The following is a 71,451-nucleotide window of genomic DNA, read 5'->3' on the forward strand; positions in this document are numbered from 1 at the left end:
TTAGTTTAATTATTTTTTCTTTATTTATTTATGGTAAAATAAGGAACACTTGTGAACCCACTCACCCAAGAACAACATCATTACCGACAACTCACATCTCTGGGAGTGGATGTGGAGGGGTGGGTGGCTTCCTACTATCTCATCTTTCCATCTCAGAGGTAATCGCTGGCCTGAATTTTGATTTTTTTTTTTTTTTTGGTTTGTTTGTTTGTTTGTTTTTGAGACATAGTTTCACTCTTGTTGCCCAGGCTGGAGTGCGGTGGCACGATCTCAACTCACTACAACCTCCACATCCCAGGTTCAAGTGATTCTCCTGCCTCAGCTTCCCGAGTAGCTGGGATTGCAGGCACGCGCCACCACGCCGGGCTAATTTTGTATTTTTAGTAGAGACGGGGTTTCTCCATGTTGGTCAGGCTGGTCTTGAACTCCCGACCTCAGGTGATCTGCCCACTTCGGCTTCCCAAAGTGCTGGGATTACAGGCATGAGCCACGGCGCCCGGCCTTTTGTTTTTGTTGTTGTTGTTGTTGATACAGAGTCTCACTCTGTTGCCCAGGCTGGAGCACAGTAATGCAATCTCAGCTCACTGCAACCTCTGCCTCCCAGGTTCAAGTGATTCTCCTGTGCCTCAGTCTCCGGAGTAGCTGGGATTACAGGCAAGCGCCACCACACCCCAATAATTTTTGTATTTTCAGTAGAGACAGGGTTTCACTATATTGGCCAGGCTGGTCTCAAACTCCTGACCTCTAGAGATTCGCCTGCCTCAGCCTCCCAAAGTGCTGGGATTACAGGTGTGAGCCACTGTGCCCAGCCCCTGAATTTTGTGTTGTTTAGTCACCCTTTTAAAGAAGTATTAAGGTCTAAGTGCCATGGCTCTTGCTTGTAATCCCAGCACTTCCAGAAGCCAAGAGGGGAGGATCCCCTGAGACCAGGAGTTCAAGACCATTCTGGGCAACATAGTGAGCCCCCTGTCTTAAAAAAAAAAAAAAGAATTAATTAACTGAGTGTGGTCCTAGCTACTCAGGAGGCTGAGTCAGGAAGATTGAATCCAGGGCAACAGAGCGAGACTCTGTCTCTAAAAAAATACAAAAATTAAATTAAAAAGATGTATGCCTAGCTAAATAATGTATTGTTCAGTTTTATGTGTCTCTGAAATTCATTAAAAAGTTATGTCATCTTTGGATACTTGCTTTGTTGACCCAGATAAGCTAAAAAGATTTCACCACCATGTTACTACATGTAGCTATATTTCATTTATTTATTTCACTGCTGTATGATACTCCATTATCTGGAGAGACGACGATCTTTTCTTGTTGATGGGTGTTTCGGTTGTTTCCAGCATTTTTTTTTTTTTTTTTTTGAGACAAGGTATCACCCTGGCACCAGACTAGAGTGCAGTGGCATTATCATAGTTCACTGCACCTTCAGTCTTCTGGGCTCAAGCAATCATTCCACTTCAGCCTCCCAAGTAGCTGGGACTACAGGCATGCACCATCACGCCTGGCTAATTTTTGTCTTTTTTGTAGAGATGGGATTTCACCATGTTGCCCAGACTAATGTCGAACTCCTGAGATCAAGTAATCCTCCTCCTGCCTTGGCATCCCAAAATGCTGGGATTACAATTACACTTTGGGATGAGACAGGCACAAGCTACCGTGTCCTGCCTTTTTTTGTTTGTTTTTTTTTTTGTTTTTGTTTTTGTTTGTTCGTTTGTTTGTTTGTTTATTTTTTTGTTTTTTTGTGTGTGTGTTTTTTTGAGACAGGGTCACACTCTGGGCACCCAGGCTGGAGTGCAGTGGTGACCTCCTGGGCTCACGCAATCCTCCTGCATCAGCCTTCTGAGTAGCTGGGACTATAAGTATGTGTCACCATGACCAGCTTTCCAGATTTTCCTCTTAAAAAGACAGCTTCCATGAATTCTTGTTCAAGTACAGTTAAATTTTACCTCCGGTATAGAGCCAAGAATAGAATTACTGATTCATAGGGTAAAGGAATGCTTAAAGTTGCTAGAGTTAAATTTTACCATGGATATATAAGCAAGAATGAAATTACATAGAGTATAGGAGTGTTCAAATTTGCTAGAAAATGCCAAATTTTTTCCCAAAGTGATAGTTCCAATATACATCCCATCATTGGGATACATCCCCCACCAATGATGGGATGTATATTGGAATAATCTCTTTGGGAAACAATTGGTCTAGTCTCCAACTCTCACACACAGTATTGTCAAACTTCTAAATTTTGCAAATTGAATGAGTTTTGAATTAAATGAACAGTGTGAAAACAATGGATTTTTCACATCAATTTTCAGAAAATCTATTCATATGATGACTTAATTTATTACATTTCTACACATTGATTTTTTTTTCTTTTAGGAGACAGGGTCTCATTTAGGCCTGGCACAGTGACTCACGCCTGTAATCCCAGCACTTTGGGAGGCCAAGTAGGCAGATCACTTGAGGTCAGGAGTTCGAGACCAGCCTGGCTAACATGGTGAAACCACATGTCTACTAAAAATACAAAAATTAGCTGGGCGTGGTGGCTCATGCATGTAATCCCAGCTACTCAGGAGGCTGAGGCAGGAGAATTGTTTGAACCTGGGAGGCAGAGGTTGCAGTGAGCCAAGATCACGCCACTGCACTCCAGCCTGGGCAACAGAGGGAAACTCTGTCTGAAAACAAAACAAAACAAAACAAGGTCTTGCTCTGTCTCCCAGGCTAGAGTGGAGTGGCAAGATCATAGCTCACGGCAATCTGAACTTCCTGGGCTCAAGTGATCCTCTCACCTTGACCTCCCAAGTAGCTGTGACTACAGGTGCACACCACCACGCCCTGCTGATTTTTAAATTTTTGGTAGAAATGGGGGTCTCCCTATGTTGCCAAGGCTGGTCTTGAACTCCTGAGCTCAAGCGATCCTCTCACCTCATCTTCCCAAAGTGCTAGGATGACAGGCTTAAGTCATCATACTTGCTGAACATTCTTTAAAAGACTGCTGAGAAGGCAAAACAAAAAGCCATCAACTATAATATTGTAAAAATCTTCTAAAAACAAAATCATCCCATCTGATTAAACCATCAAAAAATATAGTTTAAAAAAACACAAACTTTTGGTAAATGTTCAGCTAGTCATTTATCAAACTGGAATGGCCGAAAAATAATTTAGAGAAAAGGTCAGTAAACTTTTTCTGTAAAGGGCTAAATAGGAAATATTTCACATTCCATGAACTATTCTTCTTCTTTGCTTTTTTTTTTTTTTTAACCCCTTTAACATTTTAAGAAGTGCCAAGAGTGGCAGCTCAAGCTTGTAATCCCAGCACTTTGGGAGGCTGAAGTTGGGGGATTGCTTGAGCCTAGGAGTTCAAGATCAACCTAGGCAACATAGCAAGACCCCTGTTGCTAAAAAAAAAATACAAAAAAAAAAAATTAGCCAGGCATGTTGGCACACGCCTGTAGTCCCAGCTACCAGGGAGACTAAGGCAAGAGAATTACTTGAGCCCAGTAGTTCGAATTTACAGTGAGCTATGGTCAAACCACTGCACTCTACCCTGGATGGCAGAGAGAAGCTCTCACAAAAAAACAAACAAAAAATAAACAACAACAACAAAAAAAACCCATGAAATTCAAAAATTGGTGCTATTGGCAGAATAGTACAGGTTACTTTTGGGGGAAATGATTTTCAGTGAATTATTATTTTTTTATTATTATTATTTGGGACAGAGTCTCGCTCTGTGGCCCAGGCTGGAGTGCAGTGGTGTGATCTCGGCTCACTGCAAACTCTGCCTCCAGGGTTCAAGCAATTCTCATTCTTCAGCCTCCTAAGTAGCTGGAATTACAGGTGTGCACCACCATGCCTGGCTAATTTTTGTATTTTTAGTGGAAACAGGTTTTGCCATGCTGCCCAGGCTGGACTCAAACTCCTGGCCTCAAGTGATCCACCTGCCTCAGCCTCCCAAAGTGCTGGAATTAGAGGCATGACTCACCATACCCAGCTGAATTATTATACTTTTAATCCAAAAAACACAGTTGACTATTTGGAGGAAAAAAAAAAGTTAATCCACGAGAAAAAAGCAGACTTATCAAATGACAGGTGCTGAGACATTTGGATATCCATATGTGGAAAGTAAAATGAAACAGAACCCACAGTTCATGCCATAAACAAAACTCAACTCAGCTAGACAAAAGAATTAAATATGAATGGCAAACTTAAAATCTTTTAGAATAGACTAAATGCATTGCCTATAAAGGAAAATCTTTTAAATTTGACATTATACTTAAACATTTCTATTCATCAAAGTATATCTAAACTAACAACTAAAAAATTAAAAAGGAATGAAGGACTTAGAAAAATCACCATTCTGCAACTGCCATAGTAATCATTGTTCAGGTAAGACTGTTCAATGAATGAATATTAGACTAATGAGTGAAAAGTTCATGAGGAACAAGGTCTTCAAATAGTCTCAAAGTATCTCCCCACAAATTACTTATTAATTCCAAAGGGGTAATATCTGTATAGTGGATAAAACCAGCAAAACAACCTTATTTAAAAATCAAAAATAGGTTGGGTGTGGTGACTCATGCCTCATGCAAACATAATGATCTAATTGCAATGCGTTGTCCAGGATTGGATCAAAGGCCAGAAAAAAAAAAGAGATAAATTATATTAGTGGGTGGCAAAATTCAAATCTGAACTGTGAATTGGATCATAGTTCTGTATCAATGTTACATCTCTGAATTTTGATAAATGTAACGTGTAAGAGAAAATGTCTTTGTTCTCAAAATCTCAAGCTTTGAGAGGCCTAGGCAGGAGGATTGCATGAGTCTATGAGTTTGAGGTCGCAGCGAGCTACGATTGTGCCAGCCTGGGCAACAAAAGGAGACTGTGTCTCAGAAAATAAAAAAATAAAAAGAAAAATAACATCATCAATAATGAGTAGCCATCATGGACTCCCTGCTGCAATGATTCCCTAAGTAGGACACATCAATTCTGTGGTTTTTCTGCCAGATTTTCAAACCCTAAATCCAACTATGAGGAAACATTAAACCAAATCAAGAGACATCAATATAAATGAATTATCCCGTACTCTTAAAAAATATCAAAAGACTACCAGGTGCAGTGGCTCACACCTGTAATCCCAACACTGTGGGAGGCTGAAAAGGGAGGACTGCTTGAGGCCAAGGGTCCAAGACCAGTCTGGGCAACACAGCGAGACTCTTTGTCTCTACAAAGAAATTAAAAATTAGCCAGGTGTGGTAGCACATGCCTTCGTCCCAGCTATGCAGGAGGCTAACGAAGGAGAATCACTTGAGCCAGGGAGTTTGAGGCTGCAGTGGTCAAGCCACTGCACTCCAGCCTGGGTGACAGAGCAAGCCTCTGTCTCGAAAAAAAAAAAATGCAAAAGACAAAGGCTAAGAAAATGTTTCAGAATAAAGGAGATTTGAGAGAGATGGCAACTAACTGCAATGTGCGATTGAGGAATGGCTCAAAGACCAGAAAAAAAAAAAAAAGAGAGATAAATTACATTAGTGGGTGGCAAAATTCGAATCTGAACTGTGGATTGGATAATAGTTCTGTATCAATGTTACACCTCTGAATTTTGATTAATGTAATGTGTAAGATAAATGCCTTTGTTCTCAAGAAATATACATGGATGTTTTTAGGGATAAAGAGGCATGGTGTCTGCAAAATCCTTTCAGAGAGATCCAGATATACCTATATGAAGAAGGGCAGGGGACAAATGGTTAATTAAAAAAAAAAAAATGGGGCCAGGCACGGTGGCTCACGCCTATAATCCCAACACTTTGGGAGGCCGAGGGGCGGGAGGTGGGGGCGCAAATCACTTGAGGTTAGGAGTTCGAGACCAGCCTGGCCAACATGGCAAAATCCCGCTTCTACTAAAAATACAAAAAAAAAAAAAAAAAAGCTGGACATGGTGGCTCATACCTGTAGTCCCAGCTACTTGAAAGGCTAAGACATGAAAATCGCTTGAACCTGGGAGGCGGAGGTTGCAGTGAGCCGAGATGGTGCCATTGCACTCCAGCCTAGGTGACAGAGTGAGACTCTGTCTCAAAAACAAAAAAAAAAGGAATAGGACAAGATGGGGCACGGTGGTTCATGCCTGTAATCCTAGCACTTTTGGAGGCTGATGGGGGAGGATCACTTGAGCCCAGGAGTTTGAAACCAGCCTGGGCTACATAGTGAGATCCCATCTCTACAAAAAAAAAAAAAAAGTACCTGGGTGTGGTAGCTGGAGCCTGTAGTCCCAGCTACTTGAGAGGCTGAAGTGGGAGGATTGCTTGAGCCCAGGAGGTCAAGACTGCAGAGAGCTATGATTGCGCCATTGCACTCCAGCCTGGGTGACAGAGCAAGATTCTGCCTCTAAAAAAAAAAAGAAAAACAAAAAGGAAAAAAAAAAAAAAACGAAATGGGACAAAATGCAAACAATTGCTGAATCTGAGTAAAGGCTAAATAGGGGTTTCTTATGTTCTTGCTACTTATCCATAAGTGTGAAATACTCCAATTGAAAAGGTTGTATTATTTCACCTATGATTCCAACTACATGACATTCTAGAAAAGGCAAAACTATGGAGACAGTAAAGAAATCAATGATTGCTTGGGGTTTGGGGTGGAAGGGAGGGTTGGGGAAACAGTAGCATAGGAGAGCCAGGGTTAACACCTTATTAACTGATTGATTGATTGATTGATTGATTGAAACAGAGTTTCACCCTTGTCATCCGGGCTGGAGTGCAATGGCACAATCCCAGTTCACTGCAACCTCTGCCTCCCAGATTCAAATGATTCTCCTGCTTCAGCCTCCTGAGTAGCTGGGATTGCAGGTCCACGCCGCTATGCTCGGCTAAGCTTTGTATTTTTCATAGAGATGGAGTTTCACCATGTTGGCCAGGCTGGTCTCAAACTTCTGACCTCAGCTGGTCCACTCACCTCGGCCTCCCAACATGCTGCAATTACAGGCATGAGCCACTGCACCTGGCCAGTGTCACCATTTTAAAACAGACTCCATCTTAAAACTAGCAAGACACATTCCTTGCTGGTCACGGCTCATGGTCATATGATGTTTACAACTGAAGAAACAGCTTAGTAATGCCTGCAAGGACAAACTCCTCCAACAACAAAATGTCCAGATGTCCCAATCTCTCATAATAATATATGCTTTTACGATCATTATAGTCATGCTTTTTGATATACTTATGCACTAAAATGCCAAGGATAAATTTCTTTAAATCAACAAGGTAATAAATTTTGTTATGCTGTCAGCCCACTAGCACGTAGACATAGCTTAGCTTTCACATAGATAAGACCCCTATATTAGAAGAGGTTAAAATAAAGACAGTGCTTGCCTCCTCTTGCTTTCTGAGGACGCCCTACTCTGCAACGGAGTAGCTTTCAATACACTATCTCTTCTCACTGTACTCTGAGACTCACCCTGAATTCTTTCCTGTGCCAGATCCAAGAACCGTCTCTTGAGGTCTGGATGAAGATCCCTTTGTCCAGCAACAGGACGGAGGGTTGACTAGGAAGGACACAGGGGAATTTTAGGGCTTTAACGGTGGACATATGTCACTGTACACTTGCCAAAATCCATAGAAATGTACAACACAAAGGGTGACTCCTAATATGAAATGTGGACTTTAGTTAATAATGCATCAACACTGACTCATCAATCATAACAAATATATGACATCAATGCAAAATGTTAATAATACTGGAAGCTGTATGAGGGGAGACGGGCATATGGGAACCCTACACTTTCCACTCAATTTTTCTGTGAACCTGAAACTGCTCTAAAAAAGAGTATATTGTGTACCAACAAAAATTAAACATTAAAAAAATTAAAATAAGCCTGGGCACGGTGGTTCACACCTGTAATTCCAGCACTTTGGGAGGCCAAGGCGGGCAGATTACTTGAGGTTTGGCTTTTGAGACCAGCCTAGCCAACATGGCGAAACCCCGTCTCTACTAAAAATACAAAAATTAGCCCAGTGTGGTGCTGGACTGTAATCCCAGCGACTCGGGAGGCTGAGGCAAGAGAATCACTTGAACCCAGGAGGCGGAGTTTGCAGTGAGCTGAGATTGTGCCACTGCACTCCAGCGTGGACAAGAGAGTGAGATATATTTTGTCCTTTATTTACTTATTTATTTATTTTTTATACAGGGTCTCACTCTGTCACCCAGGCTGGAGTGCACTGAGACAATCACAGCTCACTGTAGCCTCTACCTCCCAAGCTCAAGCAATCCTCCCACCTCCGTCTCCTGAGTAGCTGGGACTATAAGCATGTGACACCACACGTGGTTATTAATTTTTTGTAGAGATGGGTTTTTGCCATATTGCCCAGGCTAGTCTCAAACTCCTGGGCTCAAGTGATCCTCCCAACTTGGCCTCCCAAAGTGCTAAGATTACCGGTGTGAGGCACCACTCTTAGACCCTTCATTAACAATATATTTCACAGTGAAAAAGGGAATACAATGATCTTCGTTCTATATTATACCCTGTACACCAAAAAAAACAATCAAATAGATTACAGAGTTTAAAATCATGAAGCTATACATAAACTAGAAGGAAATATAGCAAAAAAAAAAATCTAAGATGAGTGCTGAGTGGGCTACAAGCCATTTCTCCAAGCAAAAAAAAAAACATAAAGCGAGAAAGGTCAATGGACTTTGTTTGGAGACAGATTCTCCCTTTGTTGCTTAGGCTGGAGTGCAGTGGCACGATCATAGCTCACGCTGCCTCAAACTCCCCAGCTCAAACTATCCTCCCACCTCAGCCTCCCAAAGTGCTGGTATTACAGACGTGAGTCACAGCACCCTGTGGATTGATGGACTGTATTACATAAACTGCAAAAAATAAAAATAAAAAAAATACCCCAACTAGAGGCTGAAATATTAAATAAAATAGAAAGTCAACATAAAAGCAATCAACTCTCTGGAGAAAATACAGTGTGATGTAAGGGACGTATCTACCTTCTGTGAATTGGACTGAGAACACCGAGGCTTAGAACCTGATGATGGTTCTGCTGTTGGTGCTTTTTTTTTTTTTTTTTTTTTTTTTTTTGAGACAGAGTCTCACTCTGTCACCCAGGCTGGAGTGCAGTGGCGCGATCTCGGCTCACTGCAACCTCTGCCACCTGTGTTCAAGTGATTCTCCTGCCTCAGCCTCCTGAGTAGCTGGGACTACAGGCGCCTGCCAATGTGCCTGGCTAATTTTTGTATTTTGAATAGAGATGGGGTTTCACCGTGTTAACCAGAATGGTCTCGATCTCCTGACCTCGTGATCCACCCACCTCGGCCTCCCAAAGTGCTGGGATTATAGGCGTGAGCCACCGCGCCCGGCTTTTTTTTTTTTTTTTTGAAATGGAGTCTTGCTCTATTGCCCAGGCTGGAGTGCAGTGGCAAGACCTCGGCTCACCACAACCTCTGCCTCCCGGGTTCAAGTGATTCTCCTGCCTCAGCCTCCCCAATAGCTGGGATTACAGGTGAGTGCCAATGCGCCAGGATGATTTTTGTATTTTCAGTAGAGACGGGGTTTCACCATGTTGGCCAGGCTGGTCTTGAATGCCTGACCTCAGGTGATCCGCCCGCCTCGGCCTCCCAAGGTAATGGGATTACAGGCATGAGCCACTGCACCTGGCCTTGTTGGTGCATTTTTAAAATTAAATTCAATATACAAGCGTAGGACAGCTTCCCTGGGACCAGCCACAAGCTCAGGCCTGTAATCCCAGCACTTTGGGAGGCCAAGGCGGGAGGATTGCTTGAGGTCATGAGTTTGAGATCAGCATGGCAGCATAGAGAGGCTCTGACACCACTGAAAAAACTAAAAACTTAGCCGAGCATGTTGGCACAAGCCTGTAGTCCCAGCTACTCAGGAGCCTGAAGCAGGAGGATTGCTTGATCCCAGGAGTTCAAAGTCACAGTGAACTATGATTGCACCGCTGCCCTCCAGTCTGGGTGACAGAGCAAGACCCGGACTCCAAAATAATACTACTAATAATTAAACAAACAAAAAGAGAACAGCCTCCATGAAATAGACCTCATTCCAACTTCCTGAGCTTGAGTAGTTCACTACAGACAGCAGGCAGGCAGAGCTCCTTGGATCTCCCAATTCCTCTTGCTGGAACTGAACTTTTGACATAAAAAAATAAGTTAAAGGGTCTAATAACTGTCTATGGTCAGTGATATGAGGCTGTATTTACTGGGTTTGAGAACGACAAGGGTTTGAAATCCTGGGACATGGGACCTCCAGAATTGTAACATTATGGGAAGATTAGACAGGAATGCTTCATTCACTGCAGGATAATACAAAAGGCTTTTTCAGGGCTTACAAAACTATTGGTAGGGGAGAGAAGTGGCAGGGAGAACAGCTCCATATTACCCAAGGAAAACGGCAAAATTTACAGTTCAGCTCACTGAAGAAAAAAGAAAATAAAAAGATTTTGTTTAAAAAAAAGAAAACTGCAAAATGAAGATTAGTAAAAGAATTTAGTGAAATGGACCAAATGTAGCCTTGTGTCAATTAGTCAGGCAACTCAAGTCATAGGCTTATTGGGGGTGGTTAATGCATTTTGACCTGTTTGATGTGATATGAAGTGAGGCCTCTGTAAGTGAGAATATCAAGGTTGAACAAAGCTCTTGGCGGATTAGAACAGTTGGACCAATTGACAACATTCTTTCCAAGAACACTCCCCCACTGATTAGGTTATGATCCACTCTATCCTATCCTGAGGCTGTGGCCCCCTTTGAGATCCATGATGCACCAGGCTGATTAAATTAGGCATTCAGTATATAAAGCAGTAGGCCAAAGACAGGCGAAGGGAACAGATTCACCGCTTCAGAGTGAATGCTGTGATGGTTTGCAATTTTCTCGTCGAGTTTTCCTTTCACTAGAGATAGCCCTCGCCCTTTCATTCACACAGAGGCTTTTAAGAAAAAGCAACCAACCTAAAGAGGACCTGACAGCAAGAAATTTTTGGTGAATTAACAAAGAGGTAAAAGTGGAAGAAACGTGTTATATATGAAAAGTACTGATGTGTGTGGTTGAGTTAAATTGTACTGGTGTCTCTAGAGCTGCCCTATGACTGTGGCCAAAATTGTATTGCCACGATATCTCTATGGATCAGGTAAAAATGTATCCAGTAATTCAGCACATATTTATTGAGCACCTACTATGTTCTAAGATCTGAGGATACAGCAAAAACAAAGATAAAGATAAGATCCCTATTGTCAGCTGAAGGTAGAGATTGGGGGAGACAGATAATTAAAAAGTAAATGTATAACTGTCAACTATCTGCAAGTGCTAGGAAGAAAAGACTAAAGGGATAGAGAAAGATCGCCATCTTATTCAAAAAAGATGGCCTTAGGAAAGCTTTTCTGACAGGATGATGATTAATTTTAAATCAAGTTCAGTAAGAATTTGGAGTGTGCTTTCAGGAAGTCCCTGGGAAACTCTGCTACTTCTTGGCTATAGGATCTTATTCTCAGTTGCCTAGATTCATTGAGCCTCGCCTGTAAAATTCAGACTAGATGAGGAACATGGATTGCAAACGATAGTTACTATCGTCTGTGAATGTAATTTTATTATATTATGATTTTTTCTGAATGTAATAACGTCCCCATGCCTGAAGGAAAAAAAATTCCAATCTACAGAGGTGGGTCCTTGTCACTGTTCCTGGCATTTGCGCTTAGGAGTGGAATTGGGACCCTGCCACTGAGCAGGCATCCCCTTCTGCAAATTCAGAAAGTACACGATTGCTAGCTTCAGTTCCATCATCTGTAAATCGGAAATAATGGTCATGTTGACCACGTAGGGTTTTTGTTGTTAAATTGACATTTATTGAGCCACAGCTATTAATATTTCGGTGCACGGAGCCATGTCAATGCACCGGCATGGTCTTAGACTATGGATTTATTTAATCCATAACAAACAAGTAAACCAAGTACTATTTTTAATGGCATTTTACAGCCAAGGAGACCCAGGCACAGAGGGGTTAAATCTAGAGCCCCACAGGTAGGGATCCAACCCAGACAACGTGGCTGCTGAGCCTGGCAGTGTTATTATGCGATCAGCCCGGTGCCTAGCACATAGTAAGAGCTCAATAAATCTGTATGGTGCGAGTGGCTGTTGTCAGTTCTTGGCAGCGGCTGCTCCACGATTTCCACTTGTGAAGAGTATAGGGTAGCCAGTTTATTAGGGAAGCAGCAGCTAGGGAGCGCTTGCATAGCAACCATAGTTTTCTGCTTAGCAACCATAATGCTCACTTAAATTGGGAGGCTTAGGGGAGCTGACAGGACCTGTGGGGAAAGGGGAGTTAGCTGGCCACCCCTAGGCAAGCCATTTTGCAGTGGAAACTGCACGCAGCCCCGGCAAGGCGAGCTCTCCCCACCGAGCCTCCCTGTGAGCCGCTCCTCCCGACGCGACAACCCCCCTCCCTTGTGAAGCAATTGGTTCCTCCCGTTGTCTCGGCTCGTTCAGTTTCCGCGCTCTGGAGTCACAAAGCACGGGGTCACGTGGGCGGGCCGTGCGCTTTGTGACGTCAGCAGCCCCGCCCCTTGGCCCGCCTATCGGCGCACGCCAGCCCCGCCTCGCGCGCGCCGCCCGTGCTATCCCTGCTTAAGAGACCCCGGAGTGGGGCGCTCGTCCGAAGCCAGGCCGCGTCCGCCATAGTGCCTGGCTTGGAAGTGTCGCCGCCGCTCGGTGAGGGCCCCCGAGCGGCAGGGGGGCAACACAAAACGGGAGCCGGAGAAGCCCTGGCCGCTGCCCGGCAGCTTGCGGGCGTGTTCTCCCGGTTCCGGGCCTCAAGGCGACGGAAACGAAAGGCGAGCGAAGCGCGGAGGATCCGGCGAGAGGAAGCGTCAGGGAGCCTCGGCGGTGTCCCCGGGGTCCGCCGAAGCCACCCGGCCTCCGGCTGGGGCCCGGGGTGGTGAGGAAGTGCTCCGAGGCCTCGCCGAGGCCTAGTGCCGGCTTTGTGTCCGAGGCGGCGGCGGCGGCGGGGGGAGGCGGAGCCGGGGGCGGCCTGCGGGAAGGCCTCTCCTCCGCCGACCGCGCGTTTTCGGCCTAGGCCGCGGGGCCGCTCGTGGCCTCCGGGGAGCAGGCGCCAGGGGTTTGTGTGCGGTGGGGGCCTGGGCCTGGGCCTGGGGAAGCTGACGCCGGTCGTCCGGAAACCAGGAGGAGGCGTGAGGCCGCTCGTGGACTCCGGGCCTAGGCCCTCTCCCCTCAACCTTCTCCCGGGGCCTGGGTCACCCCAATCCACGGAGAGAGAGACCCGCCGGGAGGTGCGGCCGCGCTATGGACCCCTGACCCCGTGGGGTCGCTCGGACTCTTAACGTGTGGACTGACCGCTACTGACTGCACCGCCTATCCCCCCGTCTCTGCCGGCCCCTTAGCATGAGCGAGGGGGACCCAGCCGGGTGACATTGTGCCCGTTGGCGGATTCTCGATTTCCCCTCTTACCCGTCCTCGTCCTCCTCCTCCCCCATGAAGTGCTTCTGAGTATCGGGGGGGCTCTGGATTATTGTTCTGACGAACCCCTGCTTGTGGTTGGGGGGTATTTAATCTGAGGCCTTAGGGTCCTTCGGTGTCTTTTAAGTGTTTTGTGTGTACATATTTTGCTCTTAAAGTTTATAAATATACATATATTGAGAGTGTCCACGTCTCCTCGCTGAACCTTAGGAATCCCTTGGCACCATGTCCTGTGTGCATTATAAATTTTCCTCTAAACTCAACTATGATACCGTCACCTTTGATGGGCTCCACATCTCCCTCTGCGACTTAAAGAAGCAGATTATGGGGAGAGAGAAGCTGAAAGCTGCCGACTGCGACCTGCAGATCACCAATGCGCAGACGAAAGAAGGTAAGGGCCGCATGGTCTTAAGATATTTGCTGGCTGGAGAGAGATACTAGTTAGAAGGTGCCTGGCAGGAAGCTAACCGCCATTATGTCTCTCGTGGGACTGTTCGTTCTAGTACTTTGGATACAGCTTTCATTGATAGCCAAGGGTTGCAGCAGCTGGCCTTGGAGTTTCACTGGTTTATTTTATTTCTGCATACTTGGGTCATCTGTAACAGGCTAACCCAAAACGTGGAAGCCTGATTATTCTTTTTGCTGTTTTTTTAAAATGAGGGAGGGAGGGAGGAGAGGGGAATAGCTATCTAGACTCTTTGGGTGCTTGTCTTAGGGCGTTTTCTAACTTATTTTCCATCAAGAGGGAAGGAGAGCCTGTGCAAGACTTGTTTGTTCGGTCAGCCAAAAAAAAAGAATTCTCCAACCTAACAACATTGTGGAGTTTGATGGCAAATTTTACGCCCTGCCTTCCTCCCTCCCCGCATTTATTTATTTGGAGTTGCTTGCCTGTGTTGTGGAGAAGGGATCTGAACTTTAATATTTTTGAGGGTTTAATCAGTGTTGGAATTGCTTTTGGATCTTGAAATGTTCTGATGTCACCGCTCTTGTGTGTCAGCTTTAGAATTAGTAACTACTCTTAAGATTTATCAATTCGATGAAGATCAAAAGTACTGATATTTTTTTAAAGTGGTAGTTGCTGGATTTTACGTGACTGTTGATACTAAGGTATGAAAAATAGGCGGCTACCATAGAGTACAAATAAGCCACTGATAAGAATCGTTAGATTCTTTCTCCTTTTCAAAATTATTTGATAATATTGGGAACTTAACAGTAGATGAATGTGACAGGCAGTCTTTCCTGACTCTGAACTTGTTTTGGTTTCTTTTTCTCAAATCAGTAATGCTGATGTGTGTTTTTTAGCAGTTTGGTGTTCTAAAAGTTACTGATGGGATGAGAAGTGAAGTTGACAATTAGGTTAGGGTATTTTTTTAGTCACTGAATTTTTATCACACTTAAGGTGTGACATGGATTCTTTTAGTTGAAATGGGAGGTCCCCCACTTCCAGCCTGTAGTTTAGGTAGAGTAAATCTTGTCATGTAGACCAGTTTTCCATTTACAATGCAGACCTAAGTATAATTGTATTAGGTTAAGGAACAGCAGTGCTGGCGTATCATGACTCAAAAATATTAAGGAAGAATTTTATTTGCTCGAATGATATTACGTAAAAATACTGTCTGCTTCCCCACCTTTTAAAACAAGTATCATACTCTTTGATAATTGGAGCTATGTGTAATCCTCTGACTAAGGAGAGGAAAAACTGGTGGTGGTCATGAACAGTTGAGAAATAGCTTTATTTAAGTGTCTCACAAGCATCCCTTAACTATAACAGTCAAATTTCACAGAACAGATGGGTTTATAAGAAGTTTGGGCCATCTTGATATATTGAGTATTTATGAATGAGAAGAGAGACAATATGAATTAAAGGATATTAAGACAATTTTTATCGTCATATATTCAAGTTTCATATTTTACTGGAGTATTACACAATTGAATCATTAGGGCTAGGCGTTATCCATCTTTTCGACTGAGCAATTGAATGCAACTTTTTTGGGTTTTTTTTCCCTGTAACAGAGTCTCACTCTGTCACCCAGGCTGGAGTGCAGTGCCACCATCTCAGCTCACTGCAACCTCCACCTCCCTGGTTAGAGCTATTCTCATGCCTCAGCCTCCCAAGTAGCTGGGACTACAGGTGTGCGCCACTACACCCAGCTAATTTTGGTATTTTTAGTAGAGACAGGGTTTTGCCTTGCTGGCCAGGCTGGTCTCGAACTCTTGGCCTCAAGTGATCCACCCACCTCGGTCTCCCAAAGTTCTGGGATTACAGGCATGTGAATGCAACTTTAGACTGGGTAAGTTATAGTTGAAAGAATCCTGTCCAGAAATTTAAGAGTTTTGTTATAGTTGAAAGAATCCTGTCCAGAAATTTAAGAGTTTTGTGACTTTGTGTAACCAATTTTTTTTTCCTAGTCCAGGAAGTAAATGATACGTAATTCAAACCCAGAAAGCCAGGGAAGTGATTTGCCCAGCACATTTTCTTTTTTATCTTTATGTGAGCTGCCCTTTATTGGAGAAAGATTTGATGTTAGGTTTGTTAAGAAAAGGGAGCTTTGAGGGAGAAAATTTGTTTTTTATGCAGTCCTCAAATTAAGAGAGAAAGAGATATTGATGGTAGCTACTTAACTAGTTTTATGGAAAATAGTATCCAATGTCACAAGGCAGTTGAGTAGAACGCCACTTGATTTTCGCACTGATACTCAACATATTTACTAAAGAAAACTATGGTAATCTTTTTACCATAGTTAAGGTCCAGTTTCTTAATTCCTTTCTTATAATTTTAAAATCCCTAATCTACTATGTTTCTATAAAACATTTCCTTACAGTTTTGGAATTCTGTCCATGTTTAGGTCCCTTACATCTTTTTTTTTTTTTTTTTTTTGGAGACAGATCCTCACTCTGTTGCCCAGGCTAGAGTATAATGGCACAATTTCGGCTCACTGCAGCCTCAACCTACCAGGCTCAGGTGATCCTCCCACCTCAGCCTCCCAAGTAGCTGGGACTACAGCCACACACCACCATGCCCAACTAATTTATTGTATTTTTTTTTTGGTAGAGATGGAGGTTTTGCCATGTTGCCCAGGCTGGTCTCCTGAGCCCAAGTGATCCTCCTGCCTTAGCCTCCCAAAGTGCTGGGATTATAGGCTTGAGCCACTGTGCCTGGCCTAGGACCCTTAAATCTTGATAAGACTAAAATGCTTGGGTCAGAATTCCATGTATTTTAGACAAGAATCCTGCTTGTTTCTAGACTATATTTCAAAATGAATCTCAAGTAATCTTTGTTATATATGAGAAACTTTTCTGCACACCGACCCCTAAAAAACAAAACAGCCTTCATTCTGAAATTAAAGTGTGAGAGGTTTGGAAGCTGAATATGAAGAGTTTATAAACGACTCTTATTATCTTTCTAACTCTCCATTTCTCAGATTCATGTTGTTTTTCATTTCATCCATGCCTTTCATGTCTGGGGTCAAAAAAACTGCCAAGCACAAAGGGTCTTTTGAAGCCAACAGACTACTTGTTAAGGAGGTATTTTAAATGAAATAACCCCCAAAGTGTCTTTAATACCCCTAGAAAGATACCTTGAGGGGTAAGAAATTATCATTGTAAATCAGGTATTTAAAAAGTCAGTCAGAACATCTGTTTTGAAGGGCATTGAGGCACCTTTTAGTTTGACACAGTACTGTGCTAATCAAATTAATAGGCTGTCTTGGAAAGCTCTTGTGAGTGCATTGAGTTGTTAGCATATTCAGAAACTTCCTTTCAGGTGTTTGACACTGTTTTGTTTCTAGAATTAACTTTAAAAAAATCTAGTCACCCCATACTCTCAGTTTTTCTGAATCAAAACTTTCTTGGAATTTGGGACTATCATGAACTATCCAAGATAATGATTATAGTCCTATATTGGCATGCCTAAATCTAGGAAATTGCCTACCTCTGATTGAATACCTGTGAGATACCACCTTCTATTTGAAGTATATAGAAAATAACCCTTGCCTGAACAATTTCATTTATAACAAGGAGTACTGTTAGCATTATGACTAAAAATAATTAATATACATTAAAAGCCGGATACGCCTACATATGTGGTAAGCTTAGTAATTGGAAGAACAGAGATAGTCACTTTGTGCAGAGTAACTTTAAGTGAAGCAAGTAAACTTAATGACAATAAAAAGGCCTGGTTGGGTGATTAAAGGAGATGGATACATTTTTGCATCTTCAAGATAATTTTTCTTTTTGGTAATTTTACAGATTCTTTCACCATAGTTAAGGTCCAGTTTCTTAATTTCATTCTTACAAAAGTATTGTAGATAGCCCAAGGAGTATAAAAATAGGATCCATTCATCTCCCTCTTGGTTTTCCCAGAAGGTGACATCACGGTTTATCCAGTGGCTGTAGCCAGTAACCCAGGGATTCCTCTGGCCTGATTCCTCTTTCTCTTTCATCTCCCCAATATTCGGTCCATCAGCAAGCTTTGTCAATCCTACCTGAAAACATTCTGTCTTAATTTCTCTCTGTCACATCCTAACATAGGTCATCATTATCTCTACCTGGATTGTTTAACAGCCTCATTATTAGTTCCCTGGTTTCTATTCTTGTTCTCCTACAAGCAGTCTTTTTTTCTTTAACAAAAAGCAGATAATCACTTTGCTTAAAATCCTTCAGTGTCTACGTGTTGCACTTCAAAATATAAATGAGTGTATGGTCTATACCTTTCTGTCATTCTTCTCTTTTATTTTCTTAGGCTGTTCAAGCTATTTCGTGTCATTTTCCCACATGCTTTTCTTATCTTCTGCCTGAAATAGTCCTCAACCAGTTTTTTCCCCCGTATCTGGCTGGGTTCTCAGTCCTTAAGGATCCAGTAGAAGTTCCTCCAAGGGGCTTTCTTGGAATCATCATGCTATCTGAAGTTGTATTCCATTATTCATTCCTTGTTAGAAAACCATTTTCTCTTTATTCATAATATCATAATTTAATTTTTAGTCTATCTTCCTCAGTAATAATTTCTGTGAGTGCAGGGATTGTAGTACTCAACTAATGTTTAGGGACTAGGAGAGACAGAATATCTTCATTCTAAATAACAGCTTTTTCTCCGCTCATATGTTCAGCATTTCTGACTAAAGAATGACAGTGTTACTGAGATTTGGAGTTCCACAAAAGTAGAGGTGCCAGAGCCAAGAACCTGCTGATGATATTTGTTGTCCTTTGAAAACAAGCCCTCTTACAACTTTGGATGTTTGTTCTGACAATATCAGTAATCTAGTTGCAAGGAACTTTTAGTTATTATATTTAAAGTTCATTTCCCATGAAATTTATATTTGAAGTTTTCTAATTCTTGGGTACTCACCCAAATCCCCAAATGGAAATTCGATTCTGTCTTTTTATTTACAGAATATACTGATGATAATGCTCTGATTCCTAAGAATTCGTCTGTAATTGTTAGAAGAATTCCTATTGGAGGTGTTAAATCTACAAGCAAGACATATGTTATGTAAGTATCAAATCTCATGTATTTCTCAAAATAGACTTTTTTTTAGTTTGTTTTTTAATTTTGTGAGAGAAAACTATATTTTAGAACTGAACTCATTACTTTAACCTTAATGAATACATTTTCTCAAGACTGTGAGGATAGTGGGTTTCTTTGTTCGTTTGTTTTTTATTTCCTCCCCCAGTTAAATTGACTTAGCCTGTGGTGAGAAGGGCCATTATTAGGAAAAAATTTTTTCTCCATATGGGCAGTATATGCAAAGACAAGAAAGTGATATTCAAATTATTTCTGTGCCTTTCTTTGACTGCTTTTTTTTTAGCGTGTTCCTTCGGTTTTCTTCACCACAAAAATTTAGTGTCGTAGACATTGGTCCTAAATATTTTGACAGCATCAAGAGTATTCAGCAATGCTAACATTTACTCTTTATCAATAAGGAGCTTTGGCTGAGAGGCATAAAGTATATAGGATTTATAATCATAGGCACTGAAATCAGGCTTAGATTTGACTCCATTTACTGCTTCATACCAGTTGTGTGACTTTGGACCTTGGGTAAGTCTCTGTGCCTCAGATTCCTCAAAAATAAAATAGGGATGTGAGTACTTAACCCTAGAGGGTTGTAAGAATTAAATAGTGTCTGGCACATGGTAAATGCACATTATTGGAGTAGAAAGAGAGCAGTCTCACAACTAGTCCAGAGCTGATGGTCACTAACCTGGGGCAGGATTAAAACCTTGTATCCTTAACTTTCTCTGCTTTCTTGCCATTTCAGTAGTGATAGCAGAACTATAATATGTGAAAAGGGCAGCAACTTAGGTTATGTAAAGAGTAGTGATTTTCACTTAGGAGGATTAGGTAGTTTTGTTTGAAATGGAATAAATTGTTTTGAGTCAATGAAAAATTCTAGAATTTGCCAGTGCTAGGAAATGGAAAGTGTTCTTGAAATTAAGGTAAAAATAAAGTCATTTCTTGGAGCTTTACCTCATGTGGGCAAGTATTCTAAGATTTTTCTGATTAGTTTGTTGTAAAGTTACATTCCATATCTTAACACTTAGAAGTCCTTTTGTGCAGTATCTTCTGTATAGTAACAGCTTTAAAAAGCTGAATACTTTCCTTGTTGTAATTGCCAAGTGAACTTTTAATGGTGTGTGTTCTTATCTTTAAATGATTCTAAGAACTATAGAAGAATTATATTAGGGTTTTTTTTTTTTTTTTTTTTTTTGCCTGAGAGGGAGTCTCACTCTGTTGCCCAGGCTGGAGTGCAGTGGCACAATCTTGGCTCACTGTAGCCTCCAGGCTCAAGCAATTCTCCTGCCTCAGCCTCCCAAGTAGCCAGGATTACAGGTGTCCACCACCAAACCCGGCTAATTTTTGTGTTTTTAGTAGAGACTGGGTTTCACCATGTTGGCCTGGCTGGTTTCAAACTCCTGACTTCAGGTGATATACCTGCCTTGGCCTCCCAAAGTACTAGGATTACAGGTGTGAGCCACCGCACCCAGCCTAAGAATTACAAATTTATGGGGATAATTAAATCCTACAATCTAGTGTGAAGTTTTACTTTGCTTTTTAAAAAAATGGCAAACATCATTTCTGTAGATTTTTTGATAGAAACTCTTAAGAAAAGAATTACTTGAAGTACATGGCAAAATAAGTTGCCTCTTACACAGAATACTATGTTAATTTACAACATATAGGATTCTGTTTGTAATAAATTTGCCTCATAAAATGCATCTTTTTTTTTTTTTTTTTTGAGCAAATAACTAGAAAATCAAAGCTCAGCTTTTTTTTATCTCAAATTCCAAATTATACACAAACCTAGAAACTCCTGTTAGATGCTAACATTTTTTATAGCCAAGATACCTTAAACTTGAAGCATTAAAAGGTATATCTAGCAACTCAACTCCTTCCCCTTTCCTGTGTGGATTAAAATAATTTCTTTTGGGGTTTACGTGTATGGTTTTTAAACACCAAATTTCCAGTTCTACACAGCCTTTTGAGTCAGTTCTTCTAACTAAAATATGTGTTTTTCTGGGAATGAGAATTTTTGTTCAGTTTTTTTTTTTCTTTTTTTAAGAGATGGGGTTACTATGTTACAGCCCAGGCTAGTCTCAAACTCCTGGGCTTAAGTGATCCTCTCACCTTGGCCTCTTGTTCAATTCTTGATCGTTGTTTCGAGACATTTGAAAAATGAAAATAGGTATCAGCCTGGCCTTCCAGATTGGAAAATTAGTTTTGGGAGCACAGCAATTTCTCAGGGATCCAAATTACAAATGTTAACAACAGTGGTCTTCCTGATGTGTGAAAATTTACCTATTCAGAAACTGGGAAATTATGTAATTTAATTTTTCAGTGTATTAAGAATAAACCACATTTCTAAACCTAAAATCCCCATACTACCTTTCAGAAAACATTTGTTTTAAGTGGCACAGTACACCTATTTTCGAATTCCCTAGTATGGAATTTTTTTCCAAACCACAAATCTATCTTAAAACTGTTCAGAGGTGGTAAAGATTAATCAGAGTTAATTCATTCAGAAATTGGCTGTTGTTAAATATTTATACCAAAGGAAAATTATGTTCCTAAAAATGTATTATTGAAGATAATGTGTTAAAATTTATTAGCACAAAAATTCATAAATAGCTAATGTTAATTTTGGTTTTTATTTTGTTTTTTAGAAGTCGAACTGAACCAGCGATGGCAACTACAAAAGCAGTATGTAAAAACACAATCTCACACTTTTTCTACACATTGCTTTTACCTTTATAATGTAGCAGTGAAGTAAATCATTTTAGAACTTAATATCCAACTGATCATAGTACATATTGTAAATAAAATGTATTTTGATGACAGCTCAGTTGAATATGGATATATGTGGCATCATTTGCACACTTATTTTGTAGAAATGGGTAATTTGTGCCCGTAACACTGTTTCATATTAAATATGATAGCATTCTCCCTGTATGACACTGTGTTGTACAGTTAATGTATGATCCTTTTTAGATCGTTTAGGTTTTACACTAATGAACATGATGACATGTTCTACATTTGTCTGTCTATAGTTAGTATTTTGTATGTATGTACAGGCTGTTGTGTGCTTTTTGTTTCTTGCAATAAAAAATGTTTGGAGTGTATATTTTGCCATTTTCACGTTGTATCACTTAGTTTTTGTTAGTTTTTTTTTTTTCCTGCCTGATTTATGGCTTCCAAAAATGCATTAGCAACATGCAAAGCTTATATTAAAGTTTGATGCTTTCTCCAAGTTCAAACACATCATAGAAAAGAGCTTTCCAGAGACCATTGATGCAGCTTTATTATTTAGTCGTGCTTTATTTGGCATTTTGAGCTCCTCCTTTTGTTTACATCTGTACTATAAAGTGATACCTGAAACTGGGGCCCCCTATGAATATATAAATGTCTTAGTGATTTTCAGTTTATATAAATTTATTGTTTTCAAAGTTTAATGAGATCTTCTCCTTCTATCTAGTTAGTGCAGATGTCCAAATTAAAATATTTCCCTCTTTTTCATGAGATACTAAAATGCTGCGTTAATTGTAGGCTGTTGAAAGCTGTAGCTTATCAGAGGTAACTCCCCCTAACCAGGATAACTGGTTTGAAGAAAGTTAAGCTTAATTTTGTAATCACAGATTAACTTAATTTGTGATATCATTTTAACTTTGAGCTCTTCAGTAAAAAGTAGCAGCATTCCTAAGTTGTGGGGTGAAACATCTGTTTCATAACACAGGTCTATCATAATTGGGTTCTGTAAATGTAATGGTTCTCTAAACATTTTAATACCCAGGCTTGATATTGTACACAATGCAAGATGTCTAAAATCTTCATTTAGAATTCAAGGGTATTGCTTGCTATTTCACATTATATACTTTTTAAATACTATTGCTCTTTGTATATGAGGCATTTCACTAATCTTGGATCATTGGATCTTAAACATGATAAAATAGAATATCTGAACATTGGACTTGTTCTTTAGAGTTATATGGCCTTTAGTTCTTGTGGAACTAAATACAGTGATTCTAAGATCAAAAGTCTTAGTGTTTGGGGCTTTTTTCCTCTTTTTGGATATGGGTTTTTTTTGTTTTTTTTGTTTTTGTTTTTGTTTTTTGTTTTTTGTTTTTTTAAGCATAATGCTGTAAAAACTGTCCAAGCTTATGTTTTGCTGGTGATTGGTTTAAAACTGATTTTTATGTATCCAAATGCTAGCATAAATTAGATTGACTATCCTGGTGACTGTAGTAGTTAATGTAACACATTTTGTATAAAGTACAGTTTATATAGTATTTAAACTAATTCAGATGAAGTTTTATTTCTTGAAAACAGTTATTTCCTTTTTGTTTATTAGCATGTGTATAAACACAAATCACATGTTCATAAATAAAGTTAACATTCTTTTAGCCTTGTGTGTTCCGGCATGTCTGTATTACATTTATAAGAAGCAGTTTATTTAAGCTTATTTAGGTTTCTCTTTTCTTTTCTTTTCTTTTTTTTAATACTTTAAAAGTGGCTTTAATTTTTAGGTAGAATTATTGAAATAGAGATATTAGGTACCCTGTTGTCCCCATCATTTATTTGCTTGGGGTGCATTTGCTGGCATTTAGGATGAGAATATATTCATCAAGCATAATTAGTGCCCATCTTAGGAGATTTAGAATCACGTGGATTGTACACATTCACAAAAGCAAAGTAAATAGAGGCACTAGGCCAAATTTTTCTTATCCTGATTAGTAAAGTGAATATATAGTTTTGGTAATGGAAGCGAACTCTAATCAAGGATGGATGACTGTTTCCATATTCCCCAGTCTTGTTTTTAGTCATCCGTCCATGTTGATACCCCAAAGCTGGATGTTCTTCTTGCTAACTAAATATCAGAGTTGCATTTCATAGGATCCTTTAACTTCAAAAAGCAAGTATAATTAGCATAAAAGATTTTAGATCCTTGCTCCCCAAAGTAAGACCCCTAATTAGGTACAGGGAGGTGGGTTAATTTTAATGTCAACAATCTGCATCAGTCAGTTTTGTGAGGACTTTAAAGTGGCAGATTTTTTTTTTTTTTTACCATTAGTATCTTACCAAGAGTCACTATTTTTATTGATGTTTAGTAATACAGATTCCTAATCATTTTTAAACCATTCTTTGTCAACATTTTTTGCTCATTTCTTAACACCTTGCTATATATAGAAAACATTTGTTTGCTTTTCTAAATTTGAGGTAAACTTGACTTTTTTGTGGACTATAAGATTTTTAGGGGCAGTAGTGATTATTTGGTAAAAAGGTGATTTAAATGCAGTTGCATATCTAAAACCACTTCAAAGTCAATGAATATATAATACTAAGTTGGCAGAAAGCTTAAAAGCACACAAAAGCCCAGCATAAAAACAAAAAGGATACTGTATCTTAAGTGTTAGGAGTGGGAAGACTTTTTTTTGTTAAGTTTTTTAGTTCCAGTGGTAAGAAAGTTAATATAATTGTTTTCTTTCCAAGGAAATCATCAGTATTTGTATTCTATTCTAGATAGTAATGGGCTATTTTTAAAGGCTGTTTATTTTATTGGTGAGAAATGTAGTATAGATGATGGTTGACAGCAATTTGTCTAGTCCTTGTTACTTAAAATCAAATAATTCCTGGTTGGTATAAAATCTTTAAAATAGATTGAGTAGGTCAGAACTTATTTTAGATAAAAAGAGAGTATGTATTATTTAGAGGTTTTTTCCTACTTGCCACTTGAGATTAGTTCTTAAAGGAAAAAAATACTTTAAAGCTGGACAAAAATGATAACCCATTGGCAAATTATGTTAAAATGCATTAGGATGTGGGATTAGTGCATCATGAACTCTTTTATAGTCAGTTCCTTAATGTAGAGCAAAGAACCTTTTGTCTGAATAAACATCCCAGTAATATCCATCAAACTAACTTTTAAAACCCTAAGATATTTGTGAGATGTGTCTTATATTTAGCCAACATTATTTTTTATTTACATTTATTTACTGTGTGGGCATTGGCTAAGAACTTCATATTGAGACTGGTTACATTTCTCTTTGGGGCTCTTAAGTCATGTTGCTTTTATTTTAAAACTTTTAGTTCTCTGGAATATAGAATACCTGATGAAGACTTTTTTATTTGATCCAGACATCTTGTTACATTCTCCATTTTAAATGAAGAGTTCTGACCTTACGACATGTTAAATAAGCAGCCCACTTACTACATAGGAAGCTGTAGGGAAAGCATATCTTCAGGATTGTTTACTAAAGATTCTTTTAAAAACTAATATTAAAATCATTTCAGAGGATCAAATGAACAAAAATTAGTGTTCAATTTAAAATACATTTTAATTTTTATTTTATTTTTGAAAGAGAAATGTTTTATTCCTCTTTGCACACAACAGTTTATGAAGGTGGCTCTCTCCTGACTCCATACATCTTTTACACAAAGATGCCTCTTCAAATATGCCCAGTTATCTCCCCCACTTCAGTGTTGGAGAATTGGCAGTGAGTGAGTGGAGCAGAATGCTTAAGACTCATTAAAATACGTTTTTTAAAGCCCTCTTATATCCTTTATATGTACACTTGCTCTGTGTGATTAAATTAACTTTCTTCAAATAATAGAGTCCGTCATAATAAGTGACAGCTCTGTTGGCCTTCTCCACAGGGTGCTTTTGTTTTCCCTTTTTTTGACTTAACATCTTTGCCCTTATAAAGTTGTGGTTTCTTTGACAAGAAGCTATTCTTACTCTCTGTATGAGAGAATAAACAAGCTTCACTCAGACTGAAGTGTATGTTTTCAAAAATTAAAGAAGTAGCAATTATATGGGAGCTGTTATTTATTAAAGCAATTACCTGAGCCCTTAAAGAGCTGTTTGTTTTTACAATGTTGTATAATGGCCTTGCAGGAAAATTAGATTTCTTATTCTCTCTTCCAGTGTATATTGTCTTGAGTATTGTCACATTTAGAGACCATAGAGAGAAATGGGACTCAACACTCTGAACAGATTTTCTGTGTGATATATTTTTTCCCCATTTTTTCATTTTGATTGAGCCCCTTTTTCCTCCCCTCCAACTGATAGCCTTTGATAACTGTGTGAAATATCTAGAGAAGAATGAAGCAGGCTGAGCTACATTTTCAAGCTTAACATTCTTTAGAAAACTAAGAAAATGCCCAATATTTCAACATTAAGTGTCAATAGGGGCTAAATGATCACTTTAAGATGTTTTCAGTTTGGAACTTGAATGTGTGTTTAATTTTTTGTGAACAGATTGATGACTCTTCCGCGTCTATTTCTCTGGCCCAGCTTACAAAGGTATATATATATTCTTGAAAATATAAGTTTTTTTCTAACATCATATTTTTTTATGTGGAACGGTTTTTTAAGAGGGGTTGGGGGAGGATATATTTTGCAAAAGCATTGTACATATTATTACTATCCTGTAAAGAGTAGTTGCTGTTTTGAGAAGATAGGGGAATACTTTGTCAGCCTCAGCGTATTGGAGTATTGTTCATCTTCAAGACAGAAGAAACACTTGAAGCTACACTTAATTTTTTTTTCCCTCATACGTTTTGTTTAATTATACATTGGAAACTAACAAGGTTCTGGAGGAATTTCCTGGTTTTGGCTATAAGTTATGTGGACCTTTTTTAAGCAGCCAAAACAGAAGATTTCCTTTACACGGACGATTGCATGGTTATTTCTTGAATATTTGACTTGATCCCATGAAGGTCAATATTTTAAATGTGATACAGTTGTTTCTTTATGCTATAGACTTGTAGTCTGTCTGCATTAGAAAAAGTTTTGAACAACCTAATTTGTTTGAACACAGACTACATGAATTGTGTAAGTGTGTAAAGCTGTTTGCAGGAATATACCAATGTGTATGTTTGGCAGAGGGGCAAATTGTTACCTCCTGAATCACTGTATATGCAATGTTTTGCGATAAGATTGCTTGCATTTTCTGCTCAACAATGTGTATCTTCTGTTTGGGAAAGCACTAGTGATGGATTACTTTTTAAAGCAATACATTTAGCTTGCAAATTGTGCCTTTAAAAAAAAAAAGTAGGCAGACTTTTGAGGGCCGAGAAGGAAGCTGTCCAGTTTTCCAAAAATCCTTTTTCCCTGCTATCAGAAATGTGAAACCAAATTTAGCAACCAAGATTAATGAAAAGATGGGTTTTCCATTAGTGCTGTCCCTATCTTGTCCTTGGCTTTGTTACGTCCTTTCCCCTAGACTGTATCCCGACAAAATGTCCTAGTAACAAATTGCTTTTTAAGCTCCTGTCTGGGAAAAGTAAGCGTTAAAATTGATTATTCTAAAACCTAAAGTGGACTAAAGCCATCCTATTTTATAATTTTCTAATGCAAAGTGGTTTAGTATAGAGTTAACACTTAGAATTTTATAGTTTACTGTTTTTATTCTTATGTACTGTAAGGACCATATTTGAGTTTTTGGTCTATTCCTACCATTGTTTCTTTGCGGGGAGGAGTTGGGGAGATTTGGGGGATTGGGTTTTTTTTGTTTTGTTTTGTTTTTTTAAACTACAGGTATTTGTAAAACAGTGTTTGGGTTCAAACAAATTAGTTGTTAAACATCTGTAATCCAGTTTTCTGTAAATGTTGCTGCTGTTCTAAGCTCTGTTAATGTTAAGCATTCTTTGTATATAAAATTACAATAAAATGTTAAAACTGGTTGCTTGTTTTGTGGATGAATGTAAAGACAAACCCCAATGAATGGCTGATATGAGTGCTAAATGCCTGAAGATTCAACTTACTAGAAATCACTCCCTTAGACCCTGCTTATATCTAGACCTTGTATATCATACCTCAAAGATGAAATTCATAAAACTTACCTGAAGAGTTCAATTTAAAATTATAATGCTCAATGCACATCTTTTGCACTTGATTTGAAACTAACATCACTACCTAAAGAGCCTTCTTCTAATACCTGCTGCATAATATGTTCAGTCATTCTACCCCCATCCCTACCTCCACATTGTAAGTATAAATTATAGTCTTAATGCTCTGACACTTGAATTATTTTTAAAACATCAAGTGTTTCTATTCTAACAATATCAGTCTTTAACTTGTAGAAAATTAGTATGCAAGTCTTAATGTAAGGTACAAACAGGGTCTAAGGTTTGAGTGCCCCCAGAATGACTTTCTTCAGCCTTGCAGACACCCAAACATCATGTAATTACCTAAGGAATTCCCGAGTGCCTCTTCCAGGTTATACGTGTAAATAGCTGTTTTTATGCAAGGTTAGTTAGATACTGCTCTTTACAGGATGAGTGGTGTTGTCTTTGGCTGTGTGGTCTTAAATGTGTTTCTAATGTGTGTGTCAAATAATTACCTGTTAAACAGACTGCCAATCTGGCTGAAGCCAATGCTTCTGAAGAAGATAAAATTAAAGCAATGATGTCGCAATCTGGCCATGAATACGACCCAATCAAGTAAGTTTCATAAATATTTTATACTAATAGGAACTTTTGGGGTGGGTTTTCCCCCCCAATCAAAAGCACTATTTTTGCGAAGTCCTCGTATACATGTAATTTTTTTTCCCCCTTTTAGTTACATGAAGAAACCTCTAGGTCCACCACCTCCATCTTACACGTGTTTCCGTTGTGGTAAACCTGGACATTATATTAAGAATTGCCCAACAAATGGGGTAAGTTCAAAGCAGAAACTATGTCTTACCTTTTTTCTTTTGGAATTGTTTCTTAGCTATCTTATTTTTCTTGGTTAATACTGCCTTCTGTAGACAATGGCAAATGAGCGCGGTCTCTGGAGCCAAATTTGCCAGGCTTCACATCTTGGTTCTGCCACTTAGCTGAGTGAGTTTGGGCAAGTTACTTGATCTCTGTAAGCCTGTTTTTTCTTCTCTAAAATGAAGATAAAATAGTACTTACCTCACATCGCAGTTACGAGGATTAAATGAGATCACATATGTAAAGCGCTACAAGTAATATAGTAAGCACTGTATAACATTAGCTAATTTATTAAATAACGGTAACTGCTTTTTCTCTTCCTCCTCTTCCTTTTTCCTCTGAATAGGATAAAAACTTTGAATCTGGTCCTAGGATTAAAAAGAGCACTGGAATTCCCAGAAGTTTCATGATGGAAGTGAAAGATCCTAACATGAAAGGTGCAATGCTTACCAACACTGGAAAATATGCAATACCAACTATAGATGCGTAAGTATGCAAATTAGGTATGACCTTTGGAGACTCCAGTCAGTCCCAGGGTATAGTGTTTTAATCTTGGGCTTGTAACTTGGCTACTTGGATTCCTTGAGAACTTTGTATACCAAGGTCATTAGTCTCTACATCTTGCATTTCTGTGAGGCTGCAGTCTGCTCCATTTAAAGCAAATTTAAAATGGATTTGGGGATTTTTGTTATCAGTGAGTGCCACTTCCCTTGTAGTCTTCTAATTTTTTCTTTTTCTGTCATTCCCTGCTTTCTTCCTCATTCACATACATACTCCCACATACTCTTATTATATATGCTACTCGCATTTTTAAGTGAACAAAACAGATTGTAATCATTTTAAGAAACAGAAGGCTTAAGAATAAAAGCTCTGCATGATGTTGAGGCAAATTTAAGTGTCAGGCGTAAATGAAATACTGAAGTAGCTTGAATAAGTTTGGATATGCCATGTGAGTCTTAAGATTCTCAAGTAAGGTTTATTTTATAAACCATTAGTTCTGATAAACTATAGCTCTATAAAACACCTTAATGCCTTTTTTTTTTTTTTTTTTTTTTTTTTGAGACCAATTCTCGCTGTGTCCTCCAGGCTGAAGTGCAGTGGCGCGATCTTGACTCACTGCAAGCTCCACCTCCAGGTTCACAACATTCTTCTGCCTCAGCCTCCCCAGTAGCTGGGACTACAGGCACCTGCCACCACGCCCAGCTAATTTTTTGTATTTTTTTAGTAGCGGCGGAGTTTCACCGTGTTAGCCAGGATGTGTTAGGAGTTTCACCACGTTAGCCTGACCTCATGATCCGCCCGCCTTGGTCTCCCAAAGTGCTGGGATTACAGGCGTGAGCCACCGTGCCCGGCCCTTAATGCCCATTTTTAATGTGTATTCAGATTTATATTATGAACCAGTTTTTAATGAAATGGACAGACATGAAACTTTAGTGGCAGGGTTCAACTAGATAACTTCCCATTTTATCTGCTTTTATTAATGTAGTCAGTTACTTTTTGGATTACCTTCAACAGTTGTTAATTCACATACTATACAACACAATATTAAGTGTTCTTTGGACTGTCGTTTTCTAACTTTGTTGAGCATAAGAATCTCCTGCAAAAGCATGTTAAAAGACTGGCCAGGTAGAGTGACCTTGGACAAAAAAAAAAAAAAAAAATTCCTGGTTGCTCTGCCCCCAATTTTGATTTAGAAGTTATGTGATAAGATCCTGATTCTACATTTTTAACAGGTTGTACAGGAGATTGTGAAGTTAGAGGATCCTCAGGGCATCAATTTACAGAATAGGTGTTCATGTTCTCAGTGACAAAAAATATATATATATGTGTGTGTGTATATATATATATAAAAAAGAACAGTTTTCCTCGGCTTCATGCTATAAATATTGTTGAAGTGTAGTGTAGTGAGCAGGTGGGGATGATGATGAAAATAGCTATGCCGTAGAATGGTATTGAAAAGATCTTGTGTTTTTGAATATGTACTTTAGTAAATAGTGTTTTCGTTCACAGATAAGAATGTTTTCCTAAACTCCCAACCCTGCTCACTTCCTCAACTTCACCCCCATCTATTTTTTATCAGTCACCATCCTGTGTTTTTGTGGTTCATCATTGAACAGTCTGTTGTTATGCTGTTTCTAATTCAGAGACATTTCATAGATGTTTCCAAACAACTTTAGCTTGAAATTGATTCTTTTTACAGACACAAGAGCAGACCGCTTCATCTATATTATGTAAAATTTTTAAATAAAAATTTGTGTCGGAAAAATTAATATCACCTGTAAACCCTAACTAATAATTAACTTCATTGCTTTTGAATGCTGAAATACAAATGCCCAATTGTGCCAGACACACAGCAAATACTGGGGAAAGATGGGAATCCAAATATTTTAAATGAAACTTTCACCCTCTTCACTAACACCACTGATAAGCAACTCAGACTCTTCTTCTGTTTCTTTTTCTATCCTCTGTTCTCCTCTTTTTTTTCTTTTTTTTTTTTTTCTTTTTTCTCTCTTTTGGGCAGTGGGAGACTCCTCTTTCACAAATTGGGAACAATGGGGCATAAGCAAATTGATACTTATTTCTGGAATCGTGGTGATGTCTATGGAGCAACTGCAACACAAATAACACACCTAAGGTACCCTACTCTGTACAGCCGAGATTCTTTCATTTTCAGCATTGAGATAAACACACTCTGTTCCTGAATGAAATAGAAAGGGTTTCTCTAGGGATACCTGTGTTTTGCAAATTTGCCTGATTACAGAGAAGATGGGGGTGTAGAAGCAATGGTGACAAGTCTGAGAATAGCTATTTTTATTTTTTTAATACTATATTTAATGCCCAACATTTCTGCAAAATGCATTTCTACAAAAAACTGGACCTAGAATGTCTAATGAGGTGTTACTTTACAATTTTGTAACACATATTTTGATCATTTAAGTCACTAATGCTTCTTAATTAACTATAAATTGATTAACCTCTCTTAAAATACTAATAAGTAGATCATGGGTTTTGGTATCTCATTTTATTAATTATTTGTGTGGCAATGACATAATATTTCCTTTGAACTATCTTTCCTTAATTGTATAATGTCAGTACTAATTTTAATTTCCCATCTTGTGGCATTTACTCCAATACCTTCACAGGTTTGAGGGACTTTTGGGATATGGAGAAGGGGAGATTTTTGGGGATTTTTAATTTTAATTTTTATTTTTTTCAAGAAACTTGATAGAGTAGGAAAAATTGTGATTATGGTGTTGTCTAAATTCAAGTCTTGTCTTTGTCACTTAAATAGAAGTTTATGGCACAGAACATGTTGCTTTATTTCTGGCCCACAGTTCTTAGAGTTATGGGTTCTAAGGTCCTTTTATTGTTTTTATAGCATTTCCTTGCTTCTTTTTGTTATACTTGTTTAGACTTTTGTGTCTTTGTTTAGAGTGAGGTTGTACATAATTACTCCCTTATTTTAGAAGATACGGTGCTTGTCAAAAGTAATTTAGCATTGTGCTGAATTATGTGTTCCGATCATGTAATAGTAGAACATGTAGCATGAATACTCTGCCTTCTTAACAATGGTGAAACACTAAAACCTTCTTTTACAGAGAAGCATATGCAATTGGGAAGAAAGAGAAACCTCCCTTCTTACCAGAGGAGCCATCTTCTTCCTCAGAAGAAGATGATCCTATCCCAGATGAATTGTTGTGTCTCATCTGCAAGGATATTATGACTGATGCTGTTGTGATTCCCTGCTGTGGAAACAGTTACTGTGATGAATGTAAGAAATGCTGAATCTTGGAAGATGTATATTTTAGAATATTTGTATTTACTTGGAATGGCTCTTCCCAACCTCATATATTTTAATAATAAAATTAATAATGTTGATGACAAGTGTTGATCAATGAGCATTTAGTAGTGAGAAGTCTGTTTTTGTTGCTGTTATCTTTTTTAAACAATAACCTCTTTGTCCTATTAAATACTAGAATTGAACACCTTCTCTACCTTTGTCAGGGTGACTATACTGAGGTGTTTTTCTTAATACAGACTTTGTTTTCTATATGTTTTAAGTGGTATCCAGAATTTTAAAACCTTTTTGGGCCTTAGATAATTCTGGAAGTATTTTTAAGTGGTATCTAAATTCTTTTCCTGGATTGTGAATAGCTTATCCTAATATTTCTAAGTGTATTAAGACCTGCTTCTCACTGTCTCTCAGGCTGGAGTGCAGTGGCGTGATCTCGGCTCACTGCAAGCTCCGCCTCCCGGGTTCACGCCATTCTCCTGCCTCAGCCTCCCAAGTAGCTGGGACTACAGGCGCCCGCCACCACGCCCGGCTAATTTTTTGTATTTTTAGTAGAGTCGGGGTTTCACCATGTTAGCCAGGATGGTCTTGATCTCCTGACCTCGTGAGCCGCCCACCTCAGTCTCCCAAAAGTGCTGGGATTACAGGCTTGAGCCACCACCCGGCGTCTGTAGACATACTTATTACCCAGCATTTACCATGCAGTTGTGACTTTTTAAATCACTTATATTAGCACTTAGTTTTTTCCTGCCTCTTATCCTAAGTTTGTGCCTTCTTACACAGAATAAATCAGTGTTAACCCGAAAATATGCTCAAGCCTGCTCTGGCCTTTTTCATTTTTAAAGGTAGTTTTGAAATATATAGTCCTCATACACATGGTTCTGCATCTGCAGATTCAACCAACCACAGATCATAAATATTTGGGGGGAAGGAAACAGTAAAAACTAATATAATAGTAAAGACTAATACAGATTTTAAAATAAGAGTATTAATTAGTTACATAGTATTTATATTGCAGCAGGTATTACAAGCAATCTAGAAATTATTTAAAGTATACTGGAGGATGTACATAGTAGTTACATGCAAATACTATGCCTTTGGGGCAGTTGAGGGACTTGAACATCTACAGATTTTGTTATCTTCAGAGGGTCCTGGTTTGGATACCGGTAAATCTGTATTTTTTGACCTCTTCAGTGAAGACCAAAATCAAGAAGAGGTTGCTAAAGACTTGTTTCAGAGTATATCTTAGATTTAACAAACCACTTGATATTACTGGAGTTTTACTACATTGAAGCATAATCTTCATATCTGTAATTTAGTGTTGCTGCCATGTACTGTGCTGTAGATCTCTCATTTCCTTGCTAGAATAAAAACCCCAACTTAGCCATGTAAAATTTTTGCCTTTCTAGACTATCTCATACTTCTCTTTTGTTTTCTGCAATATTCCAGTTACTAGCTAAACAAAGAGTGCTTTTGCTGGCAATTCAGACATTTGTTTAAATGTGTCCTTTAAAAAAAAAAAAGATGAGGTGAGGGATCCTTTCTATTTTGCCCCAGGCTGACCTTGAATTTTTGGGCTCAAGTGATTCTCCTGTCTCAGCCTCTCCAGGAGCTGGGATGACAGGCACATGCCAGTACACCCAGCTATGACTTCTCTTTTTAGAGTAGCATAGGTCATACAGAAAAGAGCAGAGGGATACTTAAGATGGGAGATTTTACATAAGTTTCTTAATCTAAGAAATGATTAGCACAACATGCTTGGAAAACAGTAATGTAACTGAACAAATGTGGACCATCCTTTTAATTCATTTCGTAAACACTGAGTTCCTACTATGCTTTTATTAATATTTGAAATCTTACACATAGGTATAAGAACAGCACTCCTGGAGTCAGATGAGCATACATGTCCAACGTGTCATCAAAATGATGTTTCTCCTGATGCTTTAATTGCCAATAAATTTTTACGACAGGTAAATCTTTGTATCCATTTTATGAAAAAATTCTTTTTACTCTTTAACTGATTTAACTGTACTTCAGTGAATACTGCATAACATTTTTCTGCATTATTATGCTTGGTATCTCTAGGCTGTTAATAACTTCAAAAATGAAACTGGTTATACAAAAAGACTACGGAAACAGTTACCTCCTCCACCACCCCCAATACCACCTCCAAGACCACTGATTCAGAGGAACCTGCAGCCTCTGATGAGATCTCCAATATCAAGACAACAAGATCCTCTTATGATTCCAGTGACATCTTCATCAACTCACCCAACTCCCTCTATATCTTCATTAACTTCTAATCAGTCTTCCTTGGCCCCTCCTGTGTCTGGAAATCCATCTTCTGCTCCAGCTCCTGTACCTGATATAACTGCAACAGTATCAATATCAGTTCATTCAGAAAAATCAGATGGACCTTTTCGGTAAGCCTATGTATTTTTCACTGTTAGAAACCAAATGAGGTCAATGATGTAGTGTTTTGTTGTTGAGTATCACTTTAACAGCTTTCTTAGTGGACCACTGTGCTTAGTAATGTGGGATGACTTGTAAGAAATGACTTAGTCTTATTGGGGGAAGAGGAAAACAAAGGGGATTCATTTGGCAAATGAGGATTAAGCATCCCGAGGTCAAATACTACACAGGGTGCAACCAGCTCCTGTTAAACCTTGAATGTTCCATATACCATAACAGCTCTGAACTTAACAGAGGTGGAAGAATTCACTCGTGGTCATAATGATAGTTTTGGATAGGAGTAGTTTTGAGTAAGAACAATTTGGATAGGTAGAGAAGTCAGAAATAGTGATTGTTGTGGAGCATCGTTATTATGTAGGATAATAGTGAAAACTCATAGCCTGCCACTTCAGAAATGAGACAGTTGTCCATGTAGTTTAATGTCTCATAAATTCTTAAAAAAAAAGAAAAAAATAGGTGTCAGAGGCCCATTTCAGACATATTGAAGCAAAATCTTTAGGATGAGACCTTTACATTTACATTTAAGAAATTCCACTGATCTAGTGAAATGTATTTGGTTGATAGTGGGAATAGGCCAGAGAGTTCTATGGCTGGCCCAAGATTATCCTTTCAGTTTAGTGGTAGAGCTAGAGCTAAAACTTAACTCCTAATCCTAGGGGGATTTTTGTCTTCATAGGCCACACTTTGATTTTCTTTAAGTTTTGCTTTTCTTGCAAGTGATTTCTGTCATAAGTATCATATCTTCTTGAGGGTCCTTCATTTTACTTTTCCACTTAGATATAGAGAACTCTTCAAAGTTTCAGCCTTCTGTCATGTTTCTCAAAAGTATTCATCATCTTTCACGTAACTGATCTTACTGCAGGTGATGGGTAAACAGCAGCAAATTTTTTACTCTTAATTGTCCATTTCTGATGATTTTTAATGTATTATAATTTATATTTTTTTAAGGGATTCTGATAATAAAATATTGCCAGCTGCAGCTCTTGCATCAGAGCACTCAAAGGGAACCTCCTCAATTGCAATTACCGCTCTTATGGAAGAGAAGGTAAATTTTACTGATGCTTTAATTTGGGATTTTTTTACAGTAGGGTTTTGTTGTTCTGGTTTTGTTTTTACCTCTTTTTTTTTTTATTATTATTAACTATTTCTGTTTATTTGTGGTTGTTTCTAAAGGGTTACCAGGTGCCTGTTCTTGGAACCCCGTCTTTGCTTGGACAGTCCTTATTGCACGGACAATTGATCCCCACAACTGGTAAGTAAGGTGACTTTGGTTTAGACTTTTTTCCCTTTAAAAAATAATTTTAGCTTGATTTAATGTGCAATTTTGTATTTACCTACTGTTTTTATTTTTTTGCTTCTAGGTCCAGTAAGAATAAATACTGCTCGTCCAGGTGGTGGTCGACCAGGCTGGGAACAGTGAGTAGATGTTTACAATAATCTTCTGATGATTGCCTGCAAACTAGATGATGGAAGGTCCAAACTAGGCAGCCGGTCGCTGCTCTTTATTGTAAACTTTCATGTGCCAGATTAGCTTTTTTTTTGTAAAATGTCAAAATTCAAGCTTATATGAGGGTTTTTTTAAAAAATGAGTAAATCTTTTCTAAAATACAGAATTTTTAAAGTTTTTTTCTACTTTCATGTCCAACAAATGGGGATCTTGACAGGACTTCAGTTAACGAGTAGATAAGATTACTTGAAAAGTTATTTTAAATATGGTGTCAGTTATTTTCCTAGTAGGTTTAACTTTTTCTATCCTTAGATTGGATGATCAAAGTTTGATTTGAGTGCATACATAATAAGATTAACATCTACCAAACAAAAATTTTTTGTCTGAAATGAAGTCTTTTATTCTACAGGATGTGTTTTTTCCACCCTAAAATACAAAGAACTTTGATTTTCTCTGTGGGATGTTTTATGGCATTGAAAATCGGCAGACTGACTTAATGTATTTTTATTTATATAATTATTTCTGTTTATATAATCCAGTTGAAAACTGACATATTCTTAAAAGTATGAGTTACTAGTAGGATAAATCAGTAGAAGGAGCATAGGATTTAGAAACAGGTAGACTTGGATTTGAATCCCATCTCCTTCGTTTCCTAGCTGCATGACAGTGGTCATGTGGTTTTATTCCCTAACATCCATTTCCTCATTTGGATTTGGAATGACACTACCTACCTTAACATGTAAAATGACTTCATTGTGCCCAGCAGACAAAAGGGCTCTTTTCCTTCTATATAACAATAAGTTCACAGAGTAATTTATAGAATGCCAATTAAAATATAATATTACATAAAGTGATCTCTTTTGAGGTCTAGTTATTGTTATGATACAGTTAATTGGTGGAGGAAAATTAGTTTTAAGAAAATATATTTTTTCAGCTCTCTATCCGAAACAAGTTTAAGAATTGGGGAGTAGGAAAAAGTTTTCAGAGCAGTTAAAATTGGTGTCTTAACATCTATGCATGGAAAGGTCATGTATTATACCTGTGGAGAAATACTTGAGCCTTTTTTTTTTTTTCTCCCACACAGTTCCAACAAACTCGGCTATCTGGTTTCTCCACCACAACAAATTAGAAGAGGGGAGAGGAGCTGCTACAGGTAGGCATACTAAAAATCTTGGAAAATAATCATCTGTGTGTGTGTGTGTGTGTGTGTGTGTGTGTGTGTGTGTGTGTGTGTGTGTGTGTAGGCATACTAAAAATCTTGGAAAATAATCATCTTAGTGTGTGTGTGTGTGTGTCCAAATAAAAAATATAATACCAAAGAAATAAAAGCACAGCAGTGGCAGGAGGGAAGGGGGTCATTTGTTTGTATTGTGTTTATCCCTCTTAAGTCCTGGGTAGTTGTCTTTAAAGAGGGCTAGAAAAGAATAATATATAGTATCTTAAATGATGGTTTTTAAGACATTTTTAATATTCCTTCCCAGTGATTACTTTCTCCCAGTCAGCAAACAGCAGAATATTGGCTTGCATTTACCCTCTTGGAAGTAGAAGAAAGTCATTAAGGCTCAGACAATATTTAAGATACCAATTTAAGATGAAAGCTAACAAGCTCAGCTCCCAACTGTGAACAAGAATTGCATTTATTTCTCTTCTATACTCCACTGTCCCAATCATCTCCCACCTTCTCTTTTCCAAAAGAAGAGACAGGAGATTATTAGAGGCTTCTGCCCTGGTGGGCAGGTACAAGCAATATTAATCTGAGAAGTAAGAATCTTACTGTCTAGGTCAGGGGTCCCCAACCGTGGGCCACAGACCAGTACCCATCCTTGGCCTGTTAGGAACTGGGCAACACAGCAGGAGGTGAACAGCAGGTGAGCAAGCATTACCACCTGAGCTCCACCTCCTGTCAGTTCAGTGGTGGCATTAAGATTCTCATAGAAGCATGGAACCCTGTTGTGAACTGCGCATGTGAAGGATCTGGGTTGCATGCTCCTTATGAGAATGTAATGCCTGATCCTGTAAGGTGGAGCAGTTTCATCCTGAAACCACCTCCCACCCCCGTCCATGGAAAAATTGTCTTCCACAAAACAGCTCCCTGGTGCCAAAAAGTTGAGAACTGCTAGTCTAGTTTATAATCACCACCAGGATAAAGGGGTCTCCAAAACTTTATAAAAAGAGTTTTGGCCAGGCATAATGGCTCATGCTGGTAATTTTAGAGCTGTGGGAGGCTGATGGGGGAGGATTGCTTGAGGCCTGAAGTTCAAAATTAGCCTGGTTAACATAGCAAGACTCTGTCTCTACCAAGAAAAAAAAATTAAAAATTAGTCAGACATAGTGGCATGCACCTGTGGTCCCAGCTACCTGGGGAGCTGAGGCAGGAGGATCACTTAAGCTTAGGAGGTCAAGGCTGCCGTGAGCTATAACCACATCAATGTACTTTAGCCTGGGGGACAGAGCGAGACCCTGTCTCCAAAAAAAGGAGAATGCTTTCTCTTTGAGAGAAAGCCTTGATATTTTCATTGTTAATTATAGAAGTTAAAACTAGAGTTTATTCTGCTTTGTATGATCTTCACCCGCTTCCTCCCTCAAAAAAGAAGTTACAGTAGGTGGTTTTCCTTCATTTAAACTTTTGGGGCCGGGTGTGGTGGCTCTCACCTGTAATCCCAGCACTTTGGGCATATCACCTGAGGTCAGGAGTTTGAGACCAGCCTGCCCAACATGGTGAAACCCTGTCTCTACTAAAAATACAAAAATTAGCTGGGCATGGTGGCACGCGTCTGTAGTCCCAGCTACTTGCGAGGCTGAGGCAGGAGAATTCACTTGAACTCAGGAGGTGGAGGTTGCAGTGTGCCAAGATTGCACCACTTAGTCCAGCCTGGACGACAGAGTGAGACTCTGTCTCAAAAATAAATAAGTAAACTTTTGGGGAGAGCTAGGTCACAGCAGCATTAATCTGTCAGTTCCTTCAAAAGACAGTTTAGGAAGTAACAGGTAGTAATTAGTGGAGTGATAATCAATCTGAACTTCATAAAAGAGAACTTTTAAATACAATATTTCCATGTAGAAAAGGTCCTATAAACTTGCATCATCTCAGTCAATACATGGCCTTAAGAATTATGTTATGTTGTAGAGTTATTTTTATAAATAAATTGTACTAATGTTTCTATACTAGTTGAATAGTTGGTTCTATTCCACTGTTTTTAAGTTTGAAAATAATTATGGATAGAAAAGATAAGCTTACTTGTCTCAGATGACTTTAGTTTGAAGAAGTAATATCTTGGAATTTATTTCTCCAGAAGTATAAACCGTGGGCGACACCACAGCGAAAGATCACAGAGGACCCAAGGCCCGTCACTACCAGCAACTCCAGTCTTTGTACCTGTTCCACCACCTCCTTTGTATCCGCCTCCTCCCCATACACTTCCTCTCCCTACGGGTGTTCCTCCTCCACAGTTTTCTCCTCAGTTTCCTCCTGGCCAGCCACCACCTGCTGGGTATAGTGTCCCTCCTCCAGGGTTTCCTCCAGCTCCTACCAATTTATCAACACCTTGGGTATCATCAGGAGTGCAGACAGCTCATTCAAATACCATCCCAACAACACAAGCACCACCTTTGTCCAGGGAAGAATTCTATAGAGAGCAGCGACGACTAAAAGAAGAGTATGTATTCTAATTTGAAATTATTATACACTTTTTTCATTTTCTGATAATAACATTAAATAGGTGTCTGGAAACGTTTTCCAGTGTTTCCAGTTAGTATGAGAAATTCACCTAAAATTTAAACCAAAGCCATACAAGCAACTTCCTCAGGGATTCCTAGTTTATAGTTTTAAAGTGGAAAACTAATGGCAATTTCATTCATTTCATTCATGATCTAATTACATTTGTCTTGTTAGTTTTCTTAAATGGTTTTTGTTAACTTTCACTCTTTAACTTTATTTTACTAGGGAAAAGAAAAAGTCCAAGCTAGATGAGTTTACAAATGATTTTGCTAAGGAATTGATGGAATACAAAAAGATTCAAAAGGAGCGTAGGCGCTCATTTTCCAGGTTAGTGTTTTGCAAGCCTTCACAACAGAATTACAAATGGGACTTTGAATATCCAGGGATTAGCTATGGATATAAAGAACATTGCACTTACGAATTTTTCTGATTCGGTCTAGGTGTGTAGAAGTGAAGATGTAGCTTATTTCCCAATATCTGTTCATTGAAATAATGTCTCAGTGTAAATTCTATTGTGTAGAACTAACAGTTGTGGGGATTAAATTGCCCTTGTCCCTTGAAGTTATTTATAGTATCAAATAATTGGGAAATGTTTTTGGAAGGAAAGAAATAGGGGAATAGCCAAAGAACAGTTCTCAGGACCCTTTTACCATAAGGCTACAGCTTCTTGCTGGAACATTAACCTGTGTAATTATGAAGCAGTAATAGAACACGAATTGCTTTATTGATAGAAAAAGTGAATTATAAAAATTCCCTGGAAGTTTGTTTAAAAGACTTTATTTTTTAGCCTTACACTTGAAATGTTTCTTTTACAACTAGGCTGTTGGCCAGTATAGGACAAAAAACAGACTCCTACTTCAATATTCAGATAGGAAGTGAAATTTAAAATTAATTGACATTTTGTTTAATGTTAGTTAGCTCATATAACTCACGGTACATTAATGCACTTCACTCTAATTGTTAAGACTTCACTTTTGTTTTGTAACAAGTGATTGCTCTGATTTGTGTACTTTATTCCATTCCAGTAGAGGTCACTATGCCTCTTTAATCATCTAAGATGAAATTTGATATAAAGACAGATGAAACCGTGAGGAAAGAATGCTAGAATCTGAGAGTTTGTGTTTTATTTTGTATATATTTCTCAACTATCAACTATTGTTTTGTTTTGTTTTTAGGTCTAAATCTCCCTATAGTGGTTCTTCGTATTCAAGAAGTTCATATACTTATTCTAAATCAAGATCTGGTTCAACACGTTCACGCTCTTATTCTCGATCATTCAGCCGCTCACATTCTCGTTCCTATTCACGGTCACCTCCATACCCCAGAAGAGGCAGAGGCAAGAGCCGCAATTACCGTTCACGGTCTAGATCTCATGGATATCATCGATCTAGGTCAAGGTCACCCCCTTATAGACGCTATCATTCACGATCAAGATCTCCTCAAGCGTTTAGGGGACAGTCTCCTAATAAACGTAACGTACCTCAAGGGGAAACGGAACGTGAATATTTTAATAGATACAGAGAAGTTCCACCACCATATGACATGAAAGCCTATTATGGGAGGAGTGTTGACTTTAGAGACCCATTTGAAAAAGAACGCTATCGAGAATGGGAGAGAAAATATAGAGAGTGGTATGAAAAATATTATAAAGGTTTTGCTGCTGGAGCACAGCCTAGACCCTCAGCAAATAGAGAGAATTTTTCTCCAGAGAGATTTTTACCACTTAACATCAGGAATTCTCCCTTCACAAGAGGCCGCAGAGAAGATTATGTTGGTGGGCAAAGTCATAGAAGTCGAAACATAGGTAGCAACTATCCAGAAAAGCTTTCAGCAAGAGATGGTCACAATCAGAAGGATAATACAAAGTCAAAAGAGAAGGAGAGTGAAAACGCTCCAGGAGATGGTAAAGGAAATAAGCATAAGAAACACAGAAAAAGAAGAAAAGGGGAAGAAAGTGAGGGTTTTCTGAACCCAGAGTTATTAGAGACTTCTAGGAAATCAAGAGAACCTACAGGTGTTGAAGAAAATAAAACAGACTCACTGTTTGTTCTCCCAAGTAGAGATGATGCCACACCTGTTAGAGATGAACCAATGGATGCAGAATCCATCACTTTTAAATCAGTGTCTGAAAAAGACAAGAGAGAAAGGGATAAACCAAAAACAAAGGGTGATAAAACCAAACGGAAGAATGATGGATCTGCTGTGTCCAAAAAAGAAAATATTGTAAAACCTGCTAAAGGACCCCAAGAAAAAGTAGATGGAGAACGTGAGAAATCTCCTCGATCTGAACCTCCACTTAAAAAAGCCAAAGAGGAGACTCCAAAGACTGACAATGCTAAATCATCATCTTCCTCTCAGAAGGATGAAAAAATCACTGGAACGCCCAGAAAAGCTCACTCTAAATCAGCAAAAGAACACCAAGAAACAAAACCACTCAAAGAGGAAAAAGTGAAGAAGGACTATTCCAAAGATGTCAAATCAGAAAAGCTAACAACTAAGGAAGAAAAGGCCAAGAAGCCTAATGAGAAAAACAAACCACTTGATAATAAGGGAGAAAAAAGAAAAAGAAAAACTGAGGAAAAAGGTGTAGATAAGGATTTTGAGTCTTCTTCAATGAAAATCTCGAAACTAGAAGTGACTGAAATAGTGAAACCATCACCAAAGCGCAAAATGGAACCTGATATTGAAAAAATGGATAGGACCCCTGAAAAGGACAAAATTTCTTCAACTGCGCCAGCCAAAAAAATCAAACTCAACAGAGAAACTGGGAAGAAAATTGGAAGTACAGAAAATATATCTAACACAAAAGAACCCTGTGAAAAGCTGGAGTCAACATCTAGCAAAGTTAAACAAGAAAAAGTCAAAGCAAAGGTCAGACGAAAAGTGACTGGAACTGAAGGATCCAGCTCAACTCTAGTGGATTATACCAGGTATCTGAATGTAGGGGGTGGGTGTGGAAGTTTGTTGGGGGAAGGATTTTCTTCAGTTTTACCCATGCTTGTGCTTTCTATATTATGAATGTGCTGATCTAGGGAAGTAGGCTGGTTTTATTTAGTCTTTTGTTGTCTTTGAAGAAAGGAATTGCTAAAGACAAGGTTATAAGTAGATTTTGGGGGTAAGCCACATTTGTGTTTATACAATCATAATCTTAAATTGTGTGTCTTCCTTAGGACAGAATAAGTTTTTTTTTTGTTGTTTTTTTTTTTTAAGTTAAAAGGACATTTGTGTTTAAGTTAGCATTTTTATATTTATCAATGTTTTATAATTAATAAATTCTTCATTAATTAAAAATATTGTTATTCTTTTTAGTACGAGCTCAACTGGAGGCAGTCCTGTGCGGAAATCTGAAGAAAAAACAGATACAAAGCGAACTGTGATTAAAACGATGGAAGAATATAATAATGACAATACAGCACCAGCTGAAGATGTTATCATTATGATTCAGGTTCCTCAATCCAAATGGGATAAAGATGACTTTGAATCTGAAGAAGAAGATGTTAAATCCACACAGCCTATATCAAGTGTAGGAAAACCCGCTAGTGTTATAAAAAATGTTAGTACCAAGCCATCAAATATAGTCAAGTATCCTGAGAAAGAAAGTGAGCCATCAGAGAAAATTCAGAAATTCACCAAGGACGTGAGCCATGAAATCATACAACACGAGGTTAAAAGTTCAAAAAACTCTGCATCTAGTGAAAAAGGGAAAGCCAAAGATCGAGATTATTCAGTGTTGGAAAAGGAAAACGCTGAAAAGAGGAAGAACAACACTCAGCCAGAGAAAGAGAGTAATTTGGACCGTCTGAATGAACAAGGAAATTTTAAAAGTCTGTCTCAATCTTCCAAAGAGGCTAGAACTTCAGATAAACATGATTCCACTCGTGCTTCCTCAAATAAAGACTTCACTCCCAATAGAGACAAAAAAACTGACTATGACACCAGAGAGTATTCAAGTTCCAAACGTAGAGATGAAAAGAATGAATTAACAAGAAGAAAAGACTCTCCTTCTCGGAATAAAGATTCTGCATCTGGACAGAAAAATAAGCCAAGGGAAGAGAGAGATTTGCCTAAAAAAGGAACAGGAGATTCCAAAAAAAGTAATTCTAGTCCTTCAAGAGACAGAAAACCTCATGATCACAAAGCCACTTATGATACTAAACGCCCAAATGAAGAGACAAAGTCTGTAGATAAAAATCCTTGTAAGGATCGTGAGAAGCATGTATTAGAAGCAAGGAACAATAAAGAGTCAAGTGGCAATAAACTACTTTATATACTTAACCCACCAGAGACACAGGTTGAAAAAGAGCAAATTACTGGGCAAATTGACAAGAATACTGCCAAGCCTAAACCCCAGTTAAGTCATTCCTCCAGACTTTCCTCTGACTTAACTAGAGAAACTGATGAAGCTGCTTTTGAACCAGACTATAATGAAAGTGACAGTGAAAGTAATGTTTCTGTAAAAGAAGAGGAAACTTCAGGAAACATTTCTAAGGACCTGAAAGATAAAATAGTGGAGAAAGCGAAAGAGAACCTGGACACAGCAGCAGTTGTCCAGGTGGGCATAAGCAGGAACCAGAGCCACAGCAGCCCCAGCGTCAGCCCCAGCAGAAGCCACAGTCCTTCTGGAAGCCAGACCCGAAGCCACAGTAGCAGTGCCAGCTCAGCGGAAAGTCAGGATAGCAAGAAGAAGAAGAAAAAGAAGGAAAAGAAAAAACACAAGAAACATAAAAAGCATAAGAAGCATAAGAAACATGCAGGCACTGAAGTGGAATTGGAAAAAAGCCAAAAACACAAACACAAGAAAAAGAAGTCAAAGAAGAACAAAGATAAAGAAAAGGAGAAGGAGAAAGATGACCAAAAAGTGAAATCTGTCACTGTGTAAAAGGACAGATCTTAAAAATTGACTTAATTACTAAGTCATCTGTATTAAATTTTGTTATAATGTAAAGAGATTCAAGCCTTGTAAATAATGACATGGAAAGACCCTGTGCTGCACTTAAAATATTGCTGCTTGATTATTTGATTTTTACATCAGAGCTTTATAACACGAACTTTTGTACAGAATTGTGAGTTGTGACCATGTAACATGAGAGGTTTTGCTAGGGCCTATTATTTTTAACCACCATTAATTAGTTGGGGTGGAGTTTACTGTAATGTGAAATTTTCACATTTGAATTTTTTTAATTGCCTGGCAAAAGCTGATATAAGTTCTAAAATATCAGCAGAATGATTTGCTGAATTCATTACAACCCCGTTATGTCACTTTTTGATTACAATAAAAGTTTTCAGTAAACTTTTCAAATGTTGAGTATTTGCATTATTTACAGAAAGTAGTGCCATATTTATATACTTAACCCACAGACGGAGATTGTATGTATGAGTCCATTTCCCTATTTTAAAATTCTTAGTTTTTAATATAAGTTAAACTGAATATACAAAATTCTAAATTAAACATTGAAGATACACTTCATAGTGGGCAGGTGGTAGAGGCCAGAAATGAATCAGGATTAATTGGAGATGTGGTTAAATAAATTTAGGAGCGTCTTGAATTACATAGAAATTAGAAGTTTGAACTTTCAAAGTGGTTTGGATTTGAATATTAGAGATGCAGAATGGTGACTCATTTATGGCCACGTATTTTTCTGGAAACCCTAGTAAGTGAGTATTAAATTCCTTGATAAAGTAGAATGTAGCTAAACCCGTGAGTGCTTGTGGCCTACCAGTCTGCCCAGTTGACAAGCAAGTGGTAATTATGATGAGTTTCCTTTATTGCTGTGGTTCGGGAAGTGTACCTGGGGACAGTGAAAATGTACTGAAAGGATTTGGGGAATGAGGGAGAGTGGGAATGGTACTTTAGAAACAGTGGTATAAGTAGGGATTGAGATAATTTTTTTTTCTTTCTTTCTTGAGACAGTCTCACACTGTTACCCAGGCTAGAGTGCAGTGGCATGATCTCAGCTCATTGCAACCTCCGCCTCCTGGGTTCAAGTGGATTTTCCTACCTCAGCCTCCCGAGTAGCTGGGATTACAGGTGCCCGCCACCACACCTGGCTGGTTTTTATATTTTTAGTAGAGACGGCTTCACTATGTTGGCCAGGCTTGTCTTGAACTCCTGACCTCAGGTGATCTGCCTGCCTCGGCCTCCCAAAGTGCTGGCATTACAGGTGTGAGCCACCGTGCCCGGCCGGTCATTGATTTTAAGCGGTATACAGGCATACTTTTTTTGAATGTGTTTTTTAAGTGCAGTGCTTAAAAAATATTAAGTAACTTAAAAATTTTAGAATGTTGGCCAGGTGCGGTGGCTCATGCCTGTAATCCCACCAGCACTTTGGGAGGCCGAGGCAGGCGGATCACGAGGTCAGGAGATTGAGACCATCCTGGCTAACACGGTGAAACCCCGTCTCTACTAAAAATAAAAAATAAAAAAAAAAAAAAAAAATTAGCCGGGCCTGGTGGCAGGCACCTGTAGTCTGAGCTACTAGGGAGGCTGAGGCAGGAGAATGGTGTGAACCCGGGAGGCGGAGCTTGCAGTGAACCAAGATCGTGCCATTGCACTGCAGCCTGGGTGACAAAGAGACTCCGTCTCAAAATTTTAGAATGTTATATTTGTATAGATGACAGGCAAGTACTGTAAAGATCATGAAAGCTGTTCAGAACTGAATTAGGGAAATGCCTCTGAACCAAGTTAAATTTCTTCTAATGGGCCCTGCTTTTTTTGTGATGCTTAGATTACATTTGTTTATTCCCAGACACCCTGTTGCCCGGGATAGGATATCTGGCCTAACCATTCCAACTCTACCCCACCCCACACATAACACACACTGCCATTTCTACTTTAAAATAATCCAACTAGATTTACTGTCAGTTCTTGCTAATCTAGACCAAAAATCTGGATTAGATCGCTCACGTTCATAGGATCTGGCACCTAGAACTATCATACATTGCATCATCTGAGGTCAGTTTCATTACCTAAGCTCATTGTTCTTTGACCTTTTCTTTAACTGCAGTCACTCCTGTGACAGTTTTCTAGTTACTCAGCACCTGTGGCAATTCCTGTCTTGGAGAAACACTGTAGTTAAGCTCCAATGTTTCCTCCATGATTTGGTCTTCCAGCTCCATCCTTTTTGGTCTTATTTGGGGCTGAGTTTCAAGTCATCCCCCAGTCTCTCTTCTTTCTACTCTTTCCCTTCCCTAGTATCCTATGCCCTGTTGTTTCAGCCACACGCTAACATCCCCATAACCTGCTGCTCCTTACCTATGTTGCTGCACCCAAACAGCTAACCTTCAAACCTGGATTAAGATGCTGAACACTGCTTAACAAAATGAAAGTTTTGTTAATAACTTACTTTAAGAAGTAACATTTGCAAGGCACTGTGCCAGCTGCTTGGAGTTCATTTAATCCTTAAAAATTCCAGTGGCTCTTGATGTCTTGTGTTACGTTAAGCAGGAAAGTCCACTGCCAGTGAAGGCTCAGTCCAGCCTTAGATATTCAAGCCAGCTCCTAACTAATCCAACTCGCCCCTACCATGTGGAAGAGTAAACCAGCAAGTAAGACTCCACCTCTTGCCAATCCCCAAAACTATATCATGTCTCCCAATCTTTTGTACTCAGCTGTTTGATGCTGGAATTTCCTTCCTCCTTTGCCTGCTTCATAATTTCCTACTCATTGTTCAAGAGTTAGGTTGCTGTTTTGGAATTATTCCCTCACAGTGCCCACCCGCCCCCATACACGCCTAAGGTGCGGTAGCATCCCTGGATATGCTGTAGTAACACCTTCCAAATTGTTTTCTGTGGGCCGTGTTTGGTTATCTCCCTCACCGGACTGAGCATGACTTCCACAAAAAGAAAGTCTAGTTTATATTACGGAAGCCAAACCATGCCTTGTACATAGTAATAGTGTTTGAAATAATAAAATGAAATTACCTTGTTTTAAACTTTGAGATTATGTTTTACCAAGCAAATTAATTCTTACCCACACACTGGCCTAAAGACATATGACGAGGCCGGGCGCGGTGGCTCAAGCCTGTAATCCCAGCACTTTGGGAGGCCGAGTCGGGCGGATCACGAGGTCAGGAGATCGAGAACATCCTGGCTAACACGGTGAAACCCCGTCTCTACTAAAAATACAAAAAACTAGCCGGGCGAGGTGGCGGGCGCCTGTAGTCCCAGCTACTTGGGAGGCTGAGGCAGGAGAATGGCGTGAACCCGGGAGGCGGAGCTTGCAGTGAGCCGAGATTGCGCCACTGCACTCCAGCCTGGGCGACAGAGCGAGACTCCGTCTCAAAAAAAAAAAAAAAAAACATATGACGTATGTGTAGAATAAGAGCAGACTGGTGATGTGTCCATTTCTCAAGGGAGCGATTACTTTTTGGCCTTCTACAGGTTTGAAAAGTAGTATCCTTCAAGGACCTAGGCGTTTCTGTGTGCCAAGAATACTCCAGAGTGTTAAAATCACGAGTTTAAAAATCACTCGTTTGCCTGTGTCAGCATGGCAAATGAAGGGAGCGAAACCTGCTCCAAAATATTTAAGCCAGGATTTCAGAGGGGCAAAAAGCTACTTAATAAACTTAATAGTTTATTCATCCCAGTCTGCGCAAGTGTTTCTGTGTACTTGTCCACTTTCCCTGTCTTTCAGCGCCTTTAATGAATGCTGTTCTTACTGTATAAAGCTAGACATAGAACCAAAACCTCTGTCCTTTCTGAGACTTTTTATACCACTGCTCATTTACTTTAGCTTCAGCAGTTGTCTTACTTTTAACTAGAAAAAAGCCTCCTCTATATAGTATGTATGTATATATATATGTATGTGTATGCGTGTATATATAAAATATAGAAAGCGAGTGTATACCCTGCATTTTCTTTATATCACAAACACATCCTTTGACATTAAATTTTTCCACAAACATTTTTAATTTTGAGAATTGGGATGGTCAAGAAAGAACAGACTTAAGGTCACCTACTTAAATCCTTGAGAAAGTGTACCATGGAGCTGCTGTATGTGAATAACTTCAGCATACGGATCTGAAAGAAATAGGGTTAATAATAATAATTCAAAGATTTCAGGCAAATTCTTTCAGTAATGGATCTAAAGTATAAACAGCTTATCAAGGCTCCTCTTTGATAAAAGCCTTTGAGATTATTTTTAGGATCATATCAAAAGGACTTTTAAAAAATAACTATTGCTAATTCCTTTATGCACTTTACCTTTCATTAAACTTAATGAAGAGTGAACAGTGATCTCATATTAAAGCCAACACCAGCATGAATCTTGCTTTTCCACTTTGCTTGAAATGTGGCTCTTTTGTAATTTACTGTGAAGTTGGTTTGGCCAGTGTGAATGTTTTCAATTTAGGTTTTTATTTTTAAAGTCTTTTGTGGTAAGATTTTAATATGAGAATGGATATACATTTAGAATTTAAAATACTATTTTTTGGTAGAAACAACTGGAACCTTAATAAATTTTGGGGGGATTGGGGGGGTTGTTTTTGTTTTTGTTTAGAGACAGTCTCTCTCTCTCTTGCCCAGGCTGGAGTGCTGTGGCACAATCATAGCTCACTGCTTCCCCAACCTCCTGGACTCAAGCAATCTTCCCGCCTCAGCCTTATGAGTAGCTGAGACTACAGGTGTGTGCCACCATGCCTGGCTAATTAAAAAAAAAAAAAAAATTGTAGAGATAGGTCTTGCTGTGTTGCCCAGGCTGGTCTCAAACTCTTGGCCTCAAGAAATTGTCCTGCCTGGGCCTCCCAAAGTGCTGGGGTTACAGGGATAAGCCACCACACCTGGCCCATTAACAAAATTTTGATAATTGTTAAAATATGTTTTTACCTAGCTTAATGATATATAAAGCTGGTAGACTGATTCTTTTTGTATCCTGAAAACTAAAACCAACAAAAACAAATAGGAAAAATGAAGCCAGGGAAAACTGTATTAGTGCTAGAAACTCAGGAAAAGACAGAAGGGGCAGACATAGCTAAAAATAAGACATTTCTGCCATAGCACCACATCTTAAAAGTTTTTTGTTGTTAATGGAGAGAAGGTGAAATAAAGACAACTGACCGTTCTCTCCTTGAGAAGGCAGATGGCCTCTTGGGAAGCTTGAATAGAAGATCTTGGGTATTAGGAATACACCATCATCTCAAGAAACAGGGATGGGCCATGGAGCAAATGAAGATGATTTCCTTTGAAGTCACTTTGAATATGATGAAAACTGCACAAAGGACACCTGAAGCATAGGCTACCATGTTGATGGGGATGGAGGAAGATTCTGTCCAGAGACAGATTTGTTATAGCTGGTCTTGTTGCCAGGAAGGAGGCCAGACCACGCAGTCCTCATTTCCCTGGCTACTATGGGGGCTGAAGGGGGAAAAATACACCATTTTCAAAGCATTATGGCACTGGTGCCAGGAGAGGCAGACAAGTCAGTGGAATTGAATAAAACACAATAAACTGGCCCAAATATAATAACAGTTTCAGCATAAGTAAATGTGAAAAAGGATAGGTTTTTCAATAAGCTTTGAGTGAACTGGTTAACCCTTGGAGAAAAAAAAAATCACATCTTAAAATTCCAGATTAAATATTGCTTATCCAAAATTTTACATATTTAGGATTTAAAATATTCTTTTGTGTAAATTTTGGTACCTAAATAAAATGTTGATAATTGGGTGTTTTGACCTATCATATTAAATTCCTGGATGACCATTTTTTAATAGGTTAGGAGGTTATTATTTCAACTGGCCAGTTCAACTGGAAGCCCAGGAGCTTCCCCGATATTTTTGATGATGGTTATATGAGATCTGGTTTATCCTGGTTTGCTCCTTTTTAATTTTCTGATGTCTCTTCCTGGTGCTGATTTTTCTCTTCAGCGCCTCTCATTATGGTAGAGTCTCGATCTTTATACATTTTGTGACATTTCTGCCTATTTTCTGAGAATACATCACATCCTCTCATCTTCCTGTGCACACCATCGTCCCTTCTTTTCTGTTCACATCGTAGATTCTTCATCTCTGAAACTGAAGTTAGGCATGATTTTTCTGAACCAAGGATGAATTATGCCATTAGAGGGCAGAAGAAGCTGCTTGTTCTTTAAACTAGCAACTCTTTCCCCCTCTGCAATTTTTTAAAATTACAATCTCAACTATTACACAAATGATCAATAAACATCTGAAAAATTTAAATGCCACTAGCAGCCAGGCGCGGTGGCTCACACCTGTAATCCCAGCACTTTGGGAGGCTGAGGCAGGCGGATCACTTGAGGCCAGGAGTTCAAGACCAGCCTGGCCAACATGGTGAAACCCCGTCTCTACTAAAAATACAAAAAAAATTAGCTGGGTGTGGTGGTGTGCACCTGTTATCTCAGCTACTAGGGAGGCTGAGAATCGCTCCAACCTGGGAGGTGGAGATTGTGGTAAGCCACTGTACTCCAGCTTGGGTGACAGAGTGAGACCCTGTTTAAAAAAAAAAAAAGCCACTAACAATAAAACAGAAATGCCAACAAAACAAAGTTCTGGTGCCTTGAGGCGTTTAGAGTTACCTTTAAGTCCAAAACCAGTGTGATTCTCCATCTTCCCACTCCCACATATTGGCGTTTCTACTGGGATATGTCTGTGGTAGTTAGCATTTTCATTAAATTTGCCCAGATCATAACACATTCTCAATTTTGCAGGCTTTAAGAATTTTTTAATTTTTCTTTTTTTTTTTTTTTTTTTTGAGACGGAGTCTCGCTCTGTAGCCCAGGCTAGAGTGCAGTGGCCAGATCTCAGCTCACTGCAAGCTCCACCTCCCGGGTTCACGCCATTCTCCGGCCTCAGCCTCCCGAGTAGCTGGGACTATAGGCGCCCGCCACCTCGCCCGGCTAGTTTTTTGTATTTCTTAGTAGAGATGGGGTTTCACCATGTTAGCCAGGATGGTCTCGATCTCCTGACCTCGTGATCCACCCATCTCGGCCTCCCAAAGTGCTGGGATTACAGGCTTGAGCCACCGCACCCGGCCCAAGAATTTTTTAATTTTTCTAACGAAGTTGTACATTGTTTAAAAAGTCATAAGGTTCTTCAAAACTTACAACAAAAACTTCATTCTCCTGCTCTAATTAATTATACCCTGACTAATTCTTTAGAGGCAATTTCAACTCTGCTAGTTCTTTCTTTAAAAAAGAAAAGAGGCTGGTCGCAGTGGCTCAGGCCTGTAATCCCAGCACTTTGGGAGGCCAAGGCGGGCGGATCACGAGGTCAGGAGATCGAGACCATCCTGGCTAACAGGGTGAAACCCCGTCTCTACTAAAAAATACAAAAAATTAGCCGGGCATGGTGGCGGGCGCCTGTAGTCCCAACTACTTGGGAGGCTGAGGCAGGAGAATGGCGTGAACCCGGGAGGCGGAGCTTGCAATGAGCCGAGATCGCACCACTGCACTCCAGCCTGGGTGACAGAGCGAGACTCCGTCTCACAAAACAAACAAAACAAAAAAAAAAAACAATGTTATATGTAAATAACATACTCCTCCTATTACTTGATTTGTCAGTCTCAAGTATGAGCTACAATTGACTTTAGCAACACCCACACACATATACACCTCTACCCTCTCCCATCCTCTCAAAGTTTTACCATTTGGATTAAATAAAAATGGCGGTGTACATTATTATATATCTATATAAACAGTTCCACATTAAGTCACTTGGTATAGTAGGATTGCTTTCATGTAAAATGTTGTTTTTCCTGGAATTAATAACAACTCCTGTTTTAAAAGTGTTTGATTTTCTATGGATCACTGGAAACAAACCTCCTCCCAGGATATTCAAATAAGTGTTCATCAGTTTTACCATTTTTCTGGGGATATCCCTCCCAGAACCTTCTTTCTACCTATCTAATAAAAATTGGGGCCAGGGCCGGTGGCTCATGCCTATAATCCCAGCACTTTGGGAGGCCGAGGTGGGCGGATCAATTGAGGTCAGCAGTTCAAGACCAGCGTGGCCAACATGGTGGAACCCCGTCTCTACCAAAAATTAAAAAAAAAAATTAGCCAGACGTGGTGGCACGCGCCATGTAATCCCGGCTACTCTGGAGGCTGAGGCTGGAGAATTGCTTGGGCCTGCAAGGTGGAGGTTGCAGTGAGCAGAGATCGCAACGCTGCACTCCAGCCTGGGGGACAAGAATGAGAGAATCCGTCTCAAAAAAAAAAAAAAGGCCAGGCGCGGTGGCTCATGCCTGTAATCCCAGCACTTTGAGAGGCCAACACGGGCAAATCAGTTGAGGTCAGATCGAGACCATCCTGGCCAACATGGTGAAACCCCGTCTCTACCGAAAATGCAAAAATGCGCCAGGAGTGGCAGCGCACGCCTGTAGTCCCAGCTACTCGGAAGGCTGAGGCAGGAGAATCGCTTGAACCCAGGAGGCAGGTGTTGCAGTGAGCCGAGATCATGCCACTGCACTCCAGCCTGGCAACAGAGCGAGACTTCGTCTCAACAACAACAAATATTGGTTGCCCTCTAGTTGTGTCCCAAAACTGCCTGCTCCTGGGACTTGCCCTCGCGCACTCTTCTGCATTGGATCTTTGCTTTCCATCTTGTGTTTCTCTTTCTAGGTTTGCTTCCTCTTTTGAGGTGGAGGACACTCGCTCTAGTAAATTACTGCGGAAGAGTACCTGAGAGGTAAAATTTTTCAGAGCCTAAAATGTCACAAATGGTCTTACTCTACCCCCACACTTGATTTATGGTTTGGTTGGGCATAGAATTCTACGTTGAAAATCATTTGCATTCATATCTGGAGGCACTTCTCTATCATAATCCTGCTTCTAGCCTTGCTGACCAGGGGTTCAAGCCATTCTGACTCCTAATCCATTTATAAGCAATTTTTGCAATATTTTCCCCTCCCAGGATGCTTTGGTAACTTCCTTTTAACCTAGGTACATTTAGAAAATCCAATGTTATGATGACGTTGTGACTCTTTTAAAATTTACTTTGCCGGCCGGGCACGGTGGCTCACGCGTGTAATCCCAGCACTCTGGGAGGCCGAGGCGGGCGGATCACGAGGTCAGGAGATCGAGACCATCCTGGCTAACACAGTGAAACCCTGTCTCTACTAAAAAATACAAAAAATTAGCTGGGCGTGGTGGCAGGCGCCTGTAGTTCCAGCTACTCCGGAGGCTGAGGCAGGAGAATGGCGTGAACCCGGGGAGGCGGAGGTTGCAGTGAGCCGAGATTGCGCCACTGCACTCCAGCCTGGGCGACAGAGCGAGACTCCGCCTCAAAAAAAAAAAAAAAAAAAAAAAAAAAAAAAAAAAAAAAAAAAAAATTTACTTTGCCAAGTGCTCTATAAGCCCTTTCTTTTATGTCCTTCATGAAATGATGTTTTTTATTATTTTCTTGGAAACATTCTTTTATTATTTGTGGGATAATACTCTCCCTTCCAATTTTTTTCTGTTTTCTTTTTCTGGGACTCATTATTTTGATATTAGATTTTCTGGACTAATTCTCTACTATTTTCCATTCTTGTTTTTTGTTTTGTTTCGTTTTGTTTTGTCTGACCCGGTTGGAGTGCAGTCATAGCTCACTGCAGCCTCGACCTCTTGGGCTCAAGCGACCTTCCGGCTTCAGCCTCCTGAATAGCTAGGACCACAGGCACACGCCACCACACCCAGCTAATTTTTTATTTTTTGTAGAAGTAGGGTCTTTCCATGTTATCCAGGCTGGTCTCGAACTCCTGGGCTCAAGTGATCCACCTGCCTCGGCCTTTCAAAGTGCTGGGATTACAGGCGCGAACCACTGCACCCAGCCTCTTCATATTTTTCGTTGTGAAGTTTCCTCAACACTTCAATTCTTTACTTCTGCTGGCATATTTACTTTTTTTTTTTTTTTTGATATGGAATTTTGCTCTGTCTTCCCAGGCTGGAGTGCAATGGTACAATCTTGTTCACTGCAACCTCTGCCTCCCGGGTTCAAGCGATTCTCCTGCCTCAGGCTCCCAAGTAGCTGGGATTACAGATGCCTGCCACTGCGCCAAGCTAATTTTTGTATTTTTAAATAAAGACAGGGCTTCACCATGTTGGCCAGGTTGGTCTCAAGCTCCTGACCTCAAGTGATCCATTCGCCTCAGCCTCCCAAAGTGCTAGGATTACAGGCGTGAGCCACCACGCCCGGCCCATATTTACAATTTCTCAGGGTTCTATTTTTTCATTTTTTGATTGTTTCCCTTTTCATAACATTCTATGCTTTTTCATGGCTATAATAAGACTTGTAAAGATATTCATTTTCTTGAGGTTTCCTTCTACCCTTCACGTTAGAAATTTGTGAGATATGTCAAGAGAGTTCTATTGTAGAGTGATCTGAGTGTACCACTTCACTGAGGATCTTCCCGACATTTTTTCTTGGGTTTAGTTTCTCCCAGAGGGGAATCCTCCACTCTTTAGAATGGGGTTGAAAAGCTACAGTATAATTACAAATCTAGCTACCAGGAATTTTTTGGAGCCAAGTAGGCTTCCATTCAGTATATATAGACAGACTCCATCCTGCTCTTTCCAGCACAGCACCCCTATGCACTTGATGTCCTCAAGTCCAGAGTCCTTCTGTTCTTTGGTACCCAAAAGGGCTGCGTATTTGGGACTACCTGGAGAGCTTTAAGACATACTGAAGGCTATATACCTCACCCAGAGTTTTTACTTTAATACATCTGCTGGGGTAGTCTGAACATCAGTCTTTTAAAATCTCTCCAAGTGACTCCAATGTGCAGCCAAGGTTGAGAATTACTGCTCTGGTTGAACCTCTCCAGAGAGTAAGCCTCTAATCTTCTGCCAAGGTGAGCTGCTTTGTGTTATCCCTTTGGCCCTATCTACGTTCTTGCTTTCAGAGTTCTTTTTTTATTATTTTTTATTTTTTGAGATGGAGTTTTTCTCTTGTCCCCCAGGCTGAGTGCAATGGCACGATCTCAGCTCACTACAGCCTCCGCCTCCCAGGTTCAAGCAATTCTCCTGCCTCAGCCTCCCGAGTAGCTGGGATTACAAGTGTGTGCCACCACACCACACTAGTTTTTTTTTTTTTTTTTAGATGGAATCTCGCTGTGTCGCCCAGGCTGGAATGCAATGGCACAATCTCGGCTCACTGCAACATCCACCTCCCAGGTTCAAGCAATTCTTGTGCCTCAGTCTCCCGAGTGGCTGGAATTACAGGCATGCAGCACCACACCTGGCTAATTTTTGTATTTTTAGTAGAGACAGGGTTTCACCATCTTGACCAGGTTGGTATTGAACTCCTGACCTCATGATCCACCTGCCTCAGCCTCACAAAGTGCTGGGATTACAGGTGTGAGCCACCGTGCCTGACCTAATTTTTGTATTTTCGGTAGAGACAGGGTTTCGCCATATTGGTCAGGCTGGTCTCAAACTCCTAATCTCAGGTGATCCACCCGTCTCAGCCTCCCAAAGTGCTGGGATTACAGGCGTGAGCCACCACGCCCAGCCTAGAGTTCTCTCTTGCCTGCATATTCTGATTCACTTTAGGCTTCTAGGTTATGAGTCATCTAGTTTTTAGGATTCTGATTCAGACCTCTGGTTTTCTGGTCAGCTTACCCCTTGTTCACATGAATTTCACCTTTCAAAAAGGTGTTGCAATTATTTCCTCTTCTGCTCTCCCTGTCTGTGCCTTGTTTGACCCTTTATTATCATTACAGTGCACTCTGAAGAGGGAAGGAAGAAAATTCGGTCCACCATGCTTAGCTGGAATTTCTCAGTCCTACTTCCTGTCATTAACAGTAGTGTTAAAATGTCAGCAGGGGGCTTGCCAAGCCAGATTTAGCAAACATTGAACCTGTAGAATGTCAGAGATTTCCCCAAGATTCTGTAAATTTCTAGGCTGTTTATGTTTTCAAGGCCATTCTAGATTTCTTATTTCTGGCTCCTTGATCAACTATATCAACTTAAGTTCTTTCTATAGATTAAGAAAGTTGTCTTTCATTATTTCTTCCTCTTCTTCACCACCACCATTTTTTTCTTGCTTTTAGTGACTCTGATTGTTTGTAGGGTGTAGCTAAGGGATTTGTCTTCCATATGCCTTTTCCTGCCTCTCTTTTTTTATTTTGTTTTTGGTTTCGTTTTGAGATTGAGTCTTGCTGTGCCACCCAGGCTGGAGTGCAGTGGCAGGATCATACCTCACTGCAGCCTCGACCTCCTGGGCTCAAGCAATCTCCGCAACCCTGCCTCAACCTCCTGAGTTACTGGGACCACAGGAACGTGCCACCACACCCAGACAATTTTTTAATTGTTTTGTAGAAATGGTGATCTCCCTTATATTGCTCAGGCTGATCTCAAACTCCCGGCTCAATCGATCCTCCCACCTCAACCTCCCAAAGTGCTGGGATTACAGGCTTGAGCCACTGCACCCAGCCCTCTGCAAACTTTTAAATCATTTTTTTAGGTTTCTCTCCGTTGGATAAATCATAGTTTATTTTCCCTAATTCAATGATCTTCATATACAGTCTCCCATTCAGTTTCTCCTTTGTGACTTTTCATTTCAAAACCACCTCTCTCATCTCCATTCCATCTTTCTTTGCTGCTCCTTTTCTAGGACAACTTGATCAAGTTACATAGATGTAGAACCCACTGCAGTCTTGCTGAGAACATAAAATAGACGTTGGCTCTAATTTTTTGTTTTTGTTTCTAAGGCATAGATTTCTGAAGGAGAAAGCAACTCTGAGGCCCCACACACTTGTCATTTAGGTTTTTGGTTTGTGTGTGTGTTTGCATGTGTGTGTGTTTCTAAAGACAAGGTCCTGTAATCACAGCACTTTGGGAGGCCGAGGCAGGCAGATCACTTGAGGTCAGGAGTTTGAGACCAGCCTGGCCAATGTGGCAAAACCCCGTCTCTACTAAAAATTTAAAAAATTACAGGCGGTGGCTCACGCCTGTAATCCCAGCGCTTTGGGAGGCCGAGGCAGGCAGATCACTTGAGGTCAGAAGTTTGAGACCAGCCTGACTGACATAGTGAAACCCTGTCTCTACTGAAAAAAAAAAAATACAAAAATTAGCCAGGCGTGGTGGTGCACGCTTGTAATCCCAGCTACTCAGGAGGCTGAGGTAGGAGAATTGTGTGAACCTAGGAGGCAGAGGCTGCAGTGAGCCGAGATCATGCCACTGCATTCCACCCTAGGGCAGGGCACAGAGCAAGACGCTGTCTCCAAAAAAAAAAAAAAAGAAAAAAAACAAAAAATAGTAATAATAAAATAAAAAATAAAAATGAACAAAAATTAGCTGTGTGAGGTGGCACACACCTGTAATCCCAGCTATTCAGGAGGCTGAGGCAGGAGGCAGAGGTTGCAGTGAGCTGAGATCACGCCATTGCACTCCAGCCTGGGTGACAGAGCAAGACTCTGTCTCAAAAAAATCAAAATAAAGATGAGGTCTTGTTATGTTGCCCAGGCTGGTCTTTAACTCCTGGCCTCAAGCAATCCTCCCCACTTGGCCTCCCAAAGTGCTGGGATTACAGGCATGAGCCATTTTACCCAGCCTAGTTTTAAAATTACAGCCCTTTTCTCATAGACCCATTTATTATCCATACAGAGGGAGAGCTATTTGACTTTTTATTCTTTTTTATTTTATTTTATTATTGGTTTTTTTTTTTTTTTTTTTTTTTTTTTTCCCGAGACAGGGTCTCACTCTGTCATCCAGGCTGGAGTGCAGTGGTGGGATCTTAGCTCACAGAAACCTCCACCTCCCGGGTCAAGCTATCCTGCTACCTCAGCCTCCCGGGTAGCTGGGACCAGAGGCACATGCCACCATGCCCAGAAAATTTTTGTATTTTTTGTAGAGATGGGATTTTGCCATGTGGCCCAGGCTGGCCTCAAACTCCTGACCTTAGGTAATCCGCCCGCCTCAGCCTCCCAAAGTGCTAGGATTACAGGCGTGAGCCGCAGCAGCCATCTGACTCTTCTTTTTAGTGAAAAAATTTCTGATCACTTCATGGTATCTTCATGGCATCTTGTTCTTTTCCTTTTTGCTTTTCTTCTTTATTTAAAGCAACATCTATTTTTGTTCTTCTGATTTCGAAAGTAACACACATTTGTTTTGGACAATTTGGGAATCACAGAAAAGCACAAAGAAGAAAATTAAAATTACTTTAATTTCACAACCCAGTGATATTTTACTTCCAGTTTTTCTAGGTATTTCTATGTAATTATCCTGATTTTTTTTTAACAATTTTAATCACTACTATTTTTATTTTTATTTTACAAATGTATAATACGTTCACATGGTTCAAAAATTGTGTATGTGACAAGAGAAAAGGAAAAGGAAAAATATGTATGTATATATAAAGAAGTCTTTTCACACCTGTTTGTACAGCTTCCATCAATATCCACACCTAGGCTGGGAGCAGTGGCTCGTACCTGTAATCCCAGCACTTTGGGAGGCCAAGATGGGAGGATTGCTTGAGCCCAGGGTTTGAGACCAGCCTGGGCAACATAGCAGGGTCCCATCTCTACCAAAAATTTAAACATTATTTGAGCGTGGCAGCACATGCCTCTAGTCCCAGCTACTTGAGATGCGAAGGCAGTAGAATCACTTGAACACAGGAGATCAAGGTTGCACTTGAGCTGTGATCACACCACTGCACTCCAGCCTGGGTGACCTGCTGAGACCCTGTCTCAAAATAAACAAACAACCACGCCTAGCCCCACCCCAGATGACCTCTCTGTTATTAGGTTCTTGTATATTGTTCCAAAGTTTCTTTGTACCTATACTAACACACACACACACACACACACGGATATAAGCATGCACACTCATACAAACAATACTTTTTTTTTTGAGATGGAGTCTTGATCTGTCGCCCAGGCTGGAGTGCAATGGTGCAATCTCAGCTCACTGCAACCTCTGCCTCCCGGCTTCAAGCAATTCTCGTGCCTCAGCCTCCCAAGTAGCTGGGATTCAGGCATATGCCACCACACCCAGCTAATTTTTGTATTTTTAGTGGAGACCGGGTTTCACCATGTTGGCCAGCCTGGTCTTGAAATCCTGACTTCTAGTGATCTGCCCACCTCGGCCTCCCAAAGTGTTGGGATTACAGGTGTGAGCCAACATGCCCAGCTAATTTTTTGTCTGTTTTTAAATTTAACTTTATTTATTGATTTACTTATTTATTGCAACCAAATCTTGCTCTGTCACCCAGGATGGAGTATAGTGGCACAATCTCAGCTCACTGCAACCTCTGCCTCCCAGGTTCAAGCGATTCTTGTGCCTCAGCCTCCCGAGTAGCTAGGACTACAGGCATGTGCCACCACACCTGGCTAATTATTGTATTTTTCATAGAAACGGGGTTTCACCACGTTGGCCAGGCTGGTCTCGAACTCCTGACCTCAGGTGATCTACCTGCCTCAGCCTCCCAAAGTGCTGGGAATACAGGTGTGAGCCACCGCACCCAGGCTCACACACACTTAATACCTTTCCGTTTTATACGAATCATATAGTACTAAGCACATTGTTTTCCTCGCCGTTTTCACTTAACAATGTACCTGAACATCTTTCTTTATGAATACATAGACAAATTTTCTATTTTTTATGGCTGCACAATATCCCATTGTGTATTGATAGAACATTATTTAAGTGGTCACTTACTGATAATTTAGATTGTCAACTTTTGCTATTACACATAGGGTTAAGTACATTCACACTAAATTTGACAGTGTTTCTCTCTTGGTTTAATGATTGTTTCAAATGTTCAAACAGATATCATAGGCAATATTTTTAAATTTTTAACGTGAATCATGATATTATACAATAAACTGCGCATATTTAAACAGTACAATTTGATAAATCTCACCATGTATATACCTGTGAAACCATCAACAATCACCACAATCAGAATCATGAACATACCTCCCGGGAAAAAACGATTCTCCTGCCTCAGCCTCTAAGTAGCTGGGATTACAGGTAGCCACCACTATGCCTGGCGAATTTTTGTATTTTTAGTACAGACAAGGTTTCGCCATGTTGGCCAGGCTGGTCTCAAACTCCTGACCTCAAGCGATCTGCCTAACCTCAAGTGAAGCCTCCCGAAGTGCTGGGATTTCAGGCATGAGCCACCATGCCTGGCCGCTGCTAAATATTTTCTTGTACCCCTTCATAAGCCCTTTTCCCCGTCCTCCCATCCCCAAGCAACCACTGACATGCTTTCTGACACGATAAATTAATTTGCATTTTCTTGACATTACTGTGCATGGACTCATATCGTTTGTGCACTTTTTTTGTCTGACTTCTTTCAGTATAATTATTTTGAAATTCATGCTGTGGCATGTACCATTCCTGTTCTCTGTTATTGCTGACTAGAATGTTTTGCTTGTGTTGTTCATCCATTCACTTGACGATGAACATTTGAGTTGTTTCCATTTGGGGGTATTACAAATAAAACTGTAAATATTTATATTAAAAACATTTTGTGGCCGGGCACGGTGGCTCACGTTTGTAATCCCAGCACTTTGGGAGGCCAAGGTGGGCAGATCACGAGGTCAGGAGATCGAGACCATCCTGGCTAACACAGTGAAACCCCATCTCTACTAAAAATACAAAAAATTAGCCGGGCGTGGTGGCAGGCGCCTGTAGTCCCAGCTACTCGGGAGGCTGAGGCAGGAGAATGGCGTGAACCCGGGAGGCGGAGCTTGCAGTGAGCCGAGATCACGCCACTGCACTCCAGCCTGGGCAACAGAGTGAGACTCTGCCTAAAAAAAAAAAAAAAAAAAAAAAAAAAAAAAAAAAAAAAAAAAAAAAAATTTGTGTATATATGCTTTCATTTCCAATGGATAAATACCTAGGAATGGAATTAATGCATCATATTTTAGGTGTCTGTTTAACATTTTAAGAAACTGCCCAACTGTTTTCTAAAGTGGCTATGTTACATTTCCATCAGCAGTTTATGAGAGATTAAGTCATTCCACATCTTGCCAACGCATGATATGGTCAATTTTTAAAATTTTAGCCATAACCACAGTAGTATCTGATGGTGGTTTTAATTTGCATTTCCTGTTGAGCACTTTTTCTTGTGCCATTTGCCATTCATATATTTTCTTTTTTTTTTTTTTTTTTTTTTTGAGACGGAGTCTTGCTCTGTCGCCCAGGCTGGGGTGCAGTGGCCGGATCTCAGCTCACTGCAAGCTCCATCTCCCGGGTTTATGCCATTCTCCTGCCTCAGCCTCCTGAGTAGCTGGGACTACAGGCGCCCGCCACCTCGCCCGGCTAGTTTTTTGTATTTTTTAGTAGAGATGGGGTTTCACCGTGTTAGCCAGGATGGTCTCGATCTCCTGACCTCGTGATCCACCCGTCTCGGCCTCCCAAAGTGCTGGGATTACAGGCTTGAGCCACCACGCCCGGCCCATTCATATATTTTCTTCAGTGAAATATCTGTTCCAATCTTTTTGCCCAATTTTAAGTTGGATTTTGTGTGTGTATATATATAATAAATATGTATATATAATATATATGTATATAATATATACATATATTATATAATATGTATATAATATATATTATATATATAATATATATAATATATAATATAATATGTATATAGTTGGTTTGTTTTGGTTTTGTTGTTGTTGTTGTTGTTTGAGAGAGAATCTCACTCTGTCACCCAGACTGGAGTGCAGTGGCGTGATCTCAGCTCACTGCAACCTTGGCCTCCTGGGTTCAAGCAATTCTCCTGCCTCAGCCTCCCAAGTAGTTGGGATTACGGGTATGTACCACCATGCTCAGCCAATTTTTTTTTTTTTTTTTTTTGGTATTTTCAGTAGAGACCGGATTTCACCATGTTGGCCAGGCTGGTTTCCAACTCCTGACCTCAAGCAGTCCGCCCACCTCGAGCTAGGATCACAGATGTGAGCCACCGCGCCTGGCTCCCAGATTGTTAATGTAATTTGCAACTTCTTTATATGTTCTGGATACGAGTGCTTTATCAAGCACATGATATGTAAATATTTTCTTCTAGTCTGTGGCTTGTTTTCATTCATCCAACGTGTCTTTTGAAGACCAGAAGTTTTTTATTTCAATAAAGTCCAATTTATATGTTGACTCTTTTAAATATTGTGCTTTTGGTGTTGTTTCTAAAAAATATTAGTCTAATCCAAGATCACAAAGATTACTGGTATGTTTTCTTCTAAAACCTTTTGTAACTTTAGGTTCTACCCTTAGATCTATTGTCCACTTTTAAATACAGCTTTATTGAGATATATTTCGCATACCATAATATTCACATATTTAAAGTGTACCATTCCGTGATTTTAAGTATATTCACAGAGTTGTACACTCATCACCACTATCTAACTTCGGAAGACTTTTGTCATCCCAAAAAGGCACCTCATATACAGTAGCAGTCATCCCTCATTACTTCCCTACTTCAGTTTAGGCAACCACTAATTTTCTCTCTCTATGAATTTGCTTACTCTGTACATTTTATACAGTTGGAATCATAGTCCTGGTCTTCTGTGTCTGGATTCTTTCACTTAGCATAATGTTTCCAAGGTTCATTGTGTTATGCATGCATCAGTGCTTAAATCTTTTTTTTTTTTTTTTTTTTGAGACAGAATCTTGCTGTGTCACCCAAGCTGGAGTGCAGTGGCATGTTCATAGCTTACTACAACCTTGAACTCCTAGGCTCAAGCCATCCTCCCACCTCAGGCTCCCAAAGTGCTGGGATTACAGATGTGAGCCACCATGCCTGGCAAGCCATGCCATTTTATATTCTCACCAGCAGTGTATGAGAGTTCCAATTTCTTTATACCGCCTCCAACACTTGTTATGACCCATCTTTTTTATTACAGCCATCCTTGTGCATATAAAGTGATATCTCATAGTGGTTTTAATTTGCATTTCCCTAATGAACGATAATATTGAGCATCTTTTGTTGTTGTTGTTGTTACTGTTGAGATAGGGTCTCGCTTTGTTACCTAGGCTAGAGTGCTGTGGCACAAACACGGCTCACTGCCGCCTCCGTGTCCTGGGCTCAAGCGATCTTATGGCATCAGCACTCCAAGTAGCTGGAACTACAGGTATGTGCCACCACATCTGACTAATTTTGTTTTTGTTTTTGTTTTTGTTTTTGAGATGGAGTTTTGCTCTTGTCACCCAGGCTGGAGTGCAGAGGCGCCATCTTGGCTCACTGCAACTTCCACCTCCCAGGTTCAAGAAATTCTTCGTGTCTCAGCCTCCCAAGCAGCTGGGATTACAGGTGTGTACCACCATGCCTGGCTAATGTTTGTGTATGTGTATATATATATATATTTATTTATTTTTATTTTTTGAGACAGAGTTTCACTCTTGTTGCCCAGTCTGGAGTGCAATGGTCAGGTCTCGGCTTACTGCAACATCCACCCCCTGGGTTCAAGCAATTCTCCTTCCTCAGCCTCCTGAGTAGCTGGGACTATAGGCGTGCGCCACCATGCCTGGCAAATTTTGTATTTTTACTAGAGACAAGGTTTCACCATGTTGGCCAGACTGGTCTCGAACTCCTGACCTCAAATGATCCGCCTGCCTTGGCCTCCGAAAGTGCTGGGATTATAGGTGTGAGCCATCACACCCGGCCTTAAATATGTTTTTATTTGGCAGAAATGTCTATTCAAATCCTCTACCCATTTTTAAATTGGGTTACTTGTCTACTTCATATTGAATTATAAGTGCTCTTTTTATGTAGTCCGGATAAGAGTCCCTTATCAGATATATGATTTTCTCCCCTTTTGTGGGTTGTCTTTTTACCTCTATGGTGTCCTTTGAAGCACAAGCATATTTAATTTTGATGATGTCCAATTTGTTTTTCTTCCTTTGTCACTTGTGCTTTTGGTTTCACATCTAAAATTCCATTGCCTAGTCCAAGGCCATAAAGATCTATTCCTACATTTTCTTCCAATAATTTTATAGTTTTGGCCCTTATATTTAGGTCTGTGATGCATTTTGGGGTTTTTTGTTTTGTTTTGTTTTATTTGTTTGTTTGTTTTGTTTTTTGACACAGTGTCTCACTCTGTCGCCCAGACTGGAGTGCAGTGGTGCGATCTCAGCTCATTGCCACCTCCACTTCCCAGGTTCAAGCGATTCTCATGCCTCAGGCTCCCAAGTAGCTGGGATTACAGGCACACACTACCTCACCTGGCTAATTTTTTTTTTTTTTAGTAGAGACAGGGTTTTACCATGTTGACCAGACTGGTCTCGAATATCTGAGCTCAAAGTGATGTGCCCACCTCAGCCTCCCAAAGTGCTGGGATTACAGGTGTGAGCCGCCGTGCCTGGCCTATGATGCATTTTGGGTTGACTTTTGAAGATGCTGTGAAAATAGGGGTTCAACTTCCCTCTTTTGCTTGCAGATGTTCACTTGTCCCTGGACCATTTGATGAAAGACTACTATTTTCCCATTGAATGTTGACACCTTCTCCAAAATCAATTGACCATTCATAGATGTAAGTGTTTATGTCTGGATTCTTAATTCTATTATTTACGTGTATATATATATAAAATAAGGCCAGGCACAGTGGCTCACACCTGTAATCCCAGCACTTTGGGAGGCCGAGGAGAGGATCACTTGAGTCTGAGGAGTTCAAGACCAGCTTGTGCAACACAGCAAGACCCTGTCTCTAAAAAAACCATAACATATATATCCTTATATATTTTTACTCTTATATCCTGAGGGTATGTGTGTGTGCATGTGTGTGCATGCATGTGCGTGTGTGTATATATACACACACACATATATATATACACACACATACACATATATATATATCTTTATCCTTATGCTAGCACCACACTATATTTTTATAGTAAGTTTTGAAATCAGGAAGTGTGACTCCTCCAACGTTGTTCTTTTTAAAGATTGTTTTGACTATTCTGAGATCCTTGCATATCCATATGATTTTTCAGATCAGCTTGTCCATTTCTGAAATTCTAAGAAAAAAAGCAACTGTAATTATTATTATTATTGTTTTTACAGACAGAGTCCTTCTCTGTCCCCCAGGCTGGAGTGCAATGGCCTGATCTTGACTCATTGCAACTTCCACCTGCAAGGTTCAAGCGATTCTCTTGCCTCAGCCTCCCAAGTAGCTGGGATTTCGGGTGCCCTCCACCATGCCCAGCTAATATTTTTGGATTTTTTGAAGAGACAGGGTTTTGCCTGGCTGGTCTCAAACTCCTGACCTCAAGTGATCCACCTGCCTTGGCCTCCCAAAGTGCTGGGATTACAGGCATGAGCCACTGTACCCGGCTGCAACTATGATTTTGATAAGGACAGCATTGAATCTGTAGATTGCTTTAGGTAATATTGTCGTTTTAATAATAATAAATCTTCAATTATTTAGAAGAATTTATTTAGATCTTCTTTAACTTCTTTCAGCAGTGCTTTGTTTTCAGTGTACAAGTTTTATACATTCCTGGTTAAATTTGTTCTTACGTATTTTATTCTTTTTGATGCTATTATAAATTGAATGGCTTTCTTAATTTTATTTTTGGTTGTAAATTAAGAAAGCCATTCAATTAAGGGATGGAAATACAGTAGATGTTTACATATTGATCTTGCATTCTGCATCTTCGCTAAACTTGCTTATTATGTCTGTAGTTTTTTTGGGGGATTCCTTGGGATTTCTGTAGATAAGTTCATGTCATCCAGAAATGGTGATAGTGTATTTCTTCCTTTTCAATCTAGATACCTCTTTCTTTCTTGCCTAATTTTTGTGGCTAGAACCCTAAATACAATATTCAGTAGAAGTAGCAAGGGCAGAAGTCCTTGTCTTATTCCTGGTTTTAGGGGAAAAGCATTTAGTCTTTCATGATTAAGTAGCACTTTTTCCACAAATGACTTTTCTCAGGCTGAGGAAGTTTCTTTCTGTTCCTAGTGTGTTGAGTGGTTTTATCATGAAAAGGTGTTAAAATCGATGAAATGCTTTTTTTGGATCTCCCGATATTATCATGTGGGTTTCACCCCTTATTTTATTAATATGACATATTACATTGGTTTATTTTGTATGTTAAGCCAACTTCACATTCCCGGAATAAATTTCACTTGGTCATGGTGTATAATTCTTTTTATATGTTACTGAATTCAGTTTGCTAGTATTTTATTTAGGATTTTCTTCATGTATACGGGATACTGATCTATAGGGTTTCTTTTATTATAATATCTTTTTTTTTTTTTTTTTTGAGATAAGGACTCAGTCTGTTGCCCAGGCTGGAGTACAGTGATATGAAAACAGCTCACTGCAGACTCAGTCTCCTACCCTCAAGTGATCCTCCTGCCTCAGCCTCCTGAGTAGCTGGGGCTGCAGGGCTGCACCACCACACCCAGCCAATTAAAAAAAAATTATTTTTGTAGAGATGAAGTCTTGCCAAGTTGCCCGGGCTGGTCTCAATCTCCTGGCCTTAAACGATCCTCCCGCTGTGGTCTCCCAAAATGCCAGGATTGCAGGCGTGAGCCACTGTGCCTGGCTTCTGCTAATGCCTTTGCCTGGTTTTAGTATCAGAGTGATACTGGTCTCATAATATGAGTTTGGAAGTATCCCTATAATCCATTTTGAGTCAATTTTAGCATAATGGGTTTAAGTTTTGGGGGTTTTTTCGGCATATGTATGTGAATTGTTTAGTACCATTTCTTGAAAAAACTATACTTTCTCCACTGATTGCCTTCACAATTTTGTTAGGAATCAATTGATGGTATTTGTGTGGGTCTATTTCTGTACTTTCTATTCTATTCCTTTATTTTTGTATCTATCTGTCAACCAATACCACACTACCTTGATTATTGTAGCTTTTTCCTTCGATGCCAGTCTTATTCAAAATTTTGAACACAAAAATTAGCTGGGTGTGGTGGCACATTCCTGTACTCCCAGTTACTTGGGAAGCTGAGGTGGGAGGATCGATTGAGCCCAAGAGGTCAAGCCTGCAGTGACCTGTGATCATGCCACTGCACTCCAGCCTGGGTGACAGAGGAAGACCCTGTCTCAAAAAAAAAAAAAAGCTTTTTTTTTCCGCCTGCTATTCTACATCCTCTACATTTTCATGAATTTTAGAATCAACTTCTCAAATTCTGTGTTGTAGTGAAATATGTATAACATAAGATCTAGTATTTTAGCCATTTTTAGATGAACCATTCAGTGGCATTAACTGCATTCAAACTCATGTGCAACCATCACCAGAACTTTGTAATCATCCCAAACTAAAACCCTATGCCCATTAAATAACAACTTCATCCCTCCCCTCTTCCCAGTGCCCATCAATCACCATTCTGTTTTCTGTCTCTATGAACTTGACTACTCTTGTGCCTCCTAAAAGTGGAATCATACAATATTTGTCATTTTGTGGCTGACTTAATTCACTTCTGTAATGCCTTCAAGGTTTATCCATGTTGCAGGATTTGCCAGAATTTTCCTCCACTTTAATATTGAATAATAATATGTGAGTATACCACTTTTTTGTTGTTTGGTTGTTTTTATTTGTTTGTTTTTGGTTTTTATTTTGAGATGGCGTCTCGCTCTGTCACCCAGGCTGGAGTGCAGGGGTGCGATCTTGGCTCACTGCAACCTCCACCTCCCAGGTTCAAGTGATCCTCCTGCCTCAGCCTCCCAAGTAACTTGGATTACAGGCACCTGCCACCACACCTGGCTAATTTATGTATTTTTAGTAGAGACAGGGTTTCACCATGTTGGCCAGGCTGGTCTCGAATTCCTGACCTCAGGTGATTTGCCCGTCGTGGCCTCTCAAAGTACTGGGATTATAGGTATGAGCCACTGAGCCCAGCTGATACCACATTTTGCTTATCAAATAATCTGTGGATTGATATTTGGGTTATTCTCACCTTTGGGCTATTATGAATAATGCTTCTGTGAACATTGGTATACCCAACTTCTTTTTTTTTTTTTTTTTCCTGAACGGAGTCTCGCTCTGTGGCACGATCTCGGCTCACTGCAACCTCCGCCTCCCGGGTTCAAGCAATTCTCCTGCCTCAGCCTCCTGAGTAGCTGGGATTACAGGTATGCACCACCATACCCGGTTAATTTTTGTATTTTTAGTACACACAGGGTTTCACCATGTTAGCCGGGCTGGTCTCGAACTCCTGACCTCAGGCGATCCACCCACTTCGCCCTCCCAAAGTGCTGTGAATACAGGCATGAGCCACCGCGCCCGGCCCAACTTCTCCATTTTTATAGAAAAAAAATGCCAGCTGGGATTTTGACTGGGATTGTATTGAGTTGATAGATCAATTTGGGAGAGAAATGACATCTTAATACCGAGCCTTCCAACACGTAAACCCTTGTATCTTTCCATTTATTTAGATACTCTTTCATTTCTCTCAATGATGTTTTGTAGTTTTCAGTGTACATATCTGACACATTTTTTTTGTCAGATTTATCCTCAAGTTTTTCATGCTACTGTAAATGGTTATTTCTTAAGATTTTTATTTCTGACTGTTGCTAGCATAGAGAAATACAGAAAAATTTGGAAATTGGGGTTATATCCTGAAACCTCACTAAACTCACATATTAACTCTTTCATAGGATTTTCTACATAAATGATCATGCCACCTGCAAATACAATCTTGCTTCTTTCTTTCTAACCTGAATGGCTTTTTCTTCTTCTTCTTCTTCTTTTTTCCCCTTACCTAATGGCCCTAGCTAGAACCTACAGTCCAATGTTGAATAGTATTGGTGACAGCAGACATCCTTGTCTTGTTTCTGATCTTAGGGGGGAGCTTTTGGTCTTTTACTATTAAATATGATGTTAGCTGTATGTATTTTTTATAGATGCCCTTTATCAGGTTGAGGAAGTTCTCTTCTATTCCCAGTTTGTTAACAGTTATTATCAGAAATGAATGTTTGATTTTGCCAATTGTTTTCAGCATCTATTGAGATATTTATGTGGTTTTTCTTTCCTAGTTTATTATTATGTGTATTACATTAATTGAACATTAAACCAACCCTATTTGCTGGGCAAATTCCGCTTGGCCATTGCGCATCAGCCTCCTCATGTGTTGTTAAATTTGATTTGCTATAATTTTGTTAAGAATTTATTCATCTAAGTTCAAGAGGATGTTACTCTGTGGTTACGTTCTTTGTACTGTCTTTGTGTGGACTTCGTATCAGAGTAATGCTGGCCTCACAGAATGAGTTAAGAAAAATTCCTTCCTCTTCAATTTTCTAGAAGAGCTTGTGTTGAATTAAAATTATTTTTTCCTTAAGGATTTGATAGAATTCCTGAGTGAAGTCATCTGGCTCTCCAGTTTTCTTTGTTGAAAAGATCTCAGCTATGATTTCAATTTCTTTAAGAGAAATATGTACTTTCCAGGTTATCTTTTCTTGAGTGTTGTTTAGTATTTGCATCTTTCCAGGAATGTATCTATTTCATCTAAGTTGTCAAATTTATTGGCATAAACTTGTTCATAATATTCTTTGGTTATCCTTTTTAATGTCTATAGGATCTGGAATAATGTTATCTCTCTCATTCTGATATTGATAATTTGTTTGTTTGTTTGAGATGGAGTCTCGCTGTATTGCCCTGTGATCTCAGCTCACTGCAACCTCCAACTCCCAGGTTCAAGCCATTCTCTTGCCTCAGCCTCCTGAGTAACTGGGATTACAGGTGCCTGCCACCATGCCTGGCTAATTTTTCTATTTTTAGTAGAGACGGGGTTTCACCATGTTGCCCAGGCTGATCTCGAACTACTGACCTCAGGTGTTTCACCTGCCTTGGCTTCCCGAAGTGCTGGGATTACAGGCATGAGCCACTGCACCCGGCCTCTGATATTGGTAATTTGTGTTTTCTCTTTTTTTCCCGATCGATATGGCTAGAGGTTTGTGAATTTTATTGATCTGAAAGTTTCTAATATTAGCTTCTGATATTTCTGCATTTTTCAGTTTTCCGTTTCATTCATTTCTATTCTGGTTTTTATAATTTCCTTTATTCTCTTTGTTTTCTTTGTGATTTTGCTCTGTTTTTAGTTTCTTAAGGTTGTAACTGATGTTATTGTGATTTTTCTTTCTAAGAAGGCATTTAAAATTATAAATTTCCATTTAAATACTGTTTTAGCTTCATCCAACAAATTTTTATATGTTTGTGTTTTTATTTTCATTCAGTTAAAAATTCTAATGTCCCTTTTGATTTCTCCTTTGTCTCATGGGTTCTTTAAAAGTGTATTATTTAGTTTCCAAATATTTGTGGATTTTTCAGATATCTGTCTGTTATTGATGTCTAATTTAACACCATTTTGGTCAGAAAAGATACTCTGTATGATTTGAATCCATTTAAGTTTATTTAGATTTATTCTCATTCTCCCTGATTTAAGCTAGGAGGGTTGTATCTTTCCAGGAATTTATCCATCTCCTCTAGGTTTTCTAGTTTATGTGCGTAAAGGTGTTCATAGTAGCCTCGAATGAT

The 71,451-nt window shown here is 39.6% G+C and overlaps 1 protein-coding gene across 3 annotated transcripts; it reads left to right on the forward strand.

Annotated features, from left to right (window-relative positions):
• The first annotated feature begins 12,606 nt into the window (after positions 1-12,606).
• Positions 12,607-45,384, forward strand: LOC105485032 (RB binding protein 6, ubiquitin ligase). Of its 3 annotated transcripts, none has more exons than XM_071084248.1 (19): positions 12,607-12,703; positions 13,679-13,859; positions 18,857-18,956; positions 21,626-21,662; positions 26,215-26,259; positions 28,312-28,400; positions 28,519-28,615; positions 29,002-29,141; positions 32,255-32,427; positions 34,315-34,418; positions 34,534-34,871; positions 35,869-35,965; positions 36,094-36,172; positions 36,282-36,336; positions 37,452-37,520; positions 39,661-40,023; positions 40,311-40,412; positions 41,261-43,015; positions 43,395-45,384. In XM_071084248.1, the coding sequence occupies exons 2-19, from the start codon at positions 13,694-13,696 to the stop codon at positions 44,962-44,964; spliced, it is 5,379 nt and encodes a 1,792-aa protein (XP_070940349.1). In that variant the 5' UTR covers positions 12,607-12,703; positions 13,679-13,693; the 3' UTR covers positions 44,965-45,384. The 3 variants fall into 3 exon arrangements, with proteins under 3 accessions (XP_070940349.1, XP_070940348.1, XP_011745498.2); XM_071084247.1 differs by having other exon boundaries at positions 12,608-12,825; XM_011747196.3 differs by lacking the exon at positions 40,311-40,412 and having other exon boundaries at positions 12,608-13,859.
• Positions 45,385-71,451: the final 26,067 nt, after the last annotated feature.

This window comes from Macaca nemestrina, chromosome 18 (genome assembly GCF_043159975.1).
Source record: "Macaca nemestrina isolate mMacNem1 chromosome 18, mMacNem.hap1, whole genome shotgun sequence".
NCBI classification, from domain to species: Eukaryota; Metazoa; Chordata; class Mammalia; order Primates; family Cercopithecidae; genus Macaca; species Macaca nemestrina.

Excerpts from the sequence above, each read along its gene's own strand:
- LOC105485032 (XM_071084248.1), top strand. The coding sequence starts at position 13,694 with ATGTCCTGTGTGCATTATAAATTTTCCTCTAAACTCAACTATGATACC. Across the intron at positions 36,173-36,281 it reads ACAATTGATCCCCACAACTG|GTCCAGTAAGAATAAATACT; the intron begins GTAAGTAAGGTG and ends TTTTGCTTCTAG. Across the intron at positions 40,024-40,310 it reads CAGCGACGACTAAAAGAAGA|GGAAAAGAAAAAGTCCAAGC; the intron begins GTATGTATTCTA and ends TTATTTTACTAG.